This window comes from Brienomyrus brachyistius, chromosome 3 (assembly GCF_023856365.1).
Source record: "Brienomyrus brachyistius isolate T26 chromosome 3, BBRACH_0.4, whole genome shotgun sequence".
NCBI classification, from domain to species: Eukaryota; Metazoa; Chordata; class Actinopteri; order Osteoglossiformes; family Mormyridae; genus Brienomyrus; species Brienomyrus brachyistius.
In genome coordinates, this window is record NC_064535.1 from 6,375,147 (window position 1) to 6,446,310 (window position 71,164).

The following is a 71,164-nucleotide window of genomic DNA, read 5'->3' on the forward strand; positions in this document are numbered from 1 at the left end:
CCATATTGGTTACCAATTGAGGGGAAAGAAGGTGGGGGGGGGTGCAGACTATCTCCATATAAATTATAATCAGGCAATATAGAGGTATAAATGCATTATGGACATATACTAGAGGGTTCTCTATTTAGTACCCTAGTGCAGTGATTCCCAATCTGCAGGACAGTCCACATTTTTGCTCTCTTGCTGCCCCTAACACACCTGTACCAGGTATTAAGGGTTCTTCATTCCTCGATTGTTTGCTTCAAGTGTGCTGGGATTACATATGGCAACAGTGTAATATTACAGCTAAGAAATACAGAATTTTTTTTAAAAAGAAGAAAAAAATCTACACCAGACTGAAAGGCGTTTATAAATTTTATTCAGCACTGGAGAAAGAGATTAGTATAAACCTTGCATCCGGAATAACTTTCTGTTGCTGTCAAACATCGATTTTAAGTAATAGTGCATTAGGCGGCAAAATGGAAAAGGCGAAACTCTTTGAAGCTTATCCGATTTATCACACAGACACAGCATAAAACATTCCGAAACATTTTAAACATTTTCCTTAAAATATATATATATACTTAACAGGTATCCCAGAGATATTGGCTATGGCATCTGTGGGCTCACGTTCCATTTACATTGCAAATACATGGATAACAGCACCGGTTGATATTTATAAATATCTTTTTTTTGTTTTTTAATTTTGTATAATCCTCCTCATTATAAAATACAGGCCTATATTTTTAGCAATACAAATATATACTTGTGTCCTCTGTCAAGTTGGTAACAGTCATTTCCTGAATAGTGCTGAGATGACCGAGCTACTGCCTGAGCAGTGAACCAAAGTGCTTGCTTAATGCCCCCACCCGCGACTACCCCCTCCCCCCGCACGCGAATGCAGATTGCCACTCGAGTGACCGAGATACCCTGAAAATAGAAGAAATGCCTGTAAAAAGCCAATGTGTATATGTAGCTAAGATGTGTAATCAAACCTCCATTTACAGTATTTTAAACTTCACATTGATTGATAGCTTAACTACGAAAAGGTGGCAGGGATAATTACTATAATCTTTTAAATGGTATTTCCTACATTTGTGCATTTATATATATATATATATATATATATATATATATATATATATACACATACACACACACACACACACACACACACACACACACACATATATATACATACATATACATATATATACATACATATACATATATATATATATATATATACACACACATATATATATACACATATATACACATACATATATATATATACATACATACGTATATACACACACACACACACACACACACACACACACACACGTCTACATACATACACAGAACCACTCCCTTCTAAAGACTCTGAAATTACAACGTGCATCTTATTTTGAATATGTAAAAAAGTATAATCATACATACTGAGCCTGGCCTTAAAAAGCTCTTATTCAGACCTCACTGTTAAGTCCACTCGTGGATTAACGTCCAATATTTACAAAGACCTTTTGCAACTAACAAAATACAAAAAATGAGATACATAAAATGACATGGAATTACAAAATAAAAATCTATGTCCACCCTGTTTGAAGACCATGTTTAGCTTATATAGGAAATATAGCTTGTGCAGAGGTGCATGATGGGTAAGCAAAGTAAAAACCTCAAACAGAAGCAAGAGTTAGGGGGGAGGAATTGGGGGGGGGGGGGGGTCAAAGGGAATAGGCAACGCAAAACTAGTGCTGTTACTGGCAGGGATGCAGGATCTATAGTGCACTGAGACAAAGCCCACAGCATGCATTCGCATCTGATGACGCTAAAGCTGAGTCTTGGGGGCGGTACAGGTATCGCTGCAGGACAAGCTGGGCGACATCAGTCCATTGGGTTTCCCAGGCGACAAACTCCTCCCTCGATGGCCAGCGACTGGCCGGCCACGGCTCCGGGAGGCAACCGCGAGATGTGTGTCTGTTGGAGAAGACAATCCCGTTTAAAGATTTATTGGCCACGTGCACACGTACAGATACAAAGCTTTTCACATATCCCATCTTGCTCTTTGAGACACACACACACATAATTTGACAGCAAGGTCTGGGGTTCGATCACAGGGTCACCCAGTTATCCAGCACACCTAGAGCATTTTGGGGAGTTAAAGACCTTGTTAAAGGGTTCAGTGGACATGGGACATTTCAGCAAAGGAAAGGATTTGAACCAGTGACCTTATGGTTACAGGCACAGAGGCCTAACCCGCCAATCCCGCCAAAAAAACATTTCTTGAATAAAACTCAGTTACACCTAAACCTCTTCACTGTGTTGTTAAAAAAAAACTAAACAAAAAAAGACTAATTGAATTGTGTGAAATGATGCACACGCATAACTGCAGTGTGGTATGAAGAACCTGGCACACGACAAGCTTGCAAGAAGGAACTTCATGAACTTTCCTCAATGGAACACATGCAGAAGAGGCAGGGAATGTAAAGGGGGGGGGTGGCGTGTAAGAATGACCATGATTTGATTTACTTCTTCAAAAGACGACAGTCAAAACAAGCGGGAGGAAAAAAAAAAAATAAAAAATCGAGATGCAGACGGACACCGGCGCGGACGCAGACATGCGAGTGTCCAGCCCGTCACTCCAGAACCGGGCCTGAAATATGCCCCGAGGCCGTTTGTCCAGGTCTGAGGCTGCTGCCAACAACAGCAAACTGGGTTCAAATCGGTACACAACTGACGAGTAACAGGCAACGGGACACGTTCTATTTTTACGGCAAGCACACGGCAGGCCGGGCACGGGGCTTTTACAAGATGTGACGGTCCATTTCGTCTTTTCAACACTGCTTCTCGTCCTCCGCAAAAATATGACTCAAGTTATGCATGGGCTGCGATTCGGTAAACCAAACATGGCCGAAGTTGATCTTAGAAACCAGCCAACAAAAAACCTTATTAAAAGCTTAAATCGCTGCCTTTAAGGACTTTAAATGTAGCTACCTGATTTATTTATGCTTTCCACTTCAGACAACTTAATCTAATACATTATTTTATCAGCAAAACTGCTTCTCCATCCAAAACAATACCAATAGTCAAGTTCTGTCATGTGATCAGTCATGTGATCCGCCACATGATTCCATCTTGGCAATGTCAAGCGAAACAGCTCAGAGTGTAATAGCCAATCAGGTCCCACTTTGAGTACAGGACAGAGGAATGAGAGACCCCACGTCAAGGAACATGACTGACAAGAATGGCTTCCACAGCCCCTGCATACCAGCGGGCAGTCAGTTATCATCCAGTTCATGCAGTTAATGCAGCCAGTTCATCTCATCTCCCTCAAAACTTTTTTTTGAGCGCTGGTCTGCATTACGATTTAATGCAAATGTATTTTCCCTCCAACTTTACTGCTCAGCCCGTTAAAAAAATTATTATAAAAATTCTTATGCAGATATGTGTTTAGGAGCAGAAAACCACTAAATTTGTGCCACAACGCTGAGACAGACATAAATAGCCCCACGACAGCGTTACCGCTTCTGCTGTGGTTTTACAATATACTCGCTGGTAGCCATTGCCCTGCTGCTACACAGTGAGCGAAACGAAACATAATGTGCTGTAAAAACTATTAGTCACCCTGCAGTCAGGCAGATGCCCAGCGCCTATTGGGCCAACTGCCCTGTGGCGAACCTTAAGCATCATGGGACACCTTGTGACTGTGAGCACTGGCCAATCCCAGGACGTTATAACCATTACGCCCTCTCCTGGTAAAGATGATGTTTATCCCACCCAGCAGTTATGGCCCCATCCTCCCACATCTCAAACACATACAGACCTAATTCAGTAAAGCCAGAAAAGTGTCAGGAAAATTACTGCTACGTTTGTATTAAGCAGACACTTTTATCCAAAGCGACATACTATTGAAAGCTGGGTCAGACAGTCCCTGGAGCAACTGAGGGTTAAGGGCCTTCATCAGGGGTTCAGCAGTTATATCACTGCCAACCTTGGGATTTGAACTAACGACCTTCCGGTCAGAGGCACAGCGCCCCCAAGGAAAACCCCCTCAGAGCCTGAGAGATTCAGGGAACGTTAACCATTAACCCAGCGCAGACTATGTGTGAATAATCCACATGGGCTGTGAGCTCATTCCATACTGGACTGCAGTGGGTAAAACTGGGAGGGAGAAGCCCTTTGGCCTCGAGATAAAAACTGTAAATCCATTTAGCTCATATTCACGTAAGGACAAGGTGCATAAAGTGTGGCCTGCCCAGGCCGTTGTTGTCTGCTCCACCGTGAAGTACAGCCATTCAGAAAGCAATCTGGGGGGGGGGGGGGGGTTAGGGGGTGGTGCGCATGTGCATTTAACGTATGAGGAGGTGATGAAGAGCCTAATCCAGGTTTTCATCTTTGCTATGTACCTGATCTCTTGGGGTTTTATGGCCTGGCCCATGATCACAGTGTCTAGGTGTAAGCGCTTGGAGGGGGGGGGGTTGCTCTGGCAGCTGCTCTTTTGGGCCAAGATTCCAGCCGACCAGCTGCCCCCTTTTCAAATATAGAATTTCTCTCCTTGGGGCTGAAATTAAGGGCCGAATTACAGCCAAGGAGAAAACAAAGCAGGCAGGACCATGGGAGGGAGTGCCGTAAAAACAGAGCAGGCCTCCGAAGTAAGCGGCCTGCCCGGACGCCGCCACGTGACCCGACTCATGGAGACTCCTAAAACCAGCCCGGGACACCCTACAATACCACCTCGACCCGGACCTGCCCGGGCTCCAAAACTCCCACAAGAAAGAGGGACACACGTGGTCGCATGACCTGCCGCGAGCACAGCCTGGCAGACGACCGACCCTGGCAGGTCACAGAGATCTCCTGGATTCCGCTGAGCTAATGTTGCCCAGATCCATCTATTATAATACAATAGTATTCCACAGAAAATAACCAAAAAGGAAAATGCGTCTGAGAGTAAGTAAGCGAACTTTCTGCATTGTGAGCACACAAGCACCGTCCAGGCTCATGTCAAGTCGCAGAGCTAATTTCAGAAGTAAATAGCACAGTCACTGTTCTGGCGTGCAAACATGCATGCTTGGCCAATGGGGGGGGGGGGTCTTCTTCAGGACGTGGGTGCATTGGGTGGGGTGGGGGGGTGGAATCCTCTACAGCTCAATCAGCAAAAGGTATCTAGAGCAGTGACAAGAGCAGCTTACTGACCTACAGGCAGAGGCTGCCACCCTAATACCTCTGGAATGCACCAACGCTTCGGAGACGAAATCGGGCTGCATGTGTGCGACCGGGACCTCAATCAGCCCTGCCTCTTGGGTTACAAATGGGCCAGCGATAGCAGCCAGACAGCCGCAATACTCTAGATTTAATTTATAGGTCGGAATTTTAGGGGCGAAGGGCCTCTGTAGATATCATTATAAGCCCTAATGTCATAACGAAACGCAACCGCAGAGCGGCCATGTTTGATCCTCCCCGAAAAGCTGTAAAACAACTCCGCACCTCACATCTGGGCAAGCGCCCAATTACGCGTCCAGGTGAGCGAGTGCTTCGGACCCGAAGGTCTCCACTTTCATTTTGGAAAGACAGCGATTTACAAGAGCTGACCGGGCCCGTTTTGACAGCACTTCTCTCGCCCCCCCCCTCGCCCCCCCCCCCGCTCTCCCTGTGCCGTTTGATCCCGTTTCATGCTCTTAATCGCCCATGGAGAAGCGTGCGGCTAAACGTCACATCTGGCCGAAAGGCAAGAAGCAAGTTGGAGAGGGCAAGGCTGAGAGAGAGCAGGGCAGTACCCCCCGTGAAATTAATACGTATCCACCAGAGCTGAGTGACAGCCGACTTGATTTTAAACACGCCGTCCCTTTAAGAAACACAGCCGAGCTGAGGTTCAAGGACAGGAATGCAGTAGCCTTACGCTATGTTGTATGAGTAAACACAGGATGGTGGTTTTATCTCAACACATGCATCTCCACATGTTGACAAGGCCTAAAGCAGCTAGCAGCACCGAGTGACCTCCAGACCCACCTCGGGAATTCTGACTCACTCAGGCCAAGCAACCGGGCCCTCTGGCACTGGATGACGCACTGAAAGCCAAAGCCTTGTGGAACAAGTGGACGGGCTGGGCTGAACCCACTAATGAGGGCTGCCAGGAGAGGATACATTCAGCAGTGAAGGCAATTAATTGGTCTCATAATTCTGGCTCTGGCAAAAGAGTCATAGAAGAAATTTATGAGGTTAACTTCCACTCAGCCTCAGCCGTCGACCTCACACTCAATAAAAGTATTGGAGGTAGATAAAGCTGGTAATTTTGGTCACAGGTAGTCACTTTCCACAAAGGCAACAATGGCCGCTGAATTAGCTATTTAACGCTCTCGCCGCCTACAGGCCGATATGCAGGCCAGCAGCTGCCCATACAGGAAATCTCGCCTGTTCTTATGTTAAAAGGGAGGGGGCAAATCTTCGGGCGAACACGTGCGATTCGGCCAGGGTGGGAATGAGAGGAATGTCCCAGGAATGACACTGCTCAGGGCGAGGGGAGCACATGCTTCTGTGACTAAGCACTGGCATGTTTTGGGCCGCAATCCCCCACGATTCTGCGGCTGTTTCGGGTCTTTATCTGAATGTCCTTAGAACGAATCTGAGCGCGTCCCGCAGGTGAGGAGACTGCGCACAGACCTCCATGTGTTCAGAGATACACAGTCATTCCTCTAGGATGACCCCCGATGGTTGTGGTGAATGAGGGGACCAAGTCAAGCGAATGAAAGGCAAGAGGAGGCACGTGGCCTTTGGGTATTTTTGACCAGGCCTCAGCAGTCCGTTACACAACCCACAAGACGGAGGACAATGAATCTTAGGTCTTCACACCCCCCTAAATACAGGGGAAGAGAAACATGGCAGGCGATGGTAGAACGGCATAGGAAAAAAAAAAGAAGACTATTATAATACAGGAAAACAGTCGTATAAAGAAAACAAAAACACATAAATCAAAGAGACAACGCAGAGAATACATGAGCAATGTGCCAAGCCCTTTCCAAAACCAGCCTTCAGCCCTGGCTCCCCTAGCTGTGACGGTTCCTTTCTCATCGGTCCGTCTTGCTGGTCCGGATTTCCGCGGGGTCCTCTCTGGAAAGCATATGGGGGGCCTTGGGGCTCGCGGCGGGTCAGGTGGGGGTGGGATGGTCAGCCCCCTTGAAGGACAGTCAAAAGCAGCTTTCAAAGCTGCGCGGGAGCAGCAGCTGCACCCGTCGGGCTGGTGGAGGCGCAGACAATGCGAGCCAGATGTGCCGAGCCAGCCCACGCTGGGATGGCAGGCGACCGCACCTCTACTCTGTGGTCACACTCGTGGCGTCTACCTGGGGCCGACACCAGGTGGCGCAAGCGGGAGAGGAGCGGGCAGCAGTCAGAGGGCAGCACCTCTACCACGTCCTAGGAGAACACCCTCACCGCGTAGCGGCACCTTTGTGCCGGCGATGGAGAAAAGCCAAGCTTAATGCTGGGATGAATGGCAAGCAGAGGCCAAGGCAGCCATGTCTTGAAAATGGCTGAAGACCCTTACTTTTCCACATGAATTCATCTAAGGAAAATTTTTCTTTTAAGTAATCATAGCTGAAAATACATACATATTATGTTGCGCAAATACAAGCATGTTACGGTGATAGCTTGGCTCTTCATGGATGCTCAATTACGCACGAGTCCTTCACCGCAACGCAATCTAAACGCTTCAGGGGTCATGTGGACTAAACCTTCGGGAGATGTTACAATGCACTACGCCCTAAACTGAGCAGGTACAAACTTTCTGTAGTGTCTGGTCCTCAATATGACTGGATTTATTGGGTCTACGGTGGCACGAGGCATCCATCGCCTTTTGAGCACAACTCCTAATAATAATTAAAAAAACAGGTGAAGAAGAAATGGAAAAATGTACTAACACCTCACCGAGGCCTCCTGGTGTATCAAACAGACGAGGGAGGCGAAATATTGGAAATGGCAAAACATTTCTGCGTTTCCTCTCACGGCGACGTTGTTTTACCGGTCGTTGGGAATTCTGCGTCCCACGCACACAGACTTTTCATGCCTGAATTTCAGTTTGTGCGTGTGAACGAGCCTCGAAATATGTTCACAAGGAATATTAAAGAACATCAAGCACAGCACTGGCACTAGTTCAATTTTTTTTTGTTCACATTTCCAGTTATGTTGGGCTGCACATAGTACATTTTAACAACTTTTTTTTTCCTCTTTACACACTACCACATACTTTTCCAAAGAACTAATTTGTTTCTCCTGTCATATTTTTCTAATAAACTCTTGTAAATTCTGGAAAATTTTATGTAAAACAACTTTCAACAAGGCCTGCAGCTAGTCTATGACTCAAACCACAGGCTCCGAGTAAAAGACATAGAAAATGTCTTCATATAAGAATATCAAAATGAGCCTTAATTAGGAAAATCATGGCGTAATTGACGTTGCCTTTAGCTATCTTTGGAAGAATAAACTTCCCATTTTGAATGTAAACATTGTGCCAGAAGTTGCATGACTATTTCCTATTTATTAGGTACCTTTTCACTTTGGCATTTTAAAGACATGAAAACTTTGTAGGGAAAATACTCAAAGCTACAGTGATTAGCAGTATGGTCTCACACCCCTATGCTGGGAGTTCTCCTGGTTGGCTGGTCTCCTCCCACACAGGGGGTGGAGGAGCACTCCCCACGAACAGGGGGAGGAGCAGCACTCCCCACGAACGGGGGGTGGAGCAGCACTCCCCACGAACGGGGGGTGGAGCAGCACTCCCCACGAACAGGGGGTGGAGCAGCACTCCCCACGAACAGGGGGTGGAGCAGCACTCCCCACAAACGGGGGGTGGAGCAGCACTCCCCACGAACAGGGGGTGGAGCAGCACTCCCCACAAACGGGGGGTGGAGCAGCACTCCCCACGAACAGGGGGTGGAGCAGCACTCCCCACGAACAGGGGGTGGAGCAGCACTCCCCACGAACAGGGGGTGGAGCAGCACTCCCCACGAACAGGGGGTGGAGCAGCACTCCCCACGAACAGGGGGTGGAGCAGCACTCCCCACGAACAGGGGGTGGAGCAGCACTCCCCACGAACAGGGGTGGAGCAGCACTCCCCACGAACAGGGGTGGAGCAGCACTCCCCACAAACAGGGGGTGGAGCAGCACTCCCCACAAACAGGGGGTGGAGCAGCACTCCCCATCCACAAGACCTTAAATACTTCAGAAACTGAGGCACAGATGCACCCATCTGTTCTACACACTACACAGACATCGCAGTGCTACTCCAGGTTCTCTTGAAGGACTCACCTTGGCCTTGCCGTCCTGGGCTGACATGTACCCCACACACATGCTCTCTGTTGTATGGCTCCACAGGAACTCCACTGCCAAAGCGAAAGTGAAAACAGAGACAGGATGTTACTGGGAATCCCGGGGTGATGGAAGGACGCAGAGGTGGTGGGTCAGGAAAACATTTCTATTGGTTACTGAACAAACAAAGGAGTACAACCCTGAAGTTCAAAACAGTTTGTTCAACTGTGCAAAACTAGTTCTTTTTTTAGGTAAAGAGACCTTCCAGGACCTAAACTCTGAAGCTGTAGAAATCAGTCAAGGTGGCACATTTCCACCTGTGAAAATACACATATTGCTCATACACTTCCCAAAAAATGGCGATTGTGACAAAAAAAAGCGATTGGGACAGAGGGTGTCTGTCAGGAGTGCTTGAACTCTCGTTTTGAGGGGCAAAAGATAAAATTAAAAAGTTCTGCATGATATTTCAGTGAGCATGCCGGGACACTCCGTCAGAAGAATTCTTCCCATGATCAACACCTTGCACACGATCTTCTGAAAGCTATCCGCAACTAGCCTCCATCTCGATAATAAGGCAACCATTTGTACTGCCTTGCAGATAACCGACCAAAAGTCTAATCTGAAACAGCCAAGAAATTAAAACAAGGTGAAAAAACACACTGACCTAGTGACTCACCACCGAATGTCAGCGATGCTTCAGGCCGGGAGACTCACAAAATAATTGGTACAGACGACCCCCATGGGAGAATCCACATTTACAGGCCTGGTGTGAATGCCCTGAGCCCTGGAACTACTCACGGATGCGTGCTGTGATGAAACTTGGTGCCTGTGCTCGCAAGCGCAGGACATTACATAATGGTTTTCACCCCACACCGAGATTGAACCCACATCGCCAGTAAGCAGAACCTGCACAACCCCCCGGTGAGACACATTAGCTTGCCAAATTAAACCCCCCCCCCTCCCCCAAGCCAATCGGAAACATACGGAATTCTTTCCTCGCCTCTAGGGGGCGATGTCACCATTACTGCAGGTTCCCAAACTCCAAGAGGTCTGCTACTCTTCAACACGGACTGGTGAACAGCAGGTGAGCCAATGATCAGCGTGATCCAGTGCACCAAAGTGCTGCCTCTGGTTCTTGGGTGAGGAAGGGGCCCCTCTTACCTAGCAGAGCCCGGAGATCCGGGGAGGACGGGGGATCTGCACATCTGCAGCATCTCAAGACGATGACGCCCCCCAGGACACAGTCTTCACTGGCCAGAAACGGCGAGCCTGGCAGAACACAGCAGGAACCCAAGAGCTTGATACAGTCATTTGGTTTTGTACTCAATTAATATACAAGATGATCTGCTTTAGGAACAATTTGCAAATTAATGTTAACTTAAAAAAAAAAAAAAAAAACAACTAGACACTGAATTTCCACCAATGATCATCAAAGGTTTATGGGAATATTTTTACACAATATCAATTACTCTGAAATGTTGCCCACTTCATGACCAGGGAAATACATGCACTGTTTAAGTACTTAATATTACTATCAGTATTTTGCATAAGTGAGATGCAAATGTCTATATCTTGAGAATTTTACCGAGCCAATCAGTCCTGCTCACTTTTAGTGAAGTAACTCATTCAGCTCACACCTGATAATTCTCTCCTCCCTCTGACTGATAAGTTTTGTGTAGTGCAATTTTTTCGGGTGTGTAACTTTTTTCATGTTTAGGGCGTTTCAGTTCATCTGATATTTGAACCAACAACCTTCCGGTCTCGTTACCCACATACAGGGCTGCAATCTATGATGGCCACCACCATGTCCCCAGCCAGAAGATCTGGGGGGGGGATGGATACCCCCAATGTATAATTTGGCTTCATTTATCCCACCTTTACAAAGACTGTCGTATATAAATTATGTTGTGTGTGTCCCTCCCACCAATGTCAAATTCTCCCCTATGTCATAGTCCATAGTGCCAAAACATTGAATCAATCCAGCCAAATTTTAGTTTTATGAAGAACTTAATGTGCTGTGTAACTTATACACTATCCTTATGTTTCCTTCCAAGTCAAACAACTGCTAACAATTATTGCCTCTAGTGCCTTTACTTCAGCAAGCAAACGAGGAACAAATTCCATGTCATTCGCACCGGTCCGAGTTCAACAGTTGGATTCTGACGTTTATAGTAATTATCAATTACGCCAGACGTAGGTTTCCTTGATGAGGTAAACATTTGTAGGAAACCTTCAAAATGATACGCATATATTTTTGACAGCTTGGTAAGGGGGGGATGAAAGAACAGACTGGGATCTTTTCCACAGAAGAAACAGAAAAGGTTTGGTTACGAGAGGAAGCCATGAAGGCCTGAGGTCAGCTGAAGGCAGCAGTGATGCAAGCGTGTGGTTTGTTGGTGATTAATTATTAAAATTGAGACAAACGTCTTTAATGCAGCTCCGGCATATAGCTGCCGATTTAGGCGTGAGATGAAACAAATACTGAAAGAACAAGTTTGTTATTTCCTGTAACCCCCCGCCCCCCCCATTCTGCACGCCAACCGCCTAGCATGTCGAGACTTAAGAGCTCGTTCCACCAAACCCACCACAGACTCTCCCTTTCCTCAGAATGCACACGACTGCAAATGGCCCTCCATTTTGGTCATGCGAAATATTCCCCAATAAATGCAGCCAGCCGAATTCCACGTAAAAAAACATTCCAATTCTGGGATACGGTCCAATTCTGTAGTAAACATGACTAAGCAATCAGGTAAAGCCGCACTTTGCCCTCGGCATTTCACCGTCATAGAATGTTTTTGGAGGACGTGCGTGCATGCACATGGTCAAAACCGAAAAACTGGAGACTTAGCAGCGGACTGAAAATCAAAAGCTTGTCCAGTGTCCCAGCCACAATGTCTGTCTGCGTTACAGCAAACCAAGGGCAATAAAAGGCCCAAAACAAGAAAAGATCCAAACTCTTCCCACTTAAAGCCCACAGGGTCATTTATTCCCGTCTTCCTTTCAGCGTAAATGGTCACTTGCTTTCACTGGCCTGGGATCGCCGTGCCAACAGAGCTGGCTAACCGAAACGCTGACCACTTCTGAGGGGTCCGATTTAAATAAACTGTCAACAGAATATTTACTCTGTTTGGCAATGCCTGCGGCTGTTAAATACAAACACCGAGGCCATATTCGCAGACCCCGCTCGAGCGTACAGAGGCATTCCGCAACTTGAGGCGACTAGCTTTGCCGATTTCGTGACTCCTAGCAACCGAGCTGTCTATTTGATTAACCACCCCCCACCCGACCCACAATGCCTGAACCACACTGCAGTGACCGTCAAAGAAAGCAGAGAACAGAGTATGCATGGTACTCAAACTCGATTTGCATAGTGTCCATGCTGGGACTGGTGGGTGTGGCATTCAGTAAGAAATGCATAGGGATGAGTGGGAGTGGTACTCAAAAACCAGCAAGGACTGGTGGGTGTGGCATTCAGTAAGAAATGCATAGGGATGAATGGGAGTGGTACTCAAAAACCAGCAAGGACTGGTGGGTGTGGCATTCATCAACAAAACTTTATGGACTGGTGCACGTAATACTAACAAACCAATAGGGACTGGTGGGCGTGGTACTCATTAAGAAACCCATAGGGACTGGTGGGCGTGGTACTCATTAACAATCCCATAGGGACTGGTGGGCGTGGTACTCATTAAGAAACCCATAGGGACTGGTGGGCGTGGTACTCATTAACAATCCCATATGGACTGGTGGGCGTGGTACTCATTAAGAAACCCATAGGGACTGGTGGGCGTGGTACTCATTAACAATCCCATATGGACTCGTGGGCGTGGTACTCATTAAGAAACCCATAGGGACTGGTGGGCGTGGTACTCATTAACAAACCCATAGGGACTGGTGGGCGTGGTACTCATTAACAAACCCACAGGGACTGGTGGGCGTGGTACTCATTAACAAACCCATAGGGACTGGTGGGCATGGTACTCATTAACAAACCCATAGGGACCGGTGGGCGTGGTTCACACTAACAAACCCATAGGGACTGGTGGGCGTGGTTCACACTAACAAACCCACAGGGACTGGTGGGCGTGGTACTTACTAACAAACCCATATGGACTGGTGGGCATGGTACTCATTAACAAACCCATAGGGACTGGCAGGTGTGGTACTCACTAATAAACCCATATGGACTGGCAGGTGTGGTACTCACTAATAAACCCATATGGACTGGTGGGCATGGTACTCACTAACAAACCCATATGGACTGGCAGGTGTGGTACTCACTAACAAACCCATAGGGACTGGCAGGCGTGATACTCACTAATGAACTTGTTTTGCATAGTGTCCAGTAGGGACTGGTGGGCGTCCTCTGACTGCACAGACGCTGAGCATTCCCGGGCCAGCATGGTGCGGATGAGGTGCTCCCCACAGCCTGCAGGCCGACAGACAGTCATTATCTTCAAAAAGAAATGCTCAACATCTTATAAGAGCAAACACACGCATGCAAGGAAGCAGGCAAGCACAAATGTTTATATATTACATATATTTCTTCAGCAGACACTCTTGACCAGTGTCAGCCAGCATCCCCGGAGAAAATAGGGGTTTCAGTTTAAGGAACTTGCTCAGGGTCCCAATGGTGATATTATTACCCTGCCAGTTGTGAGATCTGAACCCACGACCTTCCAAAGAGATCCCTAACCTGCCCGACCACATGCGCAACCCAGAAAAGACAGACGAAAAGAAACATATAAAAAGATGGATTAAAAAAGACAAAACACCTAAAAATAGTTTGCACAAGTCAGGGCAGCCAAAGATGACAGTAATCAGTACCCCAGGAGGAGGAGAGCACGGTGAAACGCTTTCCCAACGCAGACCCGTGCTGGGAGAGGAAGTCTCCGTGAACCCAGAACGTAAAATAAAACAAACACTCCAACTACTCCGAGGGGTCAGAGTCTGTGTTGTGGCGTTTGGGGCTTTCACTCAAATATTATTCCCATCGAGAGTGGGATGGGAAAAGTACAGCAGGCTGACTGACAGACAGACAGGCACACATATGTGTGTGTGTGTGTGTGTGAGTGAGAGAGAGAGAGAGAGAGAGAGAGAGAGATGTATACATTACATTTATATTATTAATTTCTGGACCTGAGAAGGGAAAACTCAATTTTATAAAAAATCTGACTGCAGTGAAAAATGCCAAAAGTCTTATATTTTGTTTGGATACAAAAGGTTAAGGTTATGGCTGGGAAGGGATAAGGTTGCCATACTCGCGATTAGGGTTATAACCATAGAGATAAGGGACGAGTCCCCACAAAGATATGAATACGTACACACATGCAAAAAAAGCGCACACACAACCTGCCTCGTTGCGCCAGCTACACAGATGGGATTTGGCCAAATCCCCCCTGAAAGGGTGTGAAAAGTCTTGGCGTTCCTGGGGCGTACTGGCCGGAGGTGGCCTACGATTCACGGCCAGCTGCTGTTACCGTTCACTGCAGGGGCCGACCTGTTGGCTCTGGCCGCCTGCGTCACGACTGCACCGCAAACATGGCGTTAAAGCTCTTCGCTAAGGAGCATTTGTGACGGCCCATTGTCCCCACCACAGTCAGAAGGCCCTCGCTGCACAATGCAGCCAAAACACACGCCTTAACCGATTAAATCTATATTCAGCAGCTATAAAAAACATTCACACACACTTTATTGTGCTCCAAAATAAGGACAGAATTATTAACTACCAAGGATTAATTAAAGGCGTTACTGAAATCGCAATCTGTAAATGCATATCTGTAGTTAATTTTGGGCAGAGTTCTTTTCTGCTTTCACATCATAGAGCACTCAGCATTTACCAAAGAAATAAAATACCAATGAATGCATTTCATAAATTTAAAAGGGGGAGTGTCTTAAAAACCTGTACAAAACAAGAGTGACTAAGGGGCATATTTAGCCTTTATGTCTGTTCCCTTTAACCCAGCAGAGTATGTGTCACCATACAAATCCACCAAAAACATCTTCCCGAGTGAAACGAGTGGCATGAGCTGGGCTCGGCACCAGCAGCGAAGCCACGAGTCAGCGTTTGAAACTCGGGGAGAACATTTGCCGATGCAGTCTCTTCACAGCAAGGAGAGCATCTCCTAAGAGCGCGGGGTCTGGAGTAATGGTTGCCAGGCCCTCATTGGGAGGGCTTGCTGGTGGCACAAGTGTCCACGGTTCATGTGGAAATATCCCGCTTCTCCGTGGAGTTTGGCAAGAGAGTCAAAGTATCTTTTATTGTCAGCTTCAGATATGTAAAACGTGGAGTTACACTGAGTTGGTATATTGTTCTCAATGGTCGTAGCGCAAATGAAAAATAATCAAATATAATAAAAAAAGTGGGAGATAGAAACATAATAGACATGACTCGATGACAGAGACACGCTTAGCCGCCTGATTGGTAGGGAAGATTGCGCGGTATCTCCATTCGCTTTCCACAATCCTGCTCCATAATAGCCTTCCTCATGTGAGCAGAGACACGCTGCTATTGCGACAGGCACACTCCTAAGACCAATCGAGGAATTGCAGGGCATATCTGTGTCCAGAGCAGAGATGCAAACTAGCTGCATGAGTCTAAGAAAAACGAAGGAAGCTCACACCAGACGGCCAGCGTCCGATTCCGGACCTGCGAGAGCGAATACGGAACACACTCAGCGCCGCTTTGCATGCTGTAAATAGAAGACGAGAAATGCATCCTCAGAGTACAGTTTAAAATCGTTCGTGGGGCATGAAGCCAGCGGTATTTTCACTGCGTCTCGGGACGAAAACAGCAACGTGTAGCGTAAATAAAGGCACCCACTGCAGCTCGGGGGTTATTTTAAAAATAAATACATGCAGAGCGGTCAGGTCCCGGGTCGCCGTGGCTGTATAGTTACCAAGCCAGCAAAACCACACTATGTAATCCTGTCAGCCTCATGGGCGTCTGGGCCGCTGACCCGGACGGCCACAGGGGCCCGGCGCCCAAACCCGCCAAACCGGCAGGCCCCTACGGTACGGGTGAAGCGCTGACCCATGCAGCTACACATGGACGTCCCTCAGTTGTGGGACTGACCGAGACACTTAAACATATTACTTCTGCTGCTCTGCCGTCCCCCCACGATCTACAAACCGCACCGTCCAGGTGATCCAGTGATTCTGAACTCCCCTTGGGTCGGGACGGTGTGTGCCTCAGCAGGTTAGGACTCATGACCGGGCTGGCAGGGCGATGCGTCTTTAGGCCCTTAAACCCCCAAGAAGACGCTGCTTACCTGTATGTGTCTGTTAAGGGAAAGTGCACTGAAAAAGCACCTGCAAATGGCAAATGAAGAAGAAATATTTCCATTTCAGGTGTAAGATGTTCCGTGCTGGGCTGGCACGTCAGTCTGGGGATATACTACCTTATGTACTAGCCTTTCTGAGAAGGATCCTAAATCCCTACAATCCTGACCAGACATTACTGGAAGGGGACAAAATTTTGCAGTGAAAGTATCAAAATCAGCCATCTTCTCTAAATTTATAGACCTGTCAGATAACATGGGCAATCTTTGAAAAACGACTGACGTTTTCTTAAAGCCCCCCCATCGACAAAATACGTTTCATCACGTAGGAACTGGCAGATGAAAGAGGGGGAGAGACGAGCTGAGTACTGTGCCCAGCAGAACCAGAGCGAAACGAGGCTGTAGAAGGCTGGGTCTTACGATGAAGCACCACATGTGACGGGGGTGTGGGTGGGTTGGGGGGGGGGTGTTTGCAGGGCCCAAGCCCAGCGTGTCAGAACTCCTTTTGATGGGGGTGCCTTTTAAGTTCGGAAATTAAAAGCAGGTGCCCGAAGGAACACACATTCATATCCCCCTCTGCACACGTTTCCAATTTTACAGAACATGAAAGAAAAGCTGATGGTGAACTGGGGGGGGGGGACAGTTTGTGACAAAATATATTCTGGTGGGGGGGGAATATTCCAATTTTGTTTTTAGCGCATACAAATATCTCCATGCTGGGAAATTAAAACCAAAACGAAGGGAGTCTCCAGTTAGCCGGTTATTAATAAGCCTGCCTGATGGAGACCTCACTCGGCTGCCTTCTGCCTAAGCCAAGGAGACGGCAGGGACGAGCCACAGAGGCGGAGGGTAAACAACGCGTCACTGCTGTGACTCAGGGCCACAAATCACAGTCCACGGACACCTCTAACCAGGACCAGGCCTGCTGACAGGGGCCTGCGAGTGATCCGGCCCAGGTGTGCCACGCCATCACAGGGCTCGCACCGAAGACCCTACCTGCCCTCCGGTGCCCCTGAGCACCTTGGGTTATCAGGCAGAACTGCCCTTTTAACCCTGAAGGGGGTGGAGGTGCACTAACACAACGCGATAACAGCCAAACAGGCAGACACCGTTGTCCCTCCTTCCATCCCATTCCTTGGCTGTAAAAGCCTCTACACAAACGGGGGATTTGTTCCATAAAACGTCTTTCCAGACAAGGCCCTCACGGTCTCTCCTGCCCCCGCGATATGCACATTCCTCCATTGGTGATGGTCAATACATTTAACACAGGAGGATTATGGGTAAGCCTGGCTTCCACTAGAGGGCTACTGAATGGCTTCTGGGTTTTACCAAGCCCATATGGGGGAAAGTGTTTGCAGGGAGATTCCCAGCTCGGCGCTGTTCTAGGCTTCCATGCCGAGAGGCATCAGGATTCCTCGTTGGGTAAAACAGAGAAATAATGAGGCATTAAAAATCGCCATTGCCGTTTGTGCATCATTTCAAAGGCTGGGACAACATGGCATCTCTGCAGAACCATGTGTTTTTAGATGGTGACAACAATGGCGTGGCAGTCCAATGTAGGGCTGTCCTCTTGAGGGCTTTTAAGCTGCCGTCTTTTGAAGCTTAGGCATGCAGGCACGCTCTCTCTCTCTCTCTCACACACACACACACTACACAAACAAATGGACTGTGCACGCCAACCCTTTGTTGGTCGGAGCAAACGCGGTCAGAACAGGGTGGACGTCTAATTCCTGTGACAGGCCGCGTTAGCTTACAAGACAAAGTCAAAGAAAGGGAAGCCTGGGGCAAGAATCGAGAAGAAAGCAGAAAATCTCATTTCGTTTCGAAAAACATGCCCCCACCAAGCCGCGGCTACAGATTGGGGCTCCTCTCGTATTTTAGGATATGCGAGCTGCTTACAATCGGGCTGCTCTTACAAAAGTTTCGTTTTTTTTCTGCAATTCATAATTGTTGCTCGAAAAGAGTTCGACAGCTGGAAGAGGATGGTGCTCGAAAAATTCAATTTATCATGGATTCTCCACTACTGCTGGGTTGCTGGCTTCCAAACACAACTAACCTTGTGAACATCTTGCACCAGGATTGGGAATTTATGCATCCGTCGCACCCAGAAGGTAGGGCAAACACTATACCCAGTGACATCCCACCATCTCTACTTAGATGGAGCCAGTTAGAACCTGGATGAACGCCACCCCAGACTGAAATAGACAATGCCAGCCAAGTTAAGTGGAAGTTGGGCAAAGGGTCTGGAAGGCAGGACTCAAGACCTGAGAGATGCTTCCCTCGTCTAAGTGCTTTGGGATATACGGCTCACCTCTGATCTTTAACCTTTCCCTGCGTAACCTAAAGAGAGTCTGTGGCCTCCATGAGACTGGAACCCAGAGTGGCTCTTCTCACCGTCACATAAAAGCTGCAGAGTAACATGGCACAACAAAGGGGGGAAAAAAAGGCTCTCACAGAAAATAAAACACAAACTGGCACTGCAGCATAAATCGTCTGATCCAGTCTACCCTTTATTACGGCTGTTGTAGGCTATTTTCGAGGAGCCCAGGGAAAAAGGCCTGCGTTTCGCGTGCTGAACTTTCTCCACATAAACAGGCTTTAACTCAAAGCATTAGACTCTGTACCTCCGCCAGTTCTTAAGCAGGGGCGCCGGCAACTGAAACGGGGCCAAAGAAAAGACCAGAGATGTGTTTTCTACTCAATTACAACTGTCTCAGCATCTGTAGGGCAGGCATTCATCAGTTAATGCTACGCTGACCGGGGGAAGATGAAGAAAAGGGATGTTTTAGACGTGTTCGAGTTGAGCGGGTGAATTATTGACTATGACGCAAGGCATCCAGTTGACATTAAAAGACAGGTGGATTAGAGAAGGGGATTAACCTGGAACAAGAGAGTCACACAACGAAATCCCTAAGGTCCTTTAGCTTTGATGCAAAGCTCTAAGCAGAAATGCATTAAAAAGACCCACATTCACCATTAGACTGTCCCAAAGAAGATGATTTCAATTTATTTTGTGCAGAATGACTACCTGCTATGACTATTACTGATACTATGCTGTACTAAAACCAAAATGCTTCTGACTCAAACTGAATCATACATGGCTCACAGAACGGGGGGAAGCTATGCTACCAGAGTAGCCTTTGTGGCTGGGTCTAATTCCTGATTCACTCCACACATGAATCATGGGCTGTAGGGAATTGCCCGGGTTGACTTCACTCTTGTTTATGTATTTTAATAAATCGCCCTTCCTCACACCCGAAACCGCAGAGCAATCCGATCCAAAGTCAACCTCCTTTTCCACAGTCACTCTCACCTCCGTTCAAAATTAACCATGGCGTGCATGTCGCCCAGAGCGGGCTGGTCAGGAATCGCAAGTAGCTGGGGAGATAGGGTGGACGTTTCGAGACCACGGTTCAAAAAGATCTCCATCATACCAATAACCAAGGAAAGAAATCCTGGAAGAAAGTGATTTCCAGCGGGTCAATGCATGGAGAGTCGAGGGAGCTGGTAAGAGGATGCAGCTGGTCTACAGGGGTCATGCTCAACACTTCACTGAATAAAGAAGTTTGACCTGGGACATAAGAGTAACAACAGAGGCACTCAAACACCAGTACCCAGAGAACACATGAAGGCACAGGGTAACAGCCATACACATGCATACTGGCCTCAGAACGGTCAAGCTCTTGGGAAGACGATGGCGGGCGGCGTGGTAATACCTGAGGTACTCACAGCTGTCGAGTACGGATTCAGGTTGCAGGCGTTCTCGGCCCAGCAGCCACACCCGTAATGAGCTGCCTATAGACACACAAGTCCAGAGATCATCACCGCGGCTACTACTCATGCCATTCCATGCTGGTGTGGGAACTGGTGAATCATACAAGCAGGATGACGTTGAACAGGAATGTCAAGGGAGTCTTTGTGGAAAATCAGAGCTTCAAGCTACGTGTGAAGGCTGATCTGAAGATGGGAGGGGCGCCTACCTGGCCAACTCTACCCGGATGCTTCATGGCAAGGCCTCCGCTCGATACCGCCGCCGCCACGTTTCCTTCCTGGTCCACCACGACAGCCCCCACCGTGTCCAGAGACCCTGAGCCATTCTCCTGCTGAAGGACCGACAGGACAGACAGTCAACAGAAGCAGGTCTACAGCTCGCAACAGGATGTGAGAGAAAGACAGATGGACGCTATCGGGGCTGAGAGAGGTCGCCGGGTCGAAGGAATTTCACTTCCATCCTTCCAACGACATGCCGCCATTTTCTAGCCTCATATTGATCTTGTCTTAAAGAAAACTGGTCCCCAAAGTTCCATGTCAAATTCCAAATTACTTCCTCTTCAGAAGCAGGAGGAACTTTCCTGATCACGTACCACGATTTCTGCCACTTCAGTTGTTCTATACCAGCCTCCTGCACACTGCTGACAGCATTAATAAAAGCTGCTATTATTATTGCTGCTGTTGTTAATAATTCACAGGACTCTAAAAATCTGTGAGCAGAAAGCATCCCTGCATCAAAACAGAACAAGTGCTGCTTTTGGGAAGACGAAAAAGAAAACACATCATTGTTTGTGTGCCTTGGAAAACAAATGCTCTGAAGGTCAGAAAAGAAATTTATTAGCAAAAAAAAAATAAATCAAAACCCGGCCATTCGTAATCACCACATCATAGAGGCGGTTCTGTTCTTTTTAATGAAAAAATAAAAACTGGAAAACAAAGGATTGGGCTCCTTGAAAGGGCTTCATTTCCATCTCTTTGGACCTAACGGGAGGCCCTACAGAAAGGGAGACTCAGTCTGAGGATAACCTTTTAGCCGGGAACGTGCAAATGCACACGCACGACTGGGATGCTTCACTGCTGACAGGAGCTACCGCCTGATTGGCTACTCAGCAAGGAAGGGGCGGGACAAGTGTGCCTTCAGGAAGCGCTGTTCTTACTAAGGCCCTGGATGCATAATAACCATGAGGGTAGAGACAGGACCCTGGGTGCAGATTAGCACATCCAGAAGGAGGATAACCCCACAAGATCAAGACTACAAAGTAGTACAACAATCAGGCAAGAGCTGGGATCCAAAAAAATAACCATAATAAATCATCTTTTTATACATGTAGCAACTTTCAAACATAAAATGCAGTCCAAAGTGCACTGAACTCGGAAAATAAAAATAAGGAGATTTTTTTTATATATTGAGACATGCATTTAAACAAGGAGAGGAATTAGAGTGAATAACTAAGACATTTTAGAACGTCACGCCTGTTAGGCCAACCGGATTTAAGGTGGCCGGGAACACAGGGCACAGCACGCAACGGGAAGAAATTTGTTCCTGGATGTAAGTCGCACCAGATAATGACAGGAATGGTGCAAAAAAAATGATGTTGGTTAAGTACTTCTAGCCAACGTCATTACAGGCCTCCATAAACGCCAGAGCAATTAAGACTTCATTTTCTTCCCTTTTTTAATGAATATCCACTTAATAGCAGACAAAACTAAGGGTGGCAAGCAAAGGAAACCAACCCTGGAAAATTAGGATTAACTGGGTCTTGTGGAAGCTTCTCCTTCCTCTGCCCTCTGAAAACGTTCCCCTCGATAAAAATGGAAGCTGGAGCAATTTAAATTGTTTTTCAAGGAACCGCTGCTTTATCCCCCCCCCCCATTCACAGAAGAGGCACCCCCACCCCGTTCACCCTCGTCCCAGCAAAAGCAGTCCCCCCCACATCCTGTAATATCAATGCAATGTGGAGGACAGACACGGAAAGCAGGCCAAATGTTTGTCTTTCCAGTCAAATAACAGAACTGGCTGAACTTTCTCTAGGCTTCTATTATGATTTAATCTCCAAGATTTATGCCTAATAACCCGACAGTGACCCCCCTTCCCCCCCCATCCCACCAGTTAATTTATTAAAACGTTTGCTTGTGCGGTTCCTTTTCACGTGGACGGACCACACAGAAACGTGGGATAAAGGTAGACCCCGAGACGGCCGGGCGCACCTCCACCTCCACCTCCACCTCTCTGGGACGCCCCAGCTCAGTCAAACAGGGCCCACATACTCCCAAAGGCGGCACCTTTGAAGTCCAAATACACCTCTCACACCCCCACGCGCCAATTTCCAACCAAAAAAAAGGGGGTAAACATGATTAAGTATGGTACACAGAAGAATTTACATAATAATTTCAAGATGGGAAGCGGGGAGAGCGAAAAGACAGACCGGAGAGGATGGACACTCACAGCACTATTCAGGGAGGACATTATACCACTTTATTCCACAGGTGGGAGCGCCACAGATTGGGATTTTTTCCACCACCTTCGCCCAGAGAATCCCACAGCAAACAGGGAGGTCCAGGATACAAAGCCTTTCCGGCAGGAAGAGAGAGCGAGGTACTCCTCTGCCGGGGATTCGCGATTGTGACAGAAACCGCAACAGCGCTTTTCAAAGACGCTGAAAAAGGGGCGAGGAGGAAACAGCAGCATCCCCACGCTAATGAGCAGAAAACAACTTTTACAGCTTGTGTGTGAGTGAGAGCATGTGTGTACATGTGTGTGTGTGTGTGTGTGTGTGTGTGTGTGCGTGTGTGTGTGCGTGCGTTCCGTCAGAGGAGAAAAAGATCCAAAGAGGACAGAAAAAAGATCAACGCTATGAAATATCACAAAGAGCAAAGGAACTGTGACCCATAAAAGGCAGCAGATGTGGTCGGCTTTGACACAAACCATGCTATCTGAAACAAGAGCTTCTCTCCTTTTGTGAAGGGGTTTAGTTAATACTCTTACTAAAAACCTCATTGTTATATTGTTGCAGGCCTTAAAATGCAAGAAGAAAATCATCCCATTTCAAATATATTATTTTACGTTTGCTTAAGACGCCCACAAAAAAACGCCTTTTGAAACTGACCTACCTGGAATTCAAGGCACATGATGTAAAGGCAACTTTTTAATTACGCTTAGACATACCGGCAGCGCACTGCATGGTTGTTTTTTGAACAGCTCCCCACTGCCGATTTCTAAGGCTGCTATTCCGATTGGCTGAGGATTCCTTTCTTCTCTCTGATTGGATGTTGATGCCGGCCTTTCCTCTCTAAGGCAGGGGTGCCGGTGACCCGCAGCTTCAGCTATGCATATAAGCAGTCACGAGGGTCAAAGGGTGCAATGACAGCACCATGCGGCTTGAGAGCCACAGCGGGACTCTGAGACCAGGAAGATCCCGCTGTGCCACAATTTGTTGTTCCTCCCTCCTCTGTCACAGACAAGGCCAATCCAAACAGCAGCAAACCACAAGAGTCAATCCTTTGTTTACATAGCTGCTTATTCCATGTCCCCCCCGTTTTGGCAATTACGGGTAATTGAAATTTGCAGTAGTTATGCAGTAATTGAAGCCTCCAAGTCAGCCCCCCCCACCCCAACCACGAATGATGGCAGCATGGATGAAAGGTCTCCACAGACGATGGCCTTTTCATATACAGAACAGCGTAGAAATTGACATACCCACGCTATATTTAAGGCTAATGCCGCTTTTCCACTGCCACCAGGAACCGAGTCATACCCGACCCGTACCTGTGCTGACACCTGAGCTCGGTTGCATCACTGCTATCTGATTGGTCGAAATACACGGGGACGAGTGAGAACCAGTAACCTGAGTCCACATGCACGGATTATGTGAAGGGACATATTTTATACATCATTCACAGAATATTATTATTGGTAATATTGCATGTTGCAATGTATTTATGCATTCCCCATTGCTAAATCCGCTAGAGTCTGACGCTAACATAAGATTCTCACAGATGTGCTAGCGGAAATTAGCATACAATAAATCATGATGCACGATGTGTGAATGGCAAGCAAGCACCTGTTCGGTTTTTCATCATTGTCGCTCTCTAATCCAGCCACACCTATACAGAGCCCACTGTTCCGTAGGGGAAAACCGAAGCGAGCCGGATTATTGTCTCTTCACGGTACGGGTCAGTTCCTGTACGCCACTTGAAAAGTGCCGTAGGTGAGCGTAGGACATTCATCCAGGCTGTCGAACATTAAGTGTCAGCTAAGAGCTCCGTCTTCAGACTGATAAGGAGCAACCTCTACCTGCTTTGAAGTCAATCAGGCCCCTCAGCTTCAAAGGAAACGCATCTCAGCAAGAACAGAACCCACTTCTCTAGATTTTACATTTAAATCTGCATTTACCAGAAGACCTCACCGCCCTGCTTACCGAACTTTTGTCTCTATTAAATTCTGTGTTGCTGTAATCTAGGACAGCAGTTTAAATACTAAGACGGGAAACCCCAGAGTGAGTGGTTAAACTTTCCATCACTGATGGCATGAAGAGTGCCGAATTAAGATCTGCGCCAAAAAATTCCTAATCGATCACGTCCTTCCCGGCAGCGGCAGAAGCCACTCACGTTCTCACTTGATTGTCTTCTCTTCTTCACCTGCACATAGTCAGACTCCACCTTCTCCGCCAGCTCTATTTTCCGCCTGTTCCTCTTGTAGGCTGACAGACTGAACTCTACACATATACAGGAGGGGGAGAAAGGCAGGAACACATCATCTCAAAATCTGATTATTTTTAAAATGAGGGAAAACAATTACCTGTGAACGTTCGGGTTTGCTACAATGCATCAGATTCACATTGTTTGCACAACAAACCAGAGAAACTAACGTTTTCCAGTAAGATTGCTAGATTTTTTACAATTCAGGATTCTGTACTTGGGACCTGGATTTTAAAGATGTTCTTCTCCTAGGACTTGAAGACCTTAAGATCTCAGTGTTTTCTTTCACCTCGTTGGTGCAAAAAACAAGCTCAAGTTTAATTTTCGCCTGCAAACCATCAAACGCGACAAACTGTTCCAGTCCTGTCCAGGGGGTGGTGACAACAAGCCCGCAGGCATCGAGCCATCCGTTTACACTCATCAGGGCCCGCTAAATCCGCACTGCGTCTTCGGATGATGCATCCCAGGCATTCGGAGGCTGGCGGTGGGGGAATGAAAACCCAGGCCTCGATCCAATGCCCGCGCCGGGGACTAGCCAAGAATGGTTGCTCTGACTACCAGGGATCAAAGATGAGAGTATGCAGCACACGTGGCAGTAAACAGAATTGAGGTTCTTAATCCAGAACAGTTTAGGATCCAATGAACAATTCAACGTTAAAAAAAATGTGCTTTTGGCTCAAGATTCATGGCAAAGGATTATATAGACATTTTGTTAAAGGGACAATCAGGAAAAATATCACCACTTGCAAAACAATTTGCTTCGCATGCGTCAAAACTATTGTGTAATTATGAAACACGGCTGCTATAAAGACGTTTACGGAACAGAAAATGGAATGCAGCAAGTTCCTATTAAAAAGCGCAGTGCGCTTTGTCTCAATGAGCAAAAGCATCGGTCAGATGAGCAGGTTGTCTGATGTTATAAAAGTGAGTCACTCAGATTCAGTAACACACTACTAAAATAACCTACGTGATCCAGAGCTCCTGGAACATTCGGGAACATGGTTTAAAAATGAAAAATAGCTTCATATTTACAGAATGGATCCAGAAGACAATACATCAGCACTGAAGGGTTCTGCTTTAAATCCATCAGACAGCTTTCATGATCAAAAACACCTGAATTCATGATAGATGAACTTAAAACTGAGATATACAGCAGTGGGAAAAAATTGAGAGACCACTCTATATTTTTAAACAAATCTGCATTTTTAAATCCTGGTTTAATTGTGGCTCTGCTGGCAGAAGAGCGTAAGCGACATTTTAATGCCAGAGATGACCGCTAACTGATCCGACAGTTTCTCATGAATCGAAGGATGACGTCAAGTGACCTTCAAAAGGAATGGGAAGCATAAAGTGCAGGTGTGAAGTGCACTGCTAGGACAGTTTGTATCAGGCTCCTAGAAGCAGGACTGAGGTACCACAAAGCAAGGAAGAAGCCCTTCATCGATGAGAAACAGAGAACCAGGCTGTAGTTTGCAGAAAAATATATATTATTCACAGACGCACACCCATAAATTGAGAAATGAGTGAAACAAAAATTTGTGCTGTGGTCTCAATTTTTTTTTCCACGGCTGTAGATGCAATGTTCTTATGAAATAACTGCTGAATTGTGGCTGCTCAGTTCAGGAAGGGAAATGGGCCCAAGTGTTTTTCTGAAGCACTAAATATGCAAGGAAATCAGTCACAGTCGGCATGTGTGTGTGATATGTGCAACTCATTAGTACAGTAAGGATGTTAAAAGAAACCCTTAATCACGTGATTAAGGAACTGGACCGAAACGTCTTAAGCTTATGTTGTAGCACTAGTTAGCAAGGTGAAAGCAGAAATGCTCTGATAGGATGGGGGGGGAATGAAGTTAAGACTGAGAGACCCAGCTGTACAAATGGACAGAACAAAGCATTCCAGCTCTGCAGTACCTCATAGCGAAACTTCATATTAACACATATCTGCTGCATTGCGTGCAAACACTCTATAAATAGAATAAACATATCACATGCCTAGCCCAGTGGTGCCGTTTATTGGATTTTTGAGAGAGAGAGAGGAGAAAGAGAGAGAGAGAGAGATAGAGAGAGAGAGATAGAGAGAGAGAGATAGAGAGAGAGAGATGCACTTGTGCCATAACCAGGGACCTGAGTATCAGCACCACCTTCGGAAGGTTCCCTGTTGGTTGCCTCTGCATCTTATCAACACCCATCATTTTTATGGCCTACATTGGTCCATTGGCAAGAGCTGCAGGTGAGAGGAGGGCGTTCTGAAGACTCAGCGGGGGCGAAATACTCACTCGTGGCCATTTTGTCTGAAGGACAGGGCGGTATCCCATGGCCCACTGCCCAGTGATAGGCTCCTCGCCCCACCAAAAAGCTGAGACAGAAGAACCAACCGAGCATGTTATTCAGGGCGTGATTACGACTGCTGTGAGGTAACAAGAACGGGCGACAGACAAAACAACATTTGCTTTTAGCATTCCAGTGGTTCCAAATAAAAGACTGGGAGGGTCACATTAAGTCAATGAATAATCTACAAAGGTCTCAACACTCAACAATTAAAAAGCACTTGTGCAGAAATACGGAAATGCATAACTGTTTAAAAGTCGTTTGGAACAAGAGTGCTCGCCAAGCAATGAATCGATAAAATAAATCCAGGTGCTTTCTGGGAAATGATTAGCGACTGCCAGCCAGAATCATGCTGATTTCGGCTGAACGCTATTACTGAGGAGAAGGGGCCCTGTTTCTTGTTTCTTCTGCATCTATGATGGTCCTCCCATGTTTAAAAAGAACTAAATTCAGCGAATTCAAAGGAAACACTATTTCACACACTCCATATTCCAAGGGGAAGGAACGCAACAGCTGATATATTAAGTTTCGCGGATTCCTAAGGAAACCCTAATCTGAAGAGCATGCTGTCAAAACAGAGGCTCTCCACTGTAGGCCTGGGCATCCCATCAAAGGTGGTGCTCCCTTGGGGTCAGGCGGCTGAGGTGCCACTGCTGACTGGAGGACCTACCATGGAGGAACACGACCCGCAGACAGCTTTCCTTTGAGGGCTTCGCTCAGCAGTCTGCTCGCCACCAACACGGGATTCTTAATGCCTGGGACAGACAAACAGGAGCAGCACACAGGTGTCAGTACCCCCAACACACATATACCAAATGCGGTATACTGATCATACCAAAAATCAATTAAACAAGGAAAGAGGCGGTGAGCTGAACTGAAAAGGCACTTATGCAGTCAACAGACTTTCTTTCCGTCTTGGGCAGAGTAAGCGGAGTCCCACATTAACATCGATCACCGAAGGGTGACTGAAAATCAGTCACCGCTACGAACTGATAATACAGCACGTCTGCATGGTAAGAACAACAGGATGTATTTACTGCGAAGTCTCGCTAAGACATGCGGTGTTCTGTGAAAAGGTCTCCGACTCCCACTGTCACTCTGACAGCTGAACCCGACGGGAACAACAAGCTTTGTGTATAAACACCATCGCCGGGGTCCACAAGCAGAGCCCACAGTTGGCCATGCAAAAACATCTCAAAGGACAGCATCTCAAATGGGGCTCAAACCTATTATTTTACTACATGGCAAAATGTCTGAAGTATAGGGTGAAACTATATGGCTCCCATCTAGATCACGGGCTTATAATCACAATGGGGAAGGACTCATTTGAAATGCAAATGGAAATTCACTAATTGTTTACTCTTTTTGAAGATGATTATCTGTCCCAAGGATTACACGGTATTTTGGGATTCTTTCCTCACTTGTGTTTTTAAGTTTAATAAACTGATAGAGTAGCTAGTTCTTGAATACTGATGACTGTCCCTTTTGGCGATCAGTTTAGTGGAGCGTGACGCGCAGGATTTCTCGGCTGAAGATGGGAAGAGTTTACTGCGTGCTCCAGAAATGCAGCCGCAATTGGCCTCTTGAAACTTACACGTGCATGCATGCAGGCATACACATATAAACAGATGTATACAGGAAGGATATAATGGAAGGAAGTACTTGGAACAGGGCTTCACTCTCAATTGACTCCTAGCAAAAACCTTATGGGAAATGCATGGACAGGGAGCGTTAAAAAATTGCGCCAAGAAGAATTCCTTTGCCGTGTAACAATTTTATGGTTAACTGTTCGAGCAAAGCACTACAGTCTTATCAGCTTTGGCTACGACGGTAAACACTTCCTGCTTCTCTGATTGCTGCCTTTTTGAGTAGACGACGTGCCTTGGCAAATCTCTTTCAGTAGGATGCAAATGCTCTGTAAGCTTTGAGGCCTTCTAGGGCTTCCTTATGGAAGAACGGTGCAATACTCTGGCAAAACATCTCCAGTTGCCCATTCCGGAGGAGTAGACTCCACAAAGTGGCACTCTCTTGGAGCCCGAATAGACCGCTTTTTTTTTTTTTTTTGCGGCTTACGCCCGTCATAATCCGAAGCACACCCAGGGCAAAGCCCACAGTGGGGTACAGCATAATGGAAACGGCATGGGCAACCAAAGCGGCCATTTTTACAAGAGCCAAAGACAACTGCCAGAACACTGAAAAGAAAGGAGGGTTGAGAGGACCCTCCATTCCGCCCAGGGGAAAGCAATGCAAGGGATTTATCATGCAGAAGCTCATGCCATTAAACAGGCACAACCAGGGACAAACATAACACCAGTGACAGACTCACTAGCTTAGAGATCTTACCACTGAGGGCACCGACTGCCCCATACTGCAAGGATTTTCCATCCATGATGCTGGCGTCGCATTCAATCTCCCCTGACAGGTTCAGGTTGGAGCCCATGCCCGCATTGGTGAAAGGAGAATCCTGTGAAGTTCAAACCACTTTTAAGACACCTGTCGGGCTTTTTTGGCACTGGATTCCTCCAGCTGTTTCCCTTCGCTCTCCATCCAGCAGCTGGATAACATTCACCAAGGACTCCGACTCTCACTGCGTTTCTGCGAACGATGCCATTAAAACGACTGCACGCCCCCAGCCAATCACACAGTCAGATTTATTATACCCTGAGAAGAGTAACACTCCATAGGTACTGTACTGTAGTGTTTCCCAGCACGGTCCACAGGGAGCCCCAAACAGTCCACATTTTTGCTCCTTCTCCGCACCGTGCAAAGCAGCCCACATTTTTGCTCCTTCTCCACTCCCTGCAAAGCAGCCCACATTTTTGCTCCTTCTCCACTCCCTGCAAAGCAGCCCACATTTTCCCTCCTCCTCCGCTCCCTGCAAAGCAGCCCACATTTTTCTTCTCAGTCCTAGCATCCTACTGAGAGCTGGAAGGGAGCAAAAACGTGGACTGTCTGGGGTCCATGAGCACCGGACTGGGAAACACTGTTCCAGAGAACAGCAGGGTGTGAGGTGGGAGCGTACCTCCAACTCCACTAGTGCCGCAGTGACAGCCTCTACTGCTGGGGCACCAGCGTTCAGCTTCTCCACAGCCTGAGGGACACATCCAAAGCACATATTGAGGGCCACTGCTCAACACTGACCTCTAGCACAAAAGCAACTCACTGACACTTCCACTCCATGTGACCATGGGATTCAACTTACGCTGGTAACATTTTCATCAAAAGTATAAATATACAAAAGTGAACACTTCAGCACAACAATTGGAACAGCAATACCCTTATATACAGGTGTGCAGCGTGCGGTCTGGAGGCAATAACATGATAGCAAATGTAGCAGCCCTTTAAATTAAGACGTACTATCTCATAAAAAAAAAGTGGAGAAAAACACCTTAAGAGATACTAGGCTATAAATTTTATCCTGAGGTTTGGCGTCCTTGAAGCAATCTGGCTGCACCCAGACAGCCTCCAGCATGATGCAGCTCTGCTATCCGCACATGACTTACATTCTCTGGCATGCTTTCAGCCATTTTTGATTTATTCCTGTAAATAAAGCGATATACCGCAACAGCTTTGATTCTCTCCCTGATTTTGAACCTTTCTTGGGGCAAGAGCGACCGTCAGTAAACAGAAAACACAGGATGACAAAGTCACTCTTTCTGCGCAATACTTGCTGGTACTACATCGCAGTTTTACTTGCTTTTTAACATGCAGGGGGACTCTGGTGCAAACTCACCCTCTGGCAAGCTTTCTTACAGACATGCTTATACTCCTTGGCTTTGGACTCCGAGTGGTAACCGGCCCCTGAAATGAACAAGAAGTAGGAGCGACAATAAGGCTGAGATGCCTATGACATACAGGAGGCTGCATTGTTCACAGACATTAGTTAGCTCAAACAAAGTAATACACCTTGACATATGAATTATGGCACAATCAATAAAAGTACCGCAACAAAGGCCTTGAGTTATAAGAGCGCAAACAATGCTTCAGAATGGGTTTGGACAATCTATAATGGCTTAATGAGGAAAACTGAAGCTTAGGACATGCCTATAGACTTCAAAGGCCAAACCTAGTTAAACAATGGCTGAACAAAAGCGGACAATTCATTTATAAATAATTGAGTAGTCCAATACAGAAAATTAAAATGCATCAATTAAGATCCAAAGTGCACCATAAAGAGCTGTATCCCTTATTCACATCCTAGGAGTTAAAAGCATAGCCAGTCGTTATGGGTTTCGTAGCAGGCTGGCACTGCACTGGTCAAAACAAACCTGCATGCACCAGCACAAACCCCATTGCCTTCCTGTCCCGTGGCTGCTCTTTCGGTGTCTCCGCCGAGCCGTCGGAGATTCGCAGGAAAGTAGAGGGCAGCCGCACGTCGGCTTCTTGGATTATTTTCTCCATGACCCCAGCCCGGCTCAGGAGGCATCATGCCCTGGCCGCCACTCAAAGGGCAGGCATCATAGCAGGAGAGAACGCTGAAAACACGGAGAATGGGGTATGAAAAGAGACGAGCCGGTGGCAGGTAGAGAGCAACTGATGCTGACTAATGTGTGTGAAGGTACGATTATAACACTACGGGGTCATTCAGAATGCATAAAGTATTTTAAGGGTATTTACATGATTACTGAATACAAAATTCTGGATTTGAATACCGAAAAGTCAAGACTCTTACTGACCACCAGAAGCATAGACACTGGTAAATTTAATGTCCATTCGCTTTCAGTCAAAGTTTAGAAATTGTACAAATTACTATGAAAGTCCCTAAGTTGTTACTATGCATCAGTTCTTAAAATGTATTTGTGATCAGCACAATGTAAACTGAATTTAGCAATTAGCTTGAGATGCGACTAGCTAACCAGCCGGCTAAATTAACTAAATATGGCAACAATTAAGAGACAGTCTTTAAACCTTACGTGTAGAATATCCAAAAATGTTTTTACTACGTTAGATGGTTAAAAAGACACATAATGCCGTTTGTACTCCAGGAAGCTGACACCGTCGATTGAATTGCAAGAGTTTGCTAGCAAGCTTTTCTGAATGGGGGGGAACTTCTATCGTTAGCTAACTAGCGAGCTGCGTGGAAACATTCAGAGTCAAAGACGTTCAGACTGCACATGTTAAATAGGCTACTTTCGACAGTGCAAGCGGAAGGCTATCTAATTTGCTGCGATCGATGCTAGATTGTTATTTTTGGCGCTGGTCTTTAAAAACAAGCCGCACCGCATTCAACTCGCCGTGAAGCCCGACACGCCGCCGAGCAAATCACTTCCTAGTTCATTGGCAAAGCGGCGTCACGTGACGCATGCGCGCACGCTTCCCTGGCAGCTGGAGCACGTGAGCGCGGCACTGTATGAGTACAATGACCTGATCGCGAATCAAAAATTGCAGTAGATCGTTATTGTCGTTACTAATATTCTTTGTATTTTTAGAATAATATATACAACGTACATAGAACTTTCAGTGCACTACATATATAAATCTTCACGTACAGTCCCGCTGTTTTGGACCGTCCCGTGTTTTTGCCCTCCCTTAGTTCCATGCATTCGCACCGTGGTCCTGGGGGAACCTTATTTTGTGCTGCTGTATATGGATATGACAAAATAATCCCACTTCACTAACCTGGGTGGGGTGTGGATTCATTTCCGGTTATCTTTCATAAATTAATGAATGCTTATATAATACTTCTTTTGAATAAAGAATACTTTATTCGCCATTGTACAGGTACGTGGGATTCATTTTCGTAATTCTCACCTGGATCTCCTGTATGACCCATAAATACGGGCGAGTCAAAAATTAGTTTGTGTAAAAATTTCGAAGGCAACGTTTGTTTTGAAGCTAACGAATTGCAAAGTGTATAAAAAATCTATGACAAGCGTATTTGACCATCAAACCGCCATCTGTATTTCATGAGAGGCAGTGTCTCCATATTGGGAATATAGCAGCTAAATACTTGCCTTTGAAAGGAAATTCAAGTTTACAGACATCTGTCGTCCCCCTTTAACATATGGTCATGCCACGCAAACAATCTGGGCTTCTTTCACGAACTAGTATATGCAATGCTGATATTAATCGAGCAGTATGAAGTAGTTTCACTAACCTTCTCCTGCCACGGCCGATGACGCGGGTGATGCATGGGTTAATTTCATTTAACGCATTTGGTAGGAATACAAGGACGTACTTTTACTTGAATATTTCACCGCACAATTTAAAATAATTTCCTTATTCCGATAGATCTGAATGAAGTCACCTCAGATATTTACTCTTTCACTGGTTTTAAATTGGGCATGACTGCTGTATGCCCTATGCTTGCCTTGTAAGTCAATTATCATTTCATTGTCTCAAACCAAAGAAACTTAAAATGAATTTGGAACTGGAACCTCTGGGTGTATAGATATGGTGCTTTACCAAGGACGCTGTAGCACTGCTAGAGCCCCTTCTGGAGCCTCACACAGCAACATTTTAGTACGGGCGTTACTTGAAATGGTCTAGATGACACACAGACACTACGGAGTGCAAGCACTGGTCAGGATTCCACTCTCCTGGATTATCTAAACATTATCCTCAACAGATGTTTTGATGGAGACACAGGCAGAAATAAACTGGAACGGATTCTGACGGACCACAAAGCTGAAACAGGATCTTCTTTTCCACAGTCCACATTGAAATTCAGTTTGGTCCTTGAGGGCTTTCACCTGAAATGTCCCAAGAAGCAACAGCATCCAGAACCTACAATATGATGTCGTTAGAGTAAGCACAGCATGATGTGCCCACCTACCCGTTCCACCCAAATGAGCTCCAAGGTCAAGTGTAATTCATGGGCACGCGCATAGTGAGGCATTTTGAATATCAAATCACGCTTTCACCATTCTAACGTAAATGGTGTCATGATGCTTTTAAGGAAAAATATTTGAAACCATAGTGTGAATGAAAAGTGACAAGTAAAAACAGCATTTTGGCTTAGTGTGTCCCAGTTGCATATGGGAATTTTACGTTGATCTACCAGTATAATAAATACTTCCACCTGCTCACAAATTACATATAAACTTATGCTTATCAACTTTTTATATATATATATATATATATATATATATATATATATATATATATGGAAATGAGTCCTGGGCCCTGTATTCACAAATCCTTCTATCTTACCACTAAGAGTTCTCCTAAATTGCACTAAAAGTTTTTAGAGATTTTTTTTCCTGAAACCTATTAAAGTGGCTGAGAGCAACTTTTAGTTAGGAAGAGAGCCGACTCCTAAGATAAGAGTAAGACTCTCAGTTCTCATGCACAAGCTGCCTGCAATAATCACGGGGTTTGGAGGATGAGCGGCCAGTATGTGCTGGTGAAAATGTATGCGCAACATCCCATAAACTGCTTATGGTGGCCATGGTTATAGTGCTCAGCCAATTATGGATCAAAAGGTTTGGCAGAATCCTGTGCAAATACAGTTTAAATAATTCGTTTATAGTAATCTAGTAATCAAGTAGTCCGCTTACAGTGTTTATTATTGGTCTTTTTAAACATGACACCATATGGAGACAATTACAACAATTTTTTTTTTTCTTTACTTCGATCGCCCTATTTTGCCTTGCAGTAACCTGTCTGGTTCTGGCTAGCTACCTGAGGCTAATGCTGCATGCACAGAAAACATTGTTCTCTCAATAACTTATATACACTCAACAAAGCTTATGATAGACTGCTAAAACTGAGCCAACGAGATGCAGCAGCGGAACAACGATGAGGTATATTTTATTGTATTATAGCATATTTCAATTATACACATTTCAGTAATTTGAAAAGTATTTGAAATATCTGTACTGTATTTTGAACGTCAATAAAATGCAGTATATAGCGAGGTTGTCCGTTTTACCTTATATACATGTAATAAATATACAAATGTCAATTAGATGGTCATTTGCCTGAGACAAAGAAAAATTTAAAAATTGGTTATGATCATCTGCTTATAGTGATCATTTTCACCTAGACAGACGTGATCACTATAAGCGGTTTCCATCGTATATGATTGGGCTCTTTCGGTTTGTTGGAGATGTTATTGCATCCCTCACAAGCTCCATAACAATCATTATTCCCTCCTGACTGAGGCGGTATCCTTTAAGCAATTCAATATTTGTATAATGTTTCCAAGACATTGCGACGTGGATTGAAAGCAGTCATTTTGCGGTTGTTTGTGAATTGGTCTTAGTGACTTAGGAGTCCTCTCGACTACTTTGTTTTCCCAGACTTAGGTGCTACTTTTAACGCTAAGGGATTTTGTGAATTGGTCTTAGTAAAAAAAAAAAAACTTAGGAGTCCCACATTTAGGACTGACACGCCCATTATTTTTAGGAGTTTCTCCTAAATCAGCAAGTTAGGAGCTACTTTTAGCCTTAAGATGCTTTGTGAATACGGGTCCTGTTCTCCAGGAATACAGAATTGAAAACCAAGCTTAACTGAGGAGATCCATGAATTAATGTAGATGATGGAAAACCACTATGACGATACCGTTCAGTCAAAGGAATTAATTAGAGAGATGACCCATTAATGACACAGTTGTTTCACAGTAAACCATGGTAGTTACAGCTGTTTAATAAACAAGCACATCTAAAAAAAATCTCTGAACCCCTAGATGACTCATGGCACAAGCACGCCCTAAGAATCAAAAGGACTTCACAAAAAACTAAATTAAAAGCACACAACACAGGGACAACTTCATGCGGATTATCAGAATTTTAAAAAAGGAACTATCCATGGGATCTTGAACAAATGGGATCATATTTCACTCAACTGGCCTCATGGAATTTCTTCCCTTCGCTTCAGCCACGGTCAGGGTCACTCGCGAAAAAGGATTGTGTTCCCCTCGGCCAGTGTTTCACCGAATGGAAGGACGAGATTTAAGTTCAGTTACTTTTCTTATCATTCCAAAGTCAAAACAAGGACATGAGAGGGTCCTTTGTCCAACATAAAAGTCTTCTTCCATCAGTGGTTCATGCCGGAAGCTTGAAAGGAGCCATTAATACCATTGCATTCCACTGGGGAATGCACTTCAAAACGGGTTGAACTTCCTGGACATTCCGGTACAGACAGATGCAACTCCACACACCACATTATTAATCTGACGGTTTTAATGAGATAATCCGTTCGGGTGGATTTCTGCTCCACTTCGAAGCAACAAGAAAACTCTTGATGATTCTGTTTAAGAGTTAATTATATAAACTGCTCAGTGTGATAAGCTTTCAGGCCACTAGTCTGCTCTAGTCTGCCCACCAATATTTCATGTTGACTCTACTTTGTCTTTTGTTTTTTTCTGGCCTGAAACTGTTCTGTTTTGTTTTTGATGGACTTGATGAGCATGGACAGACCAGGGTCCATGGCCTTCTTTGGCCCAGCTGGCTGCTGTCTGGCACCGACTCCGTGTTCCTTCTCCTGTTGCTTCCTCTTTATGACGTCCTCCTGCTGTTGTTCCTCCCGCCGTCGCCGCTTCTCCTCCAAGATCCTCTGAGTGGCCTTGGTCTTCTTGTAGCCTGGATCTGAGGGGTCCAGGTTGTACAAGTGCGAGGTGAACATGGCCTGGAAGCGGGGATCTTTTACATCGACCTGTAACATGAGAAGCAATGAGAGAATAAGCAGGGATTTTGTTTTGGTGAAAGCAGTGATCGCATTGAAGGCCTGCATCAATAAAATGATACATCACAGCACAAGTATGATGCACTATGAGATACCAATGAAGTATGCTTAGCATTTAGGACCCTGTGAGGGCAAGTTACCTAGATTCTGAAACTTGGCCTTTGGTCAATTTCATGTCATTATCCGTTTCCAAATCATTACACCAGGAGAGAGATGATATCTAACATGCTACATCTGGCAGTATTTAGCACAAAAATTAGTTGGGCACTTTTATTTACTGCAAACGGCTGGCTTCACATCTCCGTGAATGAAACCTTTTCGAGGATTACAACAGTACATACGACCCGTCATTACAAAACTGCGAGCTTTACTGTAAATTAAATGCTCACTATTCCATGCCCCAGGGGGAAAAGCTTTTTCGAAATGACTGCCATCGTCATATCCAAAAATTTAGAGCAAACATAAGTTCGCCAGCTATACTTTTAAGAATAACCATTTTCAATGAGTAACAGTTTTTGTGTGGGGCAACTTGGACGACACAATGGGTGAGACTGCCAGCCTTTGGTCATAGAGGTCAGAAAGTCCTCCTTAAAAGCACAGAATCCACACTCAGGTATAACCCCTAAAGTTGTAGATGGCTCATGTAGGGCAGTGTGAATGTCATGGGCCAAAACATCTGGTTTGGGTGCGTGGCTCAAAGGTAAAGCTGCCGTGAGGAAGATAGCAAGGGGGGCCGACCTCAAAGTTATCCTCCTCTTGCAGCTCATTCCGCTTCTGCAGCTTCTTCTTCTTCTTCTTGCTCAGGTTCTGCTGCTCCACGATCTTGTCATAGTTGAAGTGTTTGCGCTGCGCGTCTTCCTCGCCCTCATCATCCATCAGCAGCGCCATCTCCGCCTGGCGAGAGACGAGTGCATCGAGAGACGTTTCACACACTCACACCCCTCCAGTGTAAATCCCAAAAGAGCCACGTCTTAATAAAATGAATCTGGAATGGACCACTCTGCTCCTGACAGGGGTGTTTTTCTTCAAGTGTCATGCGAGTCGTCTTTCAACAGCTCATTAAACCTCAAAAACAACACATGCTTAGTTCTCTTATATAAACGGCCATTTTGATTAATGAGTCATCAGGTCTTTTTGTGCTTAAGGGAGTAATCTGCCAATCCCTGCCTAACACTGGCAAAACATATATAAAATAAATAACTATCCCGTGAACACCACATTTTCTAAACTCTGCTGACAGGTACCTCATTGCCTAGTAACCATAAGAGTAAAAGTAACAATAACAAGAGATCAAATGGGTGTGACATTAAGGGAAAGTGGCATGTTGATGACCTAACACATGTAACCTGTCAAACTGACCTTTTGCCTTTCTAGCTCAGCCTCTTCTTCCGGTGTCCTCTCTTCCTCCTTAGATGTTTTCATCTTCTTGGACTTTGTTTTCAGTTCAGACCCTGAGATCAAGGGACAGCGACAAGCATAGTTTAAAAGAAAAAAAGAAAAAAAAAACAATTAAGTGGACGAGGGAGATCAGGTTCTGCTTTACATTACGGCTCACGACGCCTCTTCGGTTCAGCCGTCGCTGCTTGTGAACCCGCACCGCATGCAAGGTTTATTACGTTCTTCCAGACTGTTTACAATACATTCTGCCCTCGATCCATTTTCTTTGGACTCCAAGCTGTATGTGAAATGATTCTTAGGAATCATTATTCTGAGGTCATCTGCAGGCAGACCAAGAGCTTCGCGTATGGAGAAGCCAAGCTGCCTTTCATTTATCACTCTTCCATTCTGCTCACAAACGCAAAGTCACACATTTTCTACTCGATTGATCAGATCAAAAGGAAACCTTCAGAAGTCACTGCCAAAAATGAAATCAGTATATTTAAAAACTAATTTGAGGGACAGCGAGTCAGTGCTGGTGTTTATATAAAAATAGAACACGGTAATATTGTTAATTTCCTTCCTTCCGCACTATGTTTAGCTTACTGTCGCATTGGTCAGAGACTAGAACGGGTGACAATGAGGAAAAAAACCTGATATTCCAAGTTCTTCAGCGAAGTAGGGATCACTGAGGTCAACGTCGGGTGGTAGGTCATCATCACTTAGGTCAGACTGAGGGGTAGCCTGTATTAATAATACGACAGATAAAAATAAAACATTCTTAACAAGCCTGCTTAACAAGGTGCTTGTACTCAATCATATTACAATACACTGACGTTGTAGGACAGGTAGAATGAAACAGTATCTAGCTATATGCTAATAAGACATATTGTAATATGTTAACTATCTGCTGTAATGCTATATTTGTGATAGTGTGAAATTCAGCTGCAGTGCACAAATGCTACATCAATATCGAAAACAGCGACAAGGGTAAACGCGTAAAACACATACTTTCCAGTTTATCCATGGCTAAACTCCCTCCAACTAACAGTACACATAGGCCCCATGATCAAAGTCATGTTTTTGGGCTAAAACAAGTTTGTCTTTAATCATATACTCCGGATAATGATATTTATTTTGGCTCATATTGACCCTGATGAAAGAAGGCGACAAGGTAGACAGTGAGTGCACGGCGGGGGGGGATAACGCTGCTGCCAGGGGGGCTGGGCTCGTGTGCACTTTCTTTTCGTGGGGGGAGAGCGAGACGAATCCCTTCATCTTCTCACGATTCGAGAATCTCATTTTTAAAGATCCTTTGGTATTAAAACAACTGCTCTTGTGTCTCAGGTCCAACCAAAGGAAGCAGGCCTTTTGGCCCAGAGCACATTAAAGCTTTCCACTCGAATGAAGAACGATCATACCACACATGCAGCGATACCATTAGGCAACGCGATGCCAGATAGCTCTGCGTTTAACAAGCCACCGCAACATAATGGATGATGCAATAGGAAAAAGTAGGTGGCTTGTAAACATGGAGCTCCTTTATAGCATATTAAATTGCTTTCTATTAAAAAAAAAAAAATAAAAATCCAGCAGAGCCGGACAGATCCGCAACCTGCTTGTGTTCCGCCTTCTTTTGCTTCTTCTTCTCCTTCTTCTTCTGCAGGAATTCTTCCCACGGGGTCAGCTGGACCTTCTGCTCCAGTTTCTTTTTCACCAGTTGCTCCGTTGTCTCCTTCAGACCTGCAGCGATGGGGAGAAAAGGACAAACGTATATGAGGAAAATGACGTTTACACGACGTCGGAATGCCGTATAGGTGCCAGGGATGCTGGTGGAAGCAGGGTGTTCCATACGTTTGCTTAGAGAAACATGAAACAATTCGGAAGCTCTTTATTTAATGCAGTCATCATAATGCATTATAGATACATTCAAATAATACATTCATCATCTGTTAAACTATTATTAAAAGTTTTACAAACATGGCCGTAACTCTTTATAACAAGGCATAAGACAGTATAGCCATTTTTATAATTCATTATGAATACTCTGTGAAGCTCTGAGGTATAATGCATTATAAGTGAAGACTAAGGTCAGTATAAACTATTATAATGCATTATGACAATATTTGCAGTGCATTATAGATGATAGCGTCATAGAGCATTCATGCATAATGAATAAACATGGCTATAATGTCATGCCTTTTTATAAAAAGAGTTATAGCCATGTGTATAATACTTCATAAATGCATTATAATGCATCATGGAGGTATCTATAATGCATTATACATGAGTGCTTTAAGTAAAGTGTTACCAGTAGTTCTTCCATTACGGCAGAATCCAGGACCAAGTGATAGGACCACAAACAATTAAGATTTCTGATCTCATTCATCTGCATCCATCCAGCCGAGTCAACACCACCAATGCTGAAGCAATTTGAGGCAGCTGGAAGTGTCTCTTTGGGACATGTGGGAGGCGGCTGGACTGCACAGTCCCGGCGTGATGATCGCTCTGTGCAGGGCGTGCGAGTCCGCTGGGGTCCTGGCTTCGTGCCTAATGCTTCTTTGGGTGTCTGTTTGCATAAAAGCCTCGCAGAGTGTGAAACTCTGCGCCAGAGCATTAAATAAAACACTGCTTTAAAAAAAAAAACAAAAAAGTGTAACTCAGCGCTATTTCCAGTAAGGAATATTATCCTCCCCAGTGCCGTGGCAGATCCACCAGATTCCAGTACGAGGACCATTCTGTTCCCAGCAGCGGCACAACAGCAGCTGACAAAATGGCACAGCTCCACAGAAGAAGCCAGAATCATCGACGTCAGCATTAAAATGTCGTGAAAAAGCTGGAACGACATGCTTTTCTGAGGAATGGTTTCTGTTCTGAGCGGCCTCTGCATTTTGTTGCCTCAAATATGACATTACAGAGCATGTCCCCAAAAGGCACAGTTATCCAGTACAACGGGGTAGGCAATCTTATCCAGAGAGGGCTGTTGGGTATGTGGGTTTTCACTGCAACTCCCTAACTAGATTACTAATTAGGAGGACTGATTGGCTGAAGAGTCCTCACACCTGGGTTTGACCAGCTGACCTAAAGGTTACCCCAGAAACCAGCATCGAGGATTATACTGCAAGGCTGGGCAGTTTTACCAGTAAAGTTAAGTTACAGTTAGCATCAGAGATTGCGATAATTTACCATAATATAATGCCCATGGCTTACTAGGTATTTCTTCCCATTTTTTTCTTCTTTTTATTAGTCATGCTGCACAAATTGAACCTTTAAAATAGAAAAAGCATGCTTAAGCATTGCCAATGGAAGGCAACTGAAGAACATCAAATTATTATTTTTCACTGCTTCGCTGTCCTCCAAAAAAAAACTACAACCAAGGCCAAAACAGATCAAGGCTGTCTGTTTATTTGTGGCCTGGTGTTGCTGATGTATTGTGTATTTGTGTATTGGAGAAAAAAGGAAAAAAAACTACAAACATATCTAGGCAGAGGAACAGTTCTGAGCACTTTGCCTTTCTTGTCTTGCGCTGCGGACCACGCACATCTGTCACACAAGGCAGCCTGAATCAGGACCTGCTGAGTAAAGACGGAGATGCGGGGAGCTGAATGGATCGACACTCAGTGGCCTGTTTTGAAGGCCTTGTGTAGGTCTCAAAAGCAGTCAACACTGGGGACGAGGAAATGGTGAAGGGAAATAAATGAGGTTCCAGGTTTATCCCAGTCTGCCTCTGACAGACTGAGGCTTGTCATCTGCTGCGCTGATGAGAGTGATGCTTTCTGACAAACATCTGCCTGCAACCTGTGCTGCCTCTGCCTCACATGCGGCCGTGTTTTCGGAGAGTGCCTGTGTTCCGTTATGTAATTACTTGGACATGGACTTAACGGCGCTTCAGATGCTCGATTTGGATGAAAGGCATCTGACACCAACACCCCCCCCCCCCCCCCAATACTAACCCAACACAAAGGTTTGCGTTCACGCTCTCAAAATCTCAAACATACACTTGACCTCCAGGTGCGATTTTCATCGCCTCCTCACCATTTGCAACGAAGCAAACCCTGATATTAAAATTACCTGCCTGTGTGTTTTCAGGAGCAAAATGTTCTCTACACTCCAGTCTGGCAGTTCTTGGAATTGGAATTACAATTAGAATTACAGGTACTGGAATTTAGAGTCAGCGGTCATTGGAAAAAGACCATAATGCTCGGAAAAGTTGACCGGAAAAGCAGAACAGACCATGCAACATCTCTAAGAAGACCGAACATTCTGGAGAAATTCCAAAATGGCTGCTAGGAGCTGATGAGACCTAATACTCAATTCAGAATTAACTCACCAGATGTGTTACTTAATACCACAATAAACAGTGGTGTGATAAAGTAACACTGCATCTATACCAGCAGTCTCTATTCAGGAATAATTCCTGCCCTCTAGAGGCCACTATGGGAATGACATCCCGAAGCACCTGCCTTCGTTTTTCGTCGTCCGACAGCAATGATAGCAAACTGTCTATATTTGAACTCAATGCTCTTAGAGAGGAAAAGGCAATGTGGATAAAAAGCTGAATGCCAGCTATTCATGGAGACTGCAACACAGCTCATACAATGCTTAAACAGTACTTTGCACTCTTCCCCTACACCACATTCAGAATGCTTTGCAAAAATAACTATCCATTAAGTACTTAAGGAGAAGCCAAAATGATCTGGGTAACTGTAATAGCTAGAAAAAAAAGAAGCCTGTTTGTGCTCATTTTAACTTCACTAGATAATTGATGAAAAGGTGACTGTCTGGGAGATATTCTGTCACAGTAGGGCTGCCTAGCACACATAATGAAACATTTTCCACCCTTTCAAACATCATTTGCGTCTGACATCTCTGCGTTCCCCCCGTGCAAAAGTATCCAGGTAACACAATCAAAAAAAATTCACAAAGACGCAGATAATATAATCTGCTTTACGTCAGTCGGTACTATTCCCACGCGTGAGGCGTGCCAGATCTACCGAGGTGTCCAGCCACGGGGTTTTCAACACATTCTCATTGGAGGTAAACATCCTCTAATTCATACCAAACCAAACAATCATTCATGATTGGAATTCCAGCAGTTCCAAAGCCCCAGTAATGGCTGCCTGACTGCAGGCAGTCCCAGACCACAGAGAGAGAGCAAACACACACAGATAGTCACTTCATGCTGGCTACAGATCAACCAATGGTGGTTACTTTGGACTGAAATTCTCACTGCGAGTGCCGGACTTTTCATATAACGAGACGAGCTTAATGCGTGCAATTAAAGTGTGAATGCTTATCTCCCTCAACCTCGGTGTTAGCTGGAATCTTCTGGAAATTGCAGTGGCCACATTACAGTTTTTCTGCACGACCAGCGGAAATGACCCAGAATATTTTCATTTAAATGCATATTTTTCACTTGAAGGGGCAAAATTGTACAAGACTTTTCTTGAACGGCACGCAGCATGGCATGTCTAATTTTCCGACTGGAAACAGGATAATACCTGGGACCCAAGTGACCTCCATCTCCATGGCTTTGTCCTCCAGCTTCACGTCCTTGTGCTGAATGTCCTTCAGCAGCTCCCGGTACTTTGCAATCTGCTCTGCGTCATTCTTGTGGGATTTCTTGGTTCTCTTCTCCACCCTGTGGTCTTCATCGCCTGGAGCACAGTGACAACAGCAATGCTTTATAATCTCTCTGTAAGGTTAAAAATTGAACAACTAAATCCAACTGTTAACTACGGCAAGTTCCAACAGATACACAATCTGGTAAAGACCTTCTGGATCTTCGTCCTCCTGCTCGTCCTCGTCTTCACTGGAGGAGGCCAGGTATGCCTGGAAGTCCATGTCCAGGATCTCATCCTTCTTGAACGTCCTGTTTAGAGTTGTGACCCGCTCATGGTCGGTCTCATCCCAGGTCAGCTCCACCTTGAGTGTAACACACACACACACACGCGTGTATTTGCATTTGCATGCCATGTCCCACCTTAACTACCATGAAATGCCATTTCTCTAGGGCCACCGTGTAAGTTGGGTTGAAGTAAAGATGAATTAAAAACTAGAAAAAGCATCCATTCATCAGTCACGTCCTGAATCACACACAACATACAAACCATAAAAATAAAATGTACTCATTTTTTGCATGCATACATACTGCAGCCATACAGATGTATGTTATATACATATATGCAAACACATGCACATATGTATATATACATAAGCATGTAACATATATACATGCATACATATTGCACACACAAGACCAGAGCATCAACTACTTTGTCCATGTGTAGCATCGGGCTCTTCTATGACTGATCAACTCTTTGGCTTCTCTCAATGGCTAAGGAGTCCTGACCCTTCTTTTGTGAGGTGAACAAGGTCAGAGAAACAAATTACGGGGCTGCCAGCCAAGCCGTCTTAACGTGCAGCAGTAGGTCCCATTAAGGCTGTCATGGAGAGTAGCGAGACATGACCTTCCGCAGTCTCGTAGAGTTACGGCTCAATTACCGCTTTAATTTATAGAAAGTCTTTTGTTTGGGCGCTGAAGGTTCGCCATGCCTCATCCTACCTTTGATGTTGCCATCGCAGTTGAGGTGAAATATTTGGGGTCGTAGGCAGCCAAGTCCACATCTGTGGCAACATCTTTTGGCGGCTCATCAAAGGTGAGCTCGTCTGGAATAAACCTGTTTGAGAAATAGAGGAACCATAACAATCGGGGCACTATGTCTAAACAGTGAGGGAATTGTTATCGGGCAGGCAGATTTGTAGTCCACCAATTTACACATTTCAGCTACTCGTGACGTCATGGAAAAACTGGGAACCATGTAGAAAAATAACCAATGGGATCCCAACGATCCAGGCAGTGACACGTTGATGGAAGAGTCCTCAAAACTGCCTTTACTATAATTCCTGACTCGGTTTGTTTTTCAGGGTTGTTTGCACCAAAAATGACAACATGCTTAATTACTTTTTTATATTTTAAATTAAATATATTAAGAGAAATGGGTGAGAGAAGTAGGTTTCCTTCACCATAATCCAGACCATGATTTGACGATTAAGTGATAAGACGCACGGCCTTCTGTACAAGGCTACGGGAAACATTCATTGCACATGGCAACGACGCACGTAGCATCATTACGCAGGTTTTAGTTTAATTTGTCCAAATAAACTGAAACATTTTCGGAGTTCTCCAAATGTGCAGCGGGTGCTTCTTGCACATTCCGGCATACTTGTACCAAGACCCTAAGCCAAGCTAAATAACTCCGAGTTAGAACTAAACAGCCTTCAAATAGAGGCCTGCAACTCAAATGTCACACTCTACTTGCACCCCAATGCCAGCTTGACGACAGCTCTGTGGCTGCCTTCCCCCGCTCACATGGGGGGGGAGACCCAGTGACAAATCCGCGAAGCTGTGCCGCAGGTCTACCGTGAAGAGGAAGGCTCTCTGCGAGCCAACCCAACCCGCCCAGCCTTCCGGCGGTAGATGCAGAGGCCAGTTTTTTGCCTGGGCCTCGGATGCCAGTGGTCGTGCCGATCGACGGCCCAGCCAACTTGGACGTCGGCCCTTCTGCAGGAGCGCCTTAAACTCCGGCTGCCAGCGGGCGTGAAGGAGGGCGTACCGACACTCGCCGCCGGCAACGGGGGAAATTCAGCTTTAGAGCTGATTATGAGAAAATAAACGTCATGTCGCCACAGTCCGCCGCAACGCATGCAAAGCCAAATACGACATCCATGTTCAGGAAAGCTGACCAAAGCAAAGACTGGACTCCGGTGCTGCACCGGTCCATCCATGAGGGCTGATGGTGAGGGGGCTGGGTTGGATGGCTACCGTTCCTTCAATACCGGCATTCTAGCTGTTGGTCTGCATGTTTGAACACATGCACATTCTACACTGATTACCGAATGGAAGCACACTGTTGTGATGCTAACCATCTCTGTTTGTATGGGCTCACCTAGCAGTACTGCACTTTATTGCAGTAAACTACAGCCAAGAACATTTATATCACCACACCTGCTTTCTCAGTTAAACCTTTATTTAAAAAAAAAAAATAAAAAATGTCGTAACATGCTGGAGGTAGGTAGCACTGTGATTATGCTGCCAGACTATGTATGCTTGTAATCAGAAGGTCGCTGGTTCAAACCCAGCCTCAGCACGTCTGTGGTTCCTTGAGCCAGGCCCTTAACCCCCAGCTCCCTGGGCGCCCTAACAGGTGGCTGCCCTTCACAACCAGCTTACTCTACAAAGTTGAGAGAGGCGTAAAGACAATTTCCCCAACGGGATCAATAAAGTATCGATTATTATTATGCTTGAGTAAGAACCAGAAAGGCTTCATTATAATTCAAATTTAGAAATGCCAATAAGGGATTTGGTCAAGCAGTTACGTGAACAATTCAATAACTAAACAACATCCATCCATCCATTTTCCAAACCGCTTATCATACTGGGTCACGGGGGTCTGGAGCCTATCCTGGAAGCAATGGGCACGAGGCAGGGAACATCCCAGGATGGGGGGCCAGCCCATCGCAGGGCACACTCACACACCATTCACTCACACATGCACACCTATGGGCAATTTAGCCAGTCCAATTAGCCTCAGCATGTTTTTGGACTGTGGGGGGAAACCGGAGTACCCGGAGGAAACCCCACGATAACATGGGGAGAACATGCAAACTCCACACACATGTGACCCATGCGGAGACTCGAACCCGGGTCCCAGAGGTGTGAGGCAACAGTGCTAACCACTGCACCACCATGCCACCCCCAATTAAACAACATTTGCCAGTTAATTATATTAGTGTCACTTTATTTACTAATATTAAGTTAATATTAGTGCCACCTATTGTTGGTATATAGAAATAACAACGACGGACATTAAGAATCAGTTCTGTTAGTAAATGCACCAGGGCAACTCACTCACCGGAGATCCAGCACGGAGCTACTACTCTCATATTCATAGCCATCACACTCGTCATAGATTTTGCCAGCCGTTTCTGTACTGTCGCACTCGACGACAGCATAGTAGTACCGCATGCGCTTAAACTGGTAGTCCCTCATCTTCTCCCGGGAAATCCTGCAGGAAGACACAGGACAAAAACAATTGCAGAATCATTCGGGTGCGGCCAGGATCGATCAATCCGCCCAGGGCGCCAGCTCCCGAAAAGCTGGGGTTTTCCTTGGACAGAAGGTGCTGGAGGTCACACTGCTACATCAGCTAGGGCTGGTGCTGGGTGCTGTCATGTTTAGAAGTCACTCTCCACTTTATTTGGTAGTTTTCCTTGGGTTGAGGTTTTTTTGTGTTGGGTATTTAACACTCAATACTGAGATCCATGCAGGAACTGTTTATTCGGTGTGTGGAGTTTAAGTCAAGGGAGGTGATGCTACGAATATATAATTCCTTGGTAAGACCCCACCTAGAATATTGTGTGCAGGTTTGGCCACCATACCTTAAGAAGGACATTGTTGCCTTGGAAAGGGTGCAACGGAGGGCTACGAGAATGATTCCTGGTCTTAGAGGAATGTCTTATGAGGAGAGGTTAGCTGAGCTGAATCTGTTTAGCCTCGAGCAAAGGAGACTAAGGGGGGACATGATCCAAGTATATAAGATTCTAACAGGCCTGGATGCCGTTCAGCTAAATGGCTATTTTAATATTACTTTAAATACTAGAACTCGTGGCCATAAGTGGAAATTAGAGAACATTTTAAAATGAATCTGAGGAAGCACTTCTTTACACAGTGTGTAGTTAGAGTATGGAATAGTCTTCCTGCTAGTGTAGTGCAAGCTAAAACCTTCAGTTCCTTTAAATCAGAGCTAGATAAGATTTTAATAACTCTGAGGTATGTTAAGTTCTCCCCAAACAAGCTTGATGGGCCGAACGGCTTCCTCTTGTTTGTAAATTAACTTATGTTTTCCTCAACACAACCAATTCCGAAACACAATTTCGCTGCCAATGAAGCTGGGAAAATCCAAACTTCTGTGTCAAATGAAAAACAAATCAAGAAAAAATGTTATAAGTTCACCGTCTCTCATAAATTGGGTCACAAAACCACATATTGCACCAATGCACACTTGGTTCCTTTCCAATGAAAAGGCAATAAGTTCTAATAAAGCATTTCAATTCGAAAAAGCTGAGGAATAGCCATGTTAATGGAAAGAACGTCAATAATGCTTAGGCGGTGACCTGTACCATGACAAAATAGCGCCATCTGGTGTTCATAATAATCAAAACCAACATTACACTAGATGTCATACGAAGCAAAGCATAGTCATTAAAAAGCCAAATCTACATTAAATCAAAGTGGGTTCTAGTATATACCTTTCTTCCTCCGTGTCCTTCTCCGGATCCTCTGGCAATGCAACCAGCTCCATTGGTCCTTGGGCCTGTTCTAGCTTCATCCGTTCCTTCCCAAACTCTGAGGGGTAGATCTAAATGACAAAGCGACAATGAGGAATCAATTTAAAAAGGGATGATACAGACAGTCCCACAATTCACATATAATATATTCAGAAGACGCTTTGTCTCCCTAGCAACATTGTGGGGAAAGCAGGGTTAGACAGTCGCTGGAGCAATTGGTGTTTACAGACTTGCTGTGGGATCACTATGCCATAGTCCAGGATATGAACTAGCAACCTTCCGATCTGTGTCCTAAATTGTTGAGGCACACGCGTTCCCCCACGTTTGCCCATTTTATGTACATCTGAACTCCATAGAAGCAAGGTCTGAAAAGATTAAGGTCAATAAGAGTTCATGCCATACCTTGATAGACAGCACAACCCCTCCTTTCGGCTTGAAGGAGTTGAACAATGCCAGCAAATCTTTCGCCTTCAGTCTGTCCCAATCGATGTTGCACACAGCGAGTCTCCGGGTGACCTGTTGCAGACGACACATATGCTTTCAACAGCCTTGTCCAGACAGTTTTTCTTGTTATAATATCTAAGATCTATGACTTGCCATGACAGCATCCCGCACTGGATTTGTTACAACCAGAAAAAGTTAATCGGCTGACGACTGAAACAAGCAGACTGAGTAATGTACAGTTTTGCTCGGATTACAGTCTGGGGACTGAACAGACACCTTTCATGTGGAATAAGCAAATGAGTCCCAGACTTGCTAGAAATATGAAACAATTTAATAGCAACTAACTTCAAATACGAAAAATCTTCATTTGAACTGAAGATCTGAAGACACTGTCATTGGAAAGGAAAGCACACACACAAAAACAACATTTCCAGGCTATGGGCAGGTTTTCTTTATATTACTACAAAGGAAAGTTCAAGAAGGACTACACTTACAATACATGAGTCAATGAAGCTGAGCTACTCACATCGTCATTTCGAGGGGCGTCTTTCCACATTTCACCCCAGTCATGCTGGATCTCTTCTTCCTCACGACGCAGCAATTCATCTACCTCATCTTCCTCATCTTCATCTGAGCTTGTTTCGATGTTACCCTTCCCCCTTGCCAAGTCAGGCCCACTGTCGCTGTCCTCCTCTGATTCATCCTCGGAGTCACTGACACTCTCACCTTCCTCATCCCCTTCCTCGTCCCCTTCCTCGTCCGTCTCATATTGCTCAGAGAGATCGGCCCCAGAATCCGAAGGTTCCTCATCACCCTGAACACACATTTCCTTCTCTTCTTCTGCCTGCACTTTTTGACCTTCCAAACAAAACAAAAACCAAATGAACAAGATTATGCAACATAGGCCTTTATAATCTTTCCTGTGACTTAAGTCATAGAAATAGGAAACTAATAATTAATAAAATGCTGACTTTAAAAGGTAACATGCCAACAAGTATAAATACAATTAAAATAAGTTAACATCTCACCTTTTTCATATTTTGTCACTCCCTTAACACCCTGAGCTGTCACAGGCCTGCTAGGCCTCTCCAGACTCCCCTTCAGTTTTACAGGTTTTCTGCTTGCCTCCGGTGTTGTTTTCTCTGGCAGATCTTCCAGTGGCTCCCCATCCTCGGTATATTCTTCATGTCCCACTTTGACTTTAGACTTCTGCTTCTTCTTTTTCTGCTTCTCATCCGCCGGCTCACTCTGCTCATCAGACTGATCCGAGTCCGTTAACTCATAGAAACGCTTCAGGTCCTCTGACGATGAGTGGTTGAATGGTCGGCCACGCTTGTCCACAGTGTACTTCAGCTTGAAGCGTTTGTCGTGAAACATAGACTGGAACCTCTTGTCAATCTTTACTTTGCGCTCCCTCTCTGGCATTTCCCAGAAGCGGGGGTCTTTCTTCACGCGAAGGAAGCGGTCATCACTGTCCTGAGCCTTCTTGGAAGTCATGGCTGAGTCTTCAGGGATACACCCAGAGAGAAACTGCAAGGCAAAAGGCGAGTTTTTCAAATCACAGCCAGCCAAACTAAAAAGGTAGAATTTTGCAAACGTTTTGGCTAAATAATAGATAACACATTATTTATAAGTAACAAAACAAGTAGAAGAAACAGAAGGGAAAAAAAACTATGTATATGTATATGAGTGCGATGGTCTATGGTAGTGTTTCTCAAACTGGTTCCCCGAACCCCCAGACCCACCCCAGTGTGAGGCGGGGAGGAAGCAAAAACACGCGCCGTCTGGGGGTCCCCGAGGACCGGGCTGAGAAACACTGACCTATGGACAGCAGAAGGCATTGTAAATAAAGTATGAGTATCACATAACTCATAAAAATATTTATTTCACGTTATTTTACACTTATTGGTGCGTAACGAAACATTTTACACTGGAAATATCAATTACTGTCATTTATTCTGGACCAAGAACAATCATTTATGTAATTTCTGTTATGACAATAACTTAAGCCTGAAGGCAAGAATTTAGTTAAAATAATTAATTTTACTCGGAAAAAAAATCTAGGGAAAGTTTGCAATGTTAAACTGAAAGCTATACATAGATAAGTCATTTCGCACAAAATGCACCTTTCTGCTATAGCCGTTTTATGCAGTCCTTTGGCAGCCACCAAAGTGTGCAAACCTTTCATAAAGTAAAGCAAAATTTACACTACGCTAAAAAAAACTTTTTCACTGAAGACAGCTAAGCTTATTTCTAAGATGAACATTCTTACAAGTATCGCCGCAGCTTGTGAGTCACGCTTTAATCGCAGTTAAATCGGTGGTTGCGATCAGCTCGTCAGTTAATCTTAGATTATAAGAAAACACAAAAACGCAATTATTCAAAGGGGTTACATATTCGTGAATCGTTATATTTTACAGATTCTCACCAAAACACTGCTGTCAGGCTTCCTTTCGCACACTCCGATATAAACTTCCCGACACACGTGTATTTTTTCTCCCGTCATGCACTTACTTCCGTCATCCTCAGTGTACGGCTAGCATATTGGCTCAAAAAGGCTGCAAATTAAAGACAACAGTAGATTAAACAACTTGAAGGAAAATACAAATATAATGTCACACAAAGATTAAGTTCAGGGCATATTATGTAGGAGCAACGCTTTGAGTTTACTGCCATTTATGTTTATTTTAATTTGAAGAAGATTCTGTAAAATGACGTTGTTGAGTCCAGTTCCAGGTTTTAGCTCGAATACGTCACGTATTGTCGGGGGCAAGGGCGAAGTGCTTAACCTAGTTGGGGACATATAAGCGATTCTGTTGTTCTTATATAGCAATCATTTACAAGCTACAGGTTACCGGTGATTTATCAGCTGAATGGTATGAATAACGTTTTAAGTAGCCGCGTCTTCTTTGGTACTTGTAGTTTTTGTCGATGTTTTCTGAGAAGACACAGAGCTTCGCCACATGTCACCGAACCACGGGGGAAGACTACTACCGTCAGTCACAGGGATGCTAGGATAGAGCTGTCGCGTTTTTATGCATCATCGCAAGCACCATGTTCAATAAAACTACCGAATAACCGGCAAATATCGGATAAGATTGGCGGTGCTATGAATGTGTTTGATAGGAACATGAAACGGAGACAGAAGCAGTGGGCTGCCTCCTTGGAAGACCCAGATAAATACGAGTACCTCAAAAACGAGGTAGCGTGAATATTTCTGCCTGACCATCTGATTAACCTGAGATCACTCCAAGAGCAGTCGATCTCTCAAAAATTCGGTGTTTTTTGCTTTTAAACTTAAACTGTACGTGTGACATGCAGAGCTGCTGAACGCACATTTTGACTTCAGTGAAAGTGGTACTGAGTAATACACATACACACTGGACGCATATGACAATAAAACCTGAAAGACATTTTTACCTTCTCGGTCTAGGTTGGCAGCAGAGTCGCAGACCGGGTGTATGATATTGCAAGGTAAGACTTAAAATGAGATTGTACAGATAAATTCTATCAGCCCTTTTGGATCATAATAAGAGTATAAATAACTTGCTCCTGGTACACGATTGCAGAACGTTTCCTTTGGCTTTGGATGTAGGCTGCGGACGAAGTCACATTGCTGAGCACTTGAGCAAGGTAGGCCTTCTCCCCATCAGGCAAATCTGCAGAAACAGTAATTATTACAATCATATACGAGGAGTAACGAATTCGTCTGTGGTTAGCAATTCCCATTGCTCATCTGCAGTTGTGATTGTCTCTTAATTACTGTAGCCTATTAAAAATTAATGGTTCACAGTTATTCAGTTTCTGTCATTTGTATTAACTCGCACAAAATGTGCTGTAGTAGGCCTATTTGGTAACTGGGGTAGGAAAAAACATGAATACTACAGAACACCTGCAAATGTGCTTACATTTTTTTAGACCGGTACTCTAAATCAGTAATCGGTTTCAATATCTCCCTAGAAAAAGCATACATGTTTCTCTAAGGAAATTCTTTAGTTGCAGGTAAAAGTTACTTTTCATTATAATGTATTTATTTAGCAAGCGCTTTTATCCTAAATGTTGCACATTCTTTTTGAGAAAGTGGGGACAGACAGTCCTGAGGAATGGGCCCAATGGTCAAGTCACTCTCCTGACCACAGTATTTGAACCGACAACCTTCTGTTCACAAATGTAGTGCCCCATCGTGCTGAGCTACACACCACTACATGAATGGTTGCATAAATCAGAGTTATCATTTTGCACATTTCAGCACCGAGCCTGTCCTTTGGCTTGTATGTTGAATGGTCAAGAGGTTCATTGAAAGTACAGCCAGTGAGTTGATGGCAGCGACTGCTCTGATCGATTTCCGGCACGCATTGATGGTAATTGGTGTGCATTGCTGGGGTAGACTATGAGGCAGTCAGTCGTGCCGGCAAGATTTCATGCCTGCAGCAGGGCTCCAAGACTACCCATGGACTGGGGTTTTGGCATTGGCAGGTACAGATGGAGTGTTGGATCTGTCCAGGCTGAAAAGGGCTGAGGATCTCCAATGGTTGACCATCTGGTGATGGAGCTTTCCGCCCCACTACTCTGAAGGAGACCGGGGTCTTACTCTGCTGATTCCTTGGATAGACCTAAAAGAAAGCAGTTCAGCTGCCTATTACTGACCAAATACTTACAAAGAGACAATAGCTGGAAATCGCAACAGATCTGTTTGACACATGTACTGTTTCTGTTGGATTTAATTACATGCACACACAGTCTTGGCTTTGTTAGTACAGTAAGGCAGCTGATTTTTTGCTATTACACTTCATTAGGAACGTAAACCTTATAAAGAATTGGGCTCACAAATTGTTGCCTTTGCAATGTCAATTTTCTCTCTCTCTCCCTGGTTGCTAATGTATAGCACATAATAAATTGAATCATTTGTGTTGTGATTCATCCTTCAGGATGTAGTTGAGAGGCTCTTTTTGACAGACATCTCTGAAGACACTTTGGTGAGTTTGATACCGGTAAAACCTGCCAGAAGGTGGAGACACATTGCAAATTTGTCATGGCTGCAATTTATGTCAGTGACAAGCGGTTCGTTAGTTATCGTAGATGTTGCACGCCTTGCGGTGCATGTGTATCAGATTTAAGAGCTCAAAGACGTTCTCCAGCAGTCGCCTCTAGTTAGATTATTCATATGTTACAGCTGATTTTTGTTTTGCTCCACTGTGAAATACTCATACCATATGATTTTTTTTAAATGATGATGCCTGGAAGAGCAGTGTCCAAGTTCAATGTTTTTTTTTCAACTTTACTCTATAGTTAATGTCTTATAGCCAGTATTTCAATAATAGCAAGTGGCACATTATAAGTCAGTAATATTTTGCAGTTAGTAATGACTCTCATTCCACATTTCAGAATCACAAGAAACTGATATTTCTGTGAGTAGCTGCATGAACGTGGGGCTCCTGTGTTAGCGGCTTGGAATGATCAGCCTGAATCTGCTCTTGTTTCTTCTCCAGAAGCTGAGGAGGCAGAGTGACATTCCAGTGCGCTGTATCCTGGCAGATGAGGAGTTTCTGCCCTTCAGAGAGAACACGTTTGATTTAGTGATGAGCAGTTTAAGGTTCATGTGCTGACACCTTTTCCTTTTTAATCACTTTGACGCTGGCATCATTGTAGCGTTTTAGTTTTGTTGTTTTCGAATGCAAATTTTGTTGTTTTCCATTCAAAACGATTGAAGTGTCCCTGTTGAAAAATAACAGATAAAAACTAACCTATGCTGGTAGTTTGTTTTAGCTGGTCTTACATGGTCATGTCCTAGTTCATGCTGCTCTTTAATGGTTTAGCTGGGTGAGTCACCAGCTGGTTATGCTGGTGTGGCTAGTCTGTCAAGATAGTCACACTAGTATGACCAGCTAAACTATCAAACTATCATGTGAAAATATACCTTAAGCTGGTCAACTATCATAAATAGGTCAACCAGCTAAACCATCTTTGGCTAGTCGAGTTTGTATTTTCAGCAGGGATCACTAAGGTTTGCTTAGATGATTAGTCCCCATATTGATGAAGGGGTATGCTTGACTGGCTGGTCAAGTGTTTGAGCTGGTAGCCATTATGAATTTTTCTCTTATCTATGTCACCAAGGACCTAGGCCAGATTGTCTCAGTTTGAAGGACAAACCTTGTAAATCATAGACCTTCACATAAACAGTCCTGTTATTAAGCATTGCTTCCTGTTTTATTTATTTACTTCAGGCCAGTGTTTCGCAAACCAGTTCTTGGGGACCCCCAGACGGTCCACGTTTTTACTCCCTCCCGACTCTCAGGGAAATGGGAGAGAGCAAAAACGTGGACCGGCTGGGGGTCTTCGGGTACTGGTTTGAGAAACACTGCTTTAGAGGAACAGCAGACCCAACCAAAGTTGCTGTTCTATTATTTGGGAAGCTATTGTAGTATGTAGCTCTTGTTCTATCACTCTGGGAAGCCCTGCTACAGGGTAGTGTTGTGCATTTGTGGTGACATTCTTGCATTTCAAAGGATCGTCATCATGCAAAACAAAGAAAAAAAGATTTGCGCATCAATGAACAACACATTTAGTTAACCAAAAAAAATCCTGTGTTTTTCTCTCTAATTCATTCTCTCCTCCCAGACATCTGAAGATCTTTTGGTCTTTATTACATTCTGACACCCTGATTGTTTTTAGACACACAACCTCTGTCAAGCAGAAAACGAAAGGCAGGATTACAGGCCAAACAATCTGTCATAAACCCTGGGGTGCCAAAACATCGACAGACCACAGATTAGTTTTCCATTTCTGTGAACAATTTCAGATTGGATCTATCATTAACCTGGTCCTGGTGCAGTAGCAACATGGAAGTGTGCCCAGCACTGTACCCTGGGTCACTTTCTACATTTTCTGACATTAGCTTGCAAAGTGCTGACCGAGAAAGATTATTCCGCCGGGCACGTAAATAAAAAATATTCTTTCTGGTTTCCATTTCTAGCTTGCACTGGATTAATGATCTTCCTGGAGCTTTGCGTCAGGTAAATAGTGCATCTTAAATACCTCGCCAGCCTTGAATGCAAAAAAACAAAATGTTAAATCTTGTGTGAAATATAACATTTTGGCTATTTCACTGTATCAAGGAAGCAATGGAAAGGAGATCAGCAGACGGCATTCCTGCCAACTAACAGCGTATTTCAGCCAATTGAATTCAAGGGGTGTCTGAATTTGTCTGTTTGGCAGATCTTCCACGTCCTGAAGCCAGATGGGGTGTTCATTGGGGCCATGGTTGGTGGAGAGACCCTGTATGAACTGCGCTGTTCCCTGCAGTTGGCGGAGATCGAGAGGGAAGGAGGTTTTTCCCCTCACGTGTCTCCATACACCGCAGTCACTGACCTGGGCAACATCCTTGGTCAAGTTGGATTCAACATGCTAACTGTGGTATGACTTTGGACACCAGAGGGCTTCTTCAGCAATATTTCCCATTACTTCTTATCATTTTTACTTTGGTGTAGATCTTGCTACAAATACCTTACATTACGCTAATTTGAGGCTTTACTTTGTGATTGAAGTAGGAGTAAATAGTCTATTACTATATAAATATCATGTTCATATGTAATTAACTTAAGTGAAGTTGTTTACGTTGGTTGGCAATTAGTGGGCTAAGCGTATGGTAATATTTTGAAGTTTTTTGCAAGTTGTCAACTGTCAGCAAACTGAGTTGGCAGATACTCTTGAAATACACAAATTTGCATAGATTTTATTATTGTACTCAATATGTAGGCTACATTATAATGGGTGGCTAAATGTAATCCAAAGGATTCTCTTTAAACCAGCTCTAAAGTGGTGAAGTAGTGTATCCTCATGGGTCAGCCGTTAACATTGTGGTAGACTTTTTATGATAGTACCATGATGTAAATTTCATTTCAAGAAATTTGACAGGTCAGTTTCCCCCCTTTCAGGACATCGACAACATTCACATCCATTATCCAGGAGTCTTTGAAGTTATGAGTGACCTACAAGGTAAATTCAGTGGGTGACACAAGTGAAATTGAGACGATCTTTAGGAATTCCAGTCAACTCTCAGCATTTAACTCTGTGTATCTTGTATTCTGTGATAAAAATTGCCAGGTATTTGTGTTTTTCAGCAATGGGTGAAAGTAACTGTGCTTGGAACAGGAAGACCATGTTGCACAGAGATACTATATTAGCCGCTGCTGCTATCTATAAAGGTAAAAATGCGAATCACCTTCAGGCTAAAGTTATAAAGCTTGAGAGAACTGCTGCAATGTTTCTAGTAGGACTGCACGATATCACATCGCGATATAATCGTGATAAGTGTGCATGCGTAGTAAACCTATGAAATTCGGTTAAGCAGAGCATTCCACATGCTACAGTTTTATGCGAAGGGGGCGATAAGCACTGAAGTGGCGGCGAAGAAAGGGACAGTTCAACAGCAACAACATCTTTTAAGAGAGGAGATATTATGGATAAATAAGGTGAAAAGTCATTGGTGGCGTGTTGGTACTTCATGCAGTTGAAAGTCCGACACGTTTATTAAGCATTTTTATACAAATTACGAACTTGTGGGTGTTACAGAGCTCCTCTCGGTAATATTTTAGGCCTGCTACTCATCTGCTTATCATATTGTGGGCATAGTACCGAAAAGTTGGCATCCGGGCAAATATTTGTGCCTTGAATCTAAAGCCCTGTAATCAGTCTGCTGGTGTTGGCACTGATTGGTGCCGTTGGTGACACAACTTGCGGCAACGTCACCAGATTATCGGACACACACTCTTGGCGGATGATAAAAGTTTTCTTTGGCTATAGTTTATTTCGGGCAAATTTAATGAAATTTTTTGTTACATAGATTTTATATAGAAATATTTCAAATAATTACGATGTGATATCATTCAGCCCTAGTGTCTAGTTAACGACTTATGTCAAATGATATGCAGACTAAGGGTGAAATGTATTGAGTTTCCATATTTCCATATCTAACACCTACTATATCCACTGAAATGGACAGTACAAAAGTGTAACTTTGTAATTCCCATAGAAATGTATGGCTGTGATGACGGTTCGGTGCCAGCTACTTTCGAGATCTTGTTCATGATTGGCTGGAAGCCTCATGAATCACAGGTATGTTGGACATATGTTCAGGGTAATGTTATAATGTAACCTTTTTCATTGAATGAGGAGTATATAACAATAATTGTGCGTTTAAATGGTGATGGGGGGGTGCCATTGTAAAACATTACATACAAGCCTAAATTGGAACCATTTTGCTTCCTTTTAATAGGCAAAACCAGCTAGAAGAGGCTCAGCGAACATCTCGTTTGGTGACCTTGGAAAGATCAATCAGTCCCCTTCCATGGACAAACCAAAGGAACGGTGAAAGAGTGGTTTGATATACTTCCCATTGTCGAGAAGAAATCCTTCTTATTCTTTGAGTAAACAATAATCATTATGTCCCTGATTCAACGTCAAGCAGTTTGCACATGCATAATTTATACTGCATTGTACTGAATTATCTAGGGAGACATTACTAAAGCTTTTACGCAAACTCCCTTTATTGTAAATCTCTTTCCAACAGGGGCACTTAATTACCAATCTGTATTCTGTATTAGGGATTTTTGTCGTGTACGTTCTTAAGACAGAATATGAACATTAAACCACCTTGCATCAGTCGACGGTCAGGTTCCTTTCCCGAGTAATCATTTAATTTTTATTAGGTTCTGAAGAATCTTTGCCGATTGCCAGTTGCAGCATGTCCAGGTGCCATGGGATCCTGCACTATTCCTTCACCGATAGTCAAAAGATGCCTCTGAAGCAGTAAAATAGTCAGAAACACAGGTCTCATTTTGGTCAGTGTGACTGTCAGAAACTCTCACTGCTAATTTAGCTATCAGTGGAGGGTAAGTGTGACAAAAGTAGTTTGAGCTGAAACACACTGGTCCCGAGTGAACCCCGCCACCCCCCCCAACCACCCACCCACCCACACTATTATTCAGTGAGGAAATCCAACTGGTCCCACTTGTCCAACTGCAAAAAAAAGTATTAATAAATCACACTCATTACACTGTACCTTTAATTTAATGTAAAATAAAGTTGTTCTCCGAAGGGGGGGTGGGCAATAAAAAAAGGGTATTAACAGGGTGCATGAGATAGACCCATCTCCTTAATTAGGATTTAATCTTGAGTGCCACTGCCTGTGAAAATGCGGAATATCAAACTGCAAGATCTGGGAAATGGCCGGCTTCCATCCACGAGCATGTAAAAGGCAGAATCTCGCTTACCGTATTGACACTGTTTACTCTGCATTTCCCCTGCAACTGGAGAGCATCCATTTTTAACTGGTTGGTACAGATTTGCCTGCTTTTATGCAGATGAATGAATACTTGCTGAGGACACTTGCCTGTGCATATTTATTTAGTCCAGATTCCTGCTCTCGGAAGAGGAACAGCAAACTCCTGTAGACATCCTTCTTCCTCCTTGCCAGCCATCGATTGTCAGTTCAAAGGAGAGAATATAAATAGGAGCCCCATCCGAAAAAAAACTCCAGTCCTATCCAAGATATATCTATTTCTATTATTGCCAAGTGACAGATCTGACCTCAGATGCCAATTTCACGTACCAACAAAAATCATACGTTACACTCTGGGGTTATTCCAGTATTGTCATGCTCACAGAGCCTGTGATAAGTCCGGCAACTCTCCCCTGCCTTTTTCAAGTGCTGCAGAGTTGTTAGTAAGACTGTTACTATGATTATTTTCAGCTTGCTATTTTACACAGCTTGACATTATTACCAAAGTAGTTCGGGCTAAGTGGCTTGCTGTCGAACAGCAACGCTCTGTTTGAAACTCGACACGATACTTTTTACATTTCACAAGTCCTGCTTTAAAACCTTAACCTCTTTGGCACCTGCTGTGATACACTGCCCCATATTGAGTGTGCTGGTTCGTGGTGTGGCACACCCCGTCGAGTCCTCATGCAATTCTGGCCTCTTCCATTGCTCTGCGCTCCAGAATGCAGCGGTCATCCTGTTCTCTGCATGGATGCAACGTGCCTGCTGAGTCACTCGCGTCGCGCCCCCACCTTCCCAAAAATAAGCCAACACTACCCAGAGTTGCCAAAGCTTCTCGCAAAAAAATAATAATAGTATTAATAAGCACTGCATTACTTTTCATGCAAACTGAATGTCCTCGGTCATGGTGTTCTACACCTTTCATTCGAAGTGGAGAGGCTGGGTGTCTGGAGGCTGCCGACAGAATTTGACATTCATGGATTTGGGAGCAGATGGGACTGGATAATTCCCCGGCACACCAGATGACAGCCAAATGTGTTGACCATTCAGACCAAAATGCACCCAGAGAAAGCATAGACTTCTGGGGGGGGGGGAAATCTTATAAACTGCTGAATGAACACGACTTTTTTTTTATCGCTACTTAGAAATCTATAAGAATGCTTGTTGGAGGATGTTGACTTAGTAGTACAGGTTGTTCTTTGAAAAACAAAAGGACTGTATCAGGTTATATTATACAACATTGAACTGTTGTTTCATTTCTATGTATGCAGACTATTTTTGCAGCCATCCATCCATCCATTATTTTTGCAGCCTTTAAAATGAATCCTAAAATAGCAAACAACACACAATACGCTCTCTGCGTATTTTTTAAAGGCAGCTCGACATGAGAGACGGCGGTCCTGATAGCATTGCAGGTATGCTGATGCATTGATGTAAATGCACAAGCAACATCAAATGGATGCCAGACGGGGCCTGGTCAAAGCACGCCGCATTCTAAGGCCGTTTATGAACAGTTTATGCTGAAATCTATTCTCTGTCTGGGTCTAAATTATAATTCCGAAATTGTGAAACATGACATCTTTAAGGTGTGCGTTGAAAGGAGCAAAACAAGGTTATGCTCTTGAAATATGCGGCAGGAACAAAGTGAAAGTAAAAAAAAGGACATTTACATTTTTAGGCTACCCCTTTATTGATACTTGTGTGATTATGATGACAAGCAAAACAGTTCCTTAGGCAAAAAGTATGGAGATTAAGACCTAGCATACATCACGCCTTGATGATACAAGATAAATTCAAATGGGTTTGGAGCACAGCCATTACACCCTGGATTGTAGAAATGAAATGTGTGATATCTGCCACAGTCACAGACTTACTTATTTACATAGCATCATATTGACGTTATTCATTTGTCAGACGCTTGTGTTGCATTCTGTTACCTAATCAAGTGCACAAGTTTCCCTTCTGGGATTTGAACCAGCGAGAAAACGTTCATGAGTCACGTGTTCCTGAATAACTATCCGTCTCCCAAAGCTGCTTATCCAATATGAGGTCACAGTGGGCCTGGAATCTATCCAAGAAGCCCCGAGTGTGAGGATAGGGCCACTCTGGACAGGATGGCAGTCCATGGCAGGGCACACAAACGTCCCCAGTCCTCCTAACTGCATGTCATTGGACTAAAAGTAAAAGCTGGAATAGAGGAAATCAGTGGAAAAGCCCCACACCCATATAAAGTGAAAGGTGTAAGACTACAGTGTTAATCATTAAGGCACCAAGCCAGCATCAACTCCATTGTGATTTTACAATAAATATACATAGAGACTTGAAGCTACTTTGAATATATTGTCACTTTTAATTCCGCACAACTTCTTTAATTGATGCAAAGTTTTTTTTAAGAAGACATATAATTGTATGGATAGAGCTTTATGTGCAAAACTGAAGCTCAAACAAACAATAGATAGTAGCAAAAATCGCTAAAATCACAGCGTTACTGTATCTGCATCAGAAAATGCTCCTAAGTTAAATCCTTAACTGATTTGTAATTTTGAAAATATGAAATGTGTGTAAATGTGCATTATACTGCCAGATACTGACATGCGGTTGGACTTATCTGTTTCTGCATATGCATGATATATTTTGAGTGGGAGATCACTTGAGATTTGCAGCATGAAATGTATCATCTCACAGCAATGGGATACAGTTTTAATAGCCAAATTATGAAGAACTGGGAAAAATGCAAGTTTAGTCACAAGCAAGCAATACTTTGATGCAGGTACAGTAGGTGCATATTTTTTAATCTGTGTAATAAAGCCTGCGATGGGCTGGCCCCCCATCCTGGGTTGTTCCCTGCCTCGTGCCCATTGATTCCGGGATAGGCTCCGGACCCCCCGCGACCCAATAGGATAAGCGGTTTGGAAAATGGATGGATGGATGGATGTAATAAAGCCTTTTCAAAGTCTAAATATTTTTGTGCAGAGATTTGAATTTAGTTTATGCAATAGTGAATGCATTATTCTGAAATCACATATGAATGCTGTGAATGAGGTTAATTTAGTTAACTATAACAGTTGCCTGTGAACTGCCCGTTGTTTGTAAACATCTACAAACAACATGAAAACATCGATATATAGTGATAAACAATCACTTTTAAGAACAAAAAAAAAGTCAGGTGAATAGCTGAGGACAATATTTGGTTAACCACACTGTTTATTTTCTCTATATTTAATTTATGCTAAATATTATAAATACTATCTAGCTATTTTAGTTACATTTACCGCATGGAAAAAAAACGCTTGCAATGTCGTTGTTTTCTATGTGGTTAATTATGTAAATTACCGCTGTTTACCAAATAACGTAGTCTTTTTAATGGAACCAGTCACATTAGTGACTACTTGTTGGGGGGGGGGGGGGGGCATTTAGGTTTCACTTTAACTAAATCGACTCTCACGCACTTCTGGGTACAGTAAATGGGGAGGTATAAATGCACCTGCCAGACGAATACACTGAAATTACGCCTGCATTTGGAGCTTAAATTCACTCCCTTCATATCTCACATACCTTCGAAATATGTTTACTATTGCCCCAAAAGAACTAGAGAGCATAAATTATTACACAAAAACCAAATTCATACCCCGTTTTCATTCACCCTTAAAAACGGACATAAGCACCGTAAAAAAACGTTTGCTATCTGGAGCAACGAATTCCATATCCTGGAACTGCCGGCTTCTTGCTACAGCACCCCCTAATCTCAAGTTCAGTTGCTACACGACCACCCCACACGCTTAGGATAGCCACCACTGCGCTCAACCTACCATATATCACGAACCGCGTGCCTGCAGTTTGATTGCAATATAAGAAACACCAATCATGTTTTACTTCCTGGTCTTTAATGACCAATCACCAAGCGCAGAACCCGGGGTGTGAGGCACGAACAAATCAAGCTAGACTGACTGGTCTTGGTGCCTAGTATATTTTGACAGCTTCTCAGGTGAGACATTTCGTCCAGGAGCTGTTTCACTTTCTCCGAGTTTCCGAACACACTCGCAGTGAGCCTGGGGTTGATACACTCAAAAAACAATACCTTGAAGCCCAACCATCACGGCAACATGAGCAAAAAGAAAAAGGACTGGAGTGCTGAGAAAGGTAAGCGATTTGGTGTATGGGTGAGGAGTATTTACACTGTCATTACATTGTATCAATGTATAGGTCCCTAAATCTGAGTGTCCTCCGCAAATAGCCGCAACGTTGGTACACTTAATGGAATTTAAGCAGACTTGGTTGTGCTCTTATGCAAAAGCTATGCATCCGGAAAGTACACTAGCTGCACAATGTAGATACCGATGCAAAAGCGGTATGCCTCAATCTGCTTCCAGAATAGTAGCAACCAAAGGCTGCCAAAAAACGGAGTTGCCACGCACTGAAGCCATTTACGGCACGTAGACGCAATGCACTGATTCGCTTAATTCCATTCAGCTGTTCAAACAGTACTATAGCTGCCTAGGCCACGTAAGATTTTGCCCAAGTTCACCTGTTAGAATGACAATGGTATCCACTGGGGGAGGGGGGGATATTGGCTGGTTTGTGGTGTAACGCTGTCAGGTGCCATTAGGGCAAATACCGCGAGCTGCAGATAGTAAAGGATGATTCATGATATATGCGCAAAAGTGAAGAATTCTAAATAGCTTCTAAAGAAAACTAGCAAAGTCCGCAAATATTCATGCAGATGTGCCACATATATATGAGGTGACTTACCCAACCCTTTTTGTAAATTTACTTTTTATTTTTTCATAGTATTACGCCTATGCCTGTTCATTTGGTTTAACTAAAAAAAAATACCCAATACAGGTGTTTCAGATAATGATGATTAGACGAAGAAACCTGTTGAATACTTGTCAGAAGTTTATCTTTTTTACTGGGCCAAGTCAAGGCATCTATTAACTTTAGTCAGTCTCCAAATTATTTCATTTGTACTGAAAGCAGTTTGTGCCTCTTAGCCAAATGTGTCTTCCGCAAACCAGATTAATTCAGTATCGTGATATACAGATGGGTATATCTCATGTTAATGTTTTCTACAAGCATGGTAGCCTTGGTTTTTGGTGTTTTGGCCTGTCATTTGTATATCCAACTCATTTATCAATGTAATTGGGAAAAGTAACTTATCCTGTAAATGTATAGAATTGTGAATATTTTTATCGGTGGATATTAACAGTTGTTAACCTCCTGTTCTTGGTTTAACGTTTGTATAAGGCGGCCATAGCACAGGTCAGTTGGCCAAAATATAATTGCATTTCTGTAGTCTTGAGTACAAATGTACTACAGCTCCCTAGCCTGGGAACTGGTCTAATAACCCAAGAAGTTGCATGTGTGCTTAAAAAACCCTGTTAAATTAATGGCAATAATACCATAAGGCAGAGAAATGCTTCTGCACATCTTTGCTGCTGATGCAGCTGTAATGCAACAGGCTCTGTGTATGTGTCTATATTTGGATATAGTCCAGACATCGATTTTTCTTTCCCCCCTTCTCTTACTTGTTCCATCTCTTGCTCATCTTGCTGAGCTGGTGCTCCTCAGTGTGTCCACGAAAAGCTGTAGATTTGACAGTATAACTCTCTCAGAATTTGCTGTATGGAATATGAAGGAACACGCTAAGCATTGCAATGCATGCATTCCAAATCCTAGCTAATTTACGTCCTTGTTTTTTGAATTTCGTGTCAAACTAGAATAATAACATAATTCCAGCCGTCGACAACTTTCTATACCTGTTGCAAAAGAGGCTGGGATTTTCATGTTGAGTATCTCACTGGCCCAGCTGTGGCTTCCAGTGGATAATTACAGCTTAGCGTCCATCCCTGGCCAATGGCCATGGCTGTGGTGGCACAGATGGTGGCATGCTTCCTGTTGGCTGGGGGGAGTGGCGCGATGTGGGGAACTTGGTGTCCCTCCTGCGCTGGTGGTGACCCCATGCTGAGTAGAAGCTCAGCACAGATAGCATGCTTGTCACTTTTTGGCCAGTGAATGAACGGACGCAGATAAAATAACGGCAATGAATAGCAATACTTGGTTTTGAAGAGACATGTACGTGTAAATGATAAGGCAAGGAATTTCTGCACACTGAGACTTTGAGCACGACAGGCTCTTTCTGGGCCTCTGAGTTGTCGTCATAATAGCAAAAAGTTTTTCAGCCTCGTGAGACTCAAGTTATGAAATATTTCATCCATAAGAGCAACAAGGACTTATTTGTATTAAGACTTCTAGTCCATGATTTTATCACGTGCTTGAATTTTACTCAACTGTCGTCCAGCATTTGTACAAAAGCTTTGAGCAGAGGCTGCAAATGCAAACAAAAATGTTCCAGAGATTTACATTAAACACATACCTTTACCTGTTGTTTTGGTACATTTGACTGAGTTACTTTAACCAGAGGTCTGCTGTATCTCTTCTCCGTCATACAAAAGTGTAAGTATCGTTACAGGCCCGTTCACATGAACATAACCGTTTGTAGCTGTAATTTCATTAGGAAGTTGTTAACGTGTTACTTCTCGAGAGTCACCTCTTCAGGGTTGGCTTTAACAAAAGTTATTGCCATGCCCTCCAGAATGTACATAACTGTGGCCAAATAACCGTTAACAACTTTGTAAATGACACTAAACTGCTCTCGGTGATTGTGGTAGGGATATCACTACCAGCCGTGAGCCCCACCTGGTTGTAATGCAAGACCGAGCTGTTGTATCACGTGCTGCAGGAGCGGATTCCTCGTGAGCGACCCGAGCATGTCCTCGCGCCGCGTCTGTCGCGTGAGTTCAGTGGCCCTTAAGTGTGGGCAGCTCTCGGTTTTGGCAGAACCATCACACTCTCTAAACGTTTCAGCAATATTTTATAAAATAACCCATTTGGTGTTAGGTGAGTACAGTGGAAGTAAAATTTATAAACACTCTGAATGAAGTCGAGGTCAAATTGACGGTAATTTTCCTTTTATTCAAATAGGTCGAATTTAAAGCCTCTGGAGGTCGTTTGGTGCAGTATTCCACACAATTATGTTACTCCACCACACTACTAGAATTACTAATTGACCCACCGTTTGCATTTAACTAGATGTATTAAAAATTAATTGCCTTTACTTGTTTCATGGTGACGACGTTTGTTATATAAACAAATAAGCACATTAAATAGGAAGTAGCGTATTGATGGTTAAACCTAAAATTTAGCGACTCTGTTTTCTTTATCAATACTATTGATGTCTAGTGTAAAATGTTCCTTTTTATCAAGACAAATTTATTTTTACAAATGGACAGCTATATTCGCTAGACCGTTTTAGCCTTTAGTCACGAGATGTAATCGTTTAAAGCCGTTGTGCCCCCTATCTACCAGATGAGCATATGATTTAGTTTGTTGCGTATCTCAGCATAATTCTAATAATTGTCCTAGCGCATTGAGAAAATTGGGAAACTCGCGTTGCACCAGCCTAAACTGGCCACATTGGAGTTGTCCCTGAATAAAAGTATCTAATGACACCTAGTGGTTACTTGTAGAATTACAATGTAAAACTTTAATGTTGAAAACAGGTTAAATAGCTACTCCATGTTTGGGTTTAGGTTCTGTTTTATTAGAGTGGCTCTCATTCTTATTAATTTATTTTACTACGTAAAATGAGTTGGTAAAGGAAAATAAAGGAATAGCAAACTTTAGAATTTAGTAAACTTGGATTTTTAACACAATAAACGTCTTAAATTTGAAACCAGATGCTTGACTTGAATGTAATCATGAAGTTGTTGTGTCTTTATTGCGGCTTTTTTGCTCTGCGCTGTAACTTTATCAGTTCTGTGGTGTAGTGTAATGATTTATCCTGGCATGATCGGCCTTTCGTAACTCCAAGCCACACAGCAATGTGTCGTATGTTAATTTAATAAGTGGTGCTATATGAGGTGGATATCTGCATATAGATGTTTTTAAAGCACATACTTTTTCACAAGGAGACATCGCGCTGAATTATTCTTTGGCTAATACTTTTATCGTGGTGCTGGGGGAGACAGTGACCATCTGCTCATGTACCCTTGAAAAACATATTAACATTATTGTAACCTGTGGTACCGCAAAATAGCCAGTGTTATAAATGGTTAGAATTTTAAATGTGTAAATCACTTTAGATTGCGGTGTCAGGGAAAAAAAAAAATAAAAATAGTGAAGGACTTTTTAAATTGTCACTGATTATTATTATTTTTTTAATCTTATTGCAGAAATCCCTGTCGTCCCTATTCACATTGTGCTTTTCTTGCTGAAAGTGGGTGGGTGGGGGGGGCTTCTAATTCTGTGCTAAAATTTGTAGGTTCTTGGGTCCCTTTCATGTCGCCTCAGGTTTAAGTATTATGGAAACTGTGAGCATTAACATGGGATTTATTTCTGTGTTTCCATGTAAATAATTCTGCAGCACGATTACTAGATCTGGGACTGGAAGAAAGACGCAAGGAGTACAAAGGCAGCCATGTGCCTCTGGAGGACATTCTCACTTGGACAAAGCATGAGAGGAGTAAAGGTAAAGTGTGTCCCAATGAAAGAGTTTCTTCTTAATGGAGTTGCTTCATACAGATTAGTTCTGTGTGGTTTGAATGAAGTTGTATTGGTCACACAGGCTTAAGATGAGTACTTGCTGTGGTCAGCTAAAGTACATTTCCTGGCATTTTAAATATTAATCACAGCCATTGCGGTCTTCGGTAACAGAATTAACGCAAATCCATAGAAGTATGAAGTATGTTCTTGGGTTTCCGTAAGAGAAATTAAAATGGCCTACAGTCTAAAAGTGGATAGTTCATGTCCAGAAAGTAAAAATCCAGACCAAGCTTTTGTTTCCACCAACCAGTTGAGTATAAATAGTGAAAGTCTGATTATACAGATGGTCTGAGCTATTCTCTTCCACAAGCTTTACCATCGGCTCACAGAATATAGGTAAAAATGTCATAGGCTCTCTAAACACCCCTCTGGATCCCCGTGTTCTTGCCACCAAAATTCTGATTGATAGTAACAAACTGAAGTATTTCATGAAACCCAGAGCAATAGTTATGGAGATGAAAAAAGACAAAACTAACCATAAACTGAGCAACAAGATGCATCTTGTCATACAAATTGATTGTTTATTGTGGGTTATTTGCTATAAAGTTATAAAAACATTTTACCTGGGTTTTTTTTTTTTTTTTTTTAGCTATTTTGTGAAAATGATTAAACAATACAAATGACAGTTTAGATCACAAAAGTTTAGATGTCAATTGTTCTACACAAAAACAATACATTGTTATGATGATGACTAATATTTTAATAGATATTTAATGCTTTAACTTGTGAGATGAAGATTATTAAGTTATAATAATACCCCTTGAAAGCAATTACTGTCAGATGGTAAGGAAAACCTGGTCAGGGAAGCCACCAGGAGGCATACAGCAACGTTAAAGGAGCTACTAAAAGTACTAGCTGTTCCCTACATGTGCCAATCTCTTGTATTCTTCATGTGTCTGGATTGTAGTGTAGCAAGACACAGGACTTTTCTAACAAAGAGAAGCATCCTGCCCCAGCTAAACCTTGCAGTGAGGTATATCCAGTATCCCACAACCATGTGGAAAAATGTATTATGGTCTGAGACCAAGGTTGAACTTTTTGACCATAATTTCAAAAGACATGTTTGGCGCAAAAACAACTTGGCACGTCATCAAAAGAACACCACACCTACAGTGAAGCATGGCGGGGACTGCATTGTGCTTTGGGGGCTGCTTTTCTTCTGCCGGAACTAGGGCTTAAGTCAAGATGGATGCAATCATGAATAGCTCCAATTAAAAGTCTATTTTGGCACAAAACCTTCAAGCATCTGCTAGGAAGCTGATGGATGGATGGATGAATAGGAATTTCACCTTTCAGCACAACGCCAAGCATACATCTAAATCAATGAAACGATGCCTTTACCAAGAGAGCGTCAATGTGCTGGAATGGTCCAGCCCTCAGTCCAACTGAAAATCCGTGGGGTGACCTGTGCATAGGAGATGCCCTCGCAATTTGACAGATCTGGATTTTTTTTTTTTGCAAGGAAGACCGCACAGACACTACTAACGCACTAATGCAACGAAACACTAATGCAACGAGGTTTTTGTGGCAGTTCTTTTTTTCGCTAAACAGTTCAGATTTTTCCCCACTTTGTATAGGGTGCGGTTTTGGAATAAGGGTGGAGTAAAGTTCTGATATGATTTCTCTTGGTTTCATTTTTTCTACTTTTTTTTTTTTTTTTTGAAATCAAAAACCTGACATTTTGGCAGGGGTGTGCAGATTTCTTATATCCAGTGTGCAAGCGGAATTTCAGTTCTTTCTAAAAGGCTAGATGCACAAATGCAGGGAAAGGGCATTGTATTTTAAAATGGGATGTTATATGATTACTTTTTTAATGGCACACCTTGACATATACTACATGCACATCGCAGATACTTAACAGGTGGCTTGACACAATTTAATTCTGACCGTGGGATCAATCTAAAATCTAAAGTGAGCTGTTTGGCAAATTACTCTAGAAACAGAAGCCTGACTGACTACTGAAAGTGCACTTAACATGAAAGTTAAGATTTTATGGCTTAAGCCTTCAATAAAACATAACATATACTGAACGTTATAATATTTTTTTCATCCTATGTACAAACACTACTAATGCAACTAAAACACTAATGCAACGGTTTTTTTTTTTATTTAAACAAAAAAACAGGTAACATCAGCCTCTCTGTAAGATGCGAACTGAATGTTTTGATTTTAGCTTTGCATTCTGGGATTCTGTTCAGCATTACAACCTAAACTCTCATGTTCACAACCAGGAAGGTATTTTATAGGTCTCTATTAAATGTTTGCTAATACTATTCTGCCATTTGGCCATCAAAATATTGCATCAAAATGTTATTGAGATCAAAGATATGCATTATAACTTTAAAGTTGTATAATGAGTTTGCATTGTATGCACATGCTGTCAGTAGTTCATGATAGTCTTGTTATAGGTTAATGGGTTAGTCAGTGACCTCTTACATTTATGAGATTATGAGACTGCATTTTGACATGAATGGCTGCTGCTAATGGCACATGCATAATGATCACTCTGTCACCTGGAATATGGAGGGGAAGGGAATCCCTGTCATGTTCTGCTTTTCACCCTGATGCTGTACATCTGGCTTTGCCGTGAATCAGATATGTAGACATTGCAGGATCTTTCTCGGAAGATGCCCTTCAGACATGAGCTGAGGATTGAGCAATCAGTCAAAGTCCGACGGGCCTGATGTTGGCCTGTTTGTTCATGGGTGAAGCAGCTTGTCTTGTAGAACACACAACAGCGATGATCAAGCTTCACCTTTTGGCATATTTGGTGCTGAATAATTCCAGCTGGAGTGATGTGTGCTATTTTTTTTTAAACATTGAGTAGACGCGAAACATGAACACACATGAAAGACAAACCATGCAAACTGTATATAAATATAAATTATATATAATCCACTGAGGGAATCTTCTTATTTTAATATTTAAATGGCCACTTCTATGTTTCCTCTGATTTTAATGAGCATGTGGTTCACATAAATTCCTCAATTTTCTGTTCTGCTATGCATGTGTCATTAGACGGAGTGTGTGTTGGCACTACTGAGTGATATGACTGTTGTGAGAGTCGGAATATTCTGCAAACCACTCAAAATGTATTGGCCCATAATATTATATAAACCCGAGTGGTA

The 71,164-nt window shown here is 43.9% G+C and overlaps 4 protein-coding genes across 12 annotated transcripts in view; 2 read left to right on the forward strand and 2 right to left on the reverse strand.

The window, feature by feature from the left end:
• Positions 1–1,246: 1,246 nt before the first annotated feature.
• Positions 1,247–32,903, reverse strand: tasp1 (taspase, threonine aspartase, 1). 4 transcript variants are annotated; one of them, XM_049008928.1, is made up of 14 exons: positions 32,272–32,627; positions 31,627–31,833; positions 31,092–31,159; positions 30,381–30,449; positions 29,702–29,822; positions 28,029–28,113; positions 27,307–27,386; positions 24,939–25,045; positions 20,540–20,659; positions 20,276–20,354; positions 13,598–13,708; positions 10,441–10,548; positions 9,280–9,353; positions 1,247–1,959 (listed from the first exon to the last, which is right to left on the reverse strand). In XM_049008928.1, exons 2-14 carry the CDS (start codon positions 31,757–31,759, stop codon positions 1,867–1,869), a joined length of 1,248 nt encoding a protein of 415 aa, XP_048864885.1. In that variant the 5' UTR covers positions 31,760–31,833; positions 32,272–32,627; the 3' UTR covers positions 1,247–1,866. The 4 variants fall into 4 exon arrangements, with proteins under 4 accessions (XP_048864885.1, XP_048864884.1, XP_048864882.1 ...); XM_049008927.1 differs by lacking the exon at positions 32,272–32,627 and adding an exon at positions 32,848–32,903 and having other exon boundaries at positions 1,254–1,959; positions 20,540–20,662; XM_049008925.1 differs by having other exon boundaries at positions 1,254–1,959; positions 20,540–20,662; positions 32,579–32,635.
• Positions 32,904–35,927: 3,024 nt separating this feature from the next.
• esf1 (ESF1, nucleolar pre-rRNA processing protein, homolog (S. cerevisiae)) lies at positions 35,928–51,694 on the reverse strand. Of its 4 annotated transcripts, XM_049008294.1 has the most exons (16): positions 51,585–51,612; positions 51,429–51,502; positions 50,902–50,977; positions 50,185–50,686; positions 49,683–50,014; positions 49,115–49,228; positions 48,674–48,783; positions 47,278–47,430; positions 44,928–45,042; positions 44,137–44,287; positions 43,864–44,019; positions 39,978–40,105; positions 39,016–39,106; positions 38,345–38,436; positions 37,724–37,879; positions 35,928–36,955 (listed from the first exon to the last, which is right to left on the reverse strand). In XM_049008294.1, exons 4-16 carry the CDS (start codon positions 50,651–50,653, stop codon positions 36,644–36,646), a joined length of 2,379 nt encoding a protein of 792 aa, XP_048864251.1. In that variant the 5' UTR covers positions 50,654–50,686; positions 50,902–50,977; positions 51,429–51,502; positions 51,585–51,612; the 3' UTR covers positions 35,928–36,643. The 4 variants fall into 4 exon arrangements, with proteins under 4 accessions (XP_048864251.1, XP_048864249.1, XP_048864252.1 ...); XM_049008292.1 differs by lacking the exon at positions 51,429–51,502 and having other exon boundaries at positions 51,585–51,644; XM_049008295.1 differs by lacking the exon at positions 50,902–50,977 and having other exon boundaries at positions 51,585–51,625.
• A 9-nt stretch (positions 51,695–51,703) lies between these two features.
• On the forward strand, positions 51,704–58,821 carry ndufaf5 (NADH:ubiquinone oxidoreductase complex assembly factor 5). 3 transcript variants are annotated; one of them, XM_049008296.1, is made up of 11 exons: positions 51,704–52,358; positions 52,590–52,630; positions 52,726–52,789; positions 54,085–54,132; positions 54,646–54,749; positions 56,130–56,169; positions 56,372–56,569; positions 57,091–57,151; positions 57,277–57,360; positions 58,188–58,270; positions 58,431–58,821. In XM_049008296.1, the coding sequence occupies exons 1-11, from the start codon at positions 52,035–52,037 to the stop codon at positions 58,524–58,526; spliced, it is 1,143 nt and encodes a 380-aa protein (XP_048864253.1). In that variant the 5' UTR covers positions 51,704–52,034; the 3' UTR covers positions 58,527–58,821. The 3 variants fall into 3 exon arrangements, with proteins under 3 accessions (XP_048864253.1, XP_048864254.1, XP_048864255.1); XM_049008297.1 differs by having other exon boundaries at positions 54,649–54,749; XM_049008298.1 differs by having other exon boundaries at positions 51,705–52,032.
• Positions 58,822–63,359: 4,538 nt separating this feature from the next.
• Positions 63,360–71,164, forward strand: part of macrod2 (mono-ADP ribosylhydrolase 2) — a 430,585-nt gene continuing 422,780 nt past the window's right edge. Inside the window, exons 1-2 of the mRNA XM_049008306.1 lie at positions 63,360–63,575; positions 67,858–67,962. Of these exons, the coding sequence (XP_048864263.1) occupies positions 63,539–63,575; positions 67,858–67,962 (142 nt within the window). The 5' untranslated portion in view covers positions 63,360–63,538. The remainder of the gene's footprint in view (positions 63,576–67,857; positions 67,963–71,164) is intronic.

Coding starts and splice junctions, on each gene's coding strand:
- esf1 (XM_049008291.1), bottom strand. CDS start 51,662: ATGACGGGAGAAAAAATACACGTGTGTCGGGAAGTTTATATCGGAGTG. Junction 44,288..44,927: donor CTGCGATGGCAACATCAAAG/GTAGGATGAGGC, acceptor GTTACACTCAAG/GTGGAGCTGACCTGGGATGA. Junction 38,437..39,015: donor TGAAGAACTTGGAATATCAG/GTTTTTTTCCTC, acceptor CCTTGATCTCAG/GGTCTGAACTGAAAACAAAG.
- ndufaf5 (XM_049008296.1), top strand. CDS start 52,035: ATGAATAACGTTTTAAGTAGCCGCGTCTTCTTTGGTACTTGTAGTTTT. Junction 54,750..56,129: donor TTAGTGATGAGCAGTTTAAG/GTTCATGTGCTG, acceptor TTCCATTTCTAG/CTTGCACTGGATTAATGATC. Junction 57,152..57,276: donor AGTTATGAGTGACCTACAAG/GTAAATTCAGTG, acceptor TGTGTTTTTCAG/CAATGGGTGAAAGTAACTGT.
- tasp1 (XM_049008927.1), bottom strand. CDS start 31,759: ATGGAGAAAATAATCCAAGAAGCCGACGTGCGGCTGCCCTCTACTTTC. Junction 31,160..31,626: donor GTTTGTGCTGGTGCATGCAG/GTTTGTTTTGAC, acceptor TGTTCATTTCAG/GGGCCGGTTACCACTCGGAG. Junction 25,046..27,306: donor TTCAGACAAAATGGCCACGA/GTGAGTATTTCG, acceptor GTATATGTGTAG/AGTTCAGTCTGTCAGCCTAC.